At 41.9% G+C, this 72,089-nt stretch overlaps 1 protein-coding gene across 1 annotated transcript; it reads left to right on the top strand.

The window, feature by feature from the left end:
• The first annotated feature begins 31,628 nt into the window (after positions 1–31,628).
• LOC148021136 (39S ribosomal protein) lies at positions 31,629–58,687 on the top strand. Its single transcript, XM_087698979.1, has 2 exons — positions 31,629–32,130; positions 58,533–58,687. The coding sequence occupies exons 1-2, from the start codon at positions 31,771–31,773 to the stop codon at positions 58,560–58,562; spliced, it is 390 nt and encodes a 129-aa protein (XP_087555105.1). The 5' UTR covers positions 31,629–31,770; the 3' UTR covers positions 58,563–58,687.
• Positions 58,688–72,089: the final 13,402 nt, after the last annotated feature.

Below are 72,089 nucleotides of genomic sequence, written 5' to 3' on the forward strand. Positions count from 1 at the left end.
GCTCAATTCCCCTTTCCATCCTTTCTTGCTCTTTCTATTATGTTAGTAGCCTATGTTCCATTTCCTCCATTTCTCTTTGATGTTCTTCCCCTTTTTGAGCCTTTTCTGCATCATTTGCTTCAAGTTTGTATGTTGCCTCTTCTATCCTTTTCAACTACTCTCTTAATTCTTCATGTTACACAAGGATGAGTACCCTTTGCAGGCCTATCAACTCTTGTATTTCTTCCTCGATCCTTTCTTGACAATCATCTTTTTCCTTTTCCTTGGCCTTGAGCTCTTCCTTCAGCTCATAGATTTCCTTTTGGTACCCTACTACTTGGTGAGTCCTTTCCAACTGGAAGGCTACCAATGCTTCTCTTTCAACCTCCAATTCAGCCACAACTGTTTTCTTTTCCTCCTTTGCCCTTTCCAACTATGCAAGAAGCTCCTTGATGTACTCGTCATAGCCCATAGATGGCAGCATTGCTATAGGTATAGACATTGTTGATGCCTCTATCTTTCACTTCTTAGGATCTTACCTTGATTTGGCATCCGCAATTTCTGTCTCTTCATTCTAGTCGTTGGAGCTCCTCCACTCCAGTCTGGGGCTATTTCTTGCACTTTATTCACTAGATATTGCACCCAAGCCATGAGATTGCTTGCATCCACCATGCTAGTGATGCCTTGGGCGGTTGTGATGGTTACGATTTGGGGCATGAGAATAGGTGGGATTGGATGCGATAGGCCCTTGCCTTTTTCCTTTTGTCATTAGTGGTTGTTTGATCTCTATTACTTTGGTGCTGGTGTTTGGGCCTTCCTCCCGTAGTGGACTCATAGCAGCCAATTCCTCTTCCCTGGAGGACGACTGTTCCACTGACATACGAATGGCTTGAGCCACGTCTTCATCTTCCTTCTTGTGTAGCTCTTCTGCCTCTGCTTATGCTTTCCTCCTTTTCTCTTCTTCAGACCTCCTCAATTCCTCCTAAACTCTTTACAACTCGGCCTTTTCTTCCTTGGTCATTCTCTCCCTGATTTCTTGCTGTTGCTTTTGAGGAGTCTTCTTCTTTGGCTTCCTAGACCCTCCTTGGCCAAATGGTGTCTCCAGTTCTCTGCCCTCACTCATTGTCCTTTCACTTGATTCTTCTTGCGCATGGGGTGATGATCTTTTAGGTGTCTCCCCCACTTCCTCTTCACCTTCCACCCCTCCCACAACCTCTTGGATGATAGCAGTTAGCACCCCATCAAACCCTATAATCTATGCTTTGGATGTTGATTTCTTCCTTACCATCCTTGTTGTGGAAGCTAGAGACTCTTCATCTACTTGTCTTGTAGTTGTGGCTAGTGACTTTGCCGAAGCTTCAATGGTTTTTTGCGCATAGCCATTCCAATTCACTTCATCCAAGGACTTGATTGCAAGGCTCTCTAGCAAGGACACTCCAATCCTGCTCGTTAAAGGGATATACCACTGATTAGAGAACAGAGCATGGATAGTCTTTGCTTGTAACTTGACCTCAGGGTCTAGAATATCGGCTAGGTTGATGCCGTCATTGGTGTGGACTAGGGCCTTGTCCATTCCCAACATACTGTAGACATCCCTTTTAGGTTGTCTCACTATTACAATGCCACAATTCCTATTAGCATGGAACGTTTGTAGGAACTCTGTGCACTTGCTGTAGTCAACACCTTCTCCATGTACTTTCCCAGATTGCATTGGTCGACAAGCTGCTTCACGACCCATTCTTCCATGACCATGTTGTCCAAGTTCATGATGTCCCTGAACTTGAACCAGTTGAAGGCCCTGATTTCCACCATTAGCTTGTACTTTGCATGTTCTTCTTCTATGAAGAATGGAAGCTTGCCTTTTTCTTGGCCTGTTTGTCGTATGTTCTTGTCACAATATCACAACTTACCATTAGTTTTCTTGAGATAACTCTTGCAAAACGATAAGCAAATAATGAATGTAAGCTATGAAAAGGTGAAGTGTTTAAGTACAAAATAAAGACTTTTGCTTCAAGTAGTCCACACATTCCAAAAATTTTATGATAATTTTCCTCAATCATAAGTTTCTTTTTATCCGTCCTTTAAACATTGATTGAGGTTTGAGACATGTTTTCTTTCCCACCTTACCCCCTCCCCTCGGGTTTGATGTGATTCCTTCCTAGGATTGGAGATGAAGGGTTACGAGCATTAAGTGCATGCTTGCGGTACTTCACTTTTGCATTAGCCAGGTGTAGAAGTGTGGGTTATACTCCAAATGAACATGACGATCCATGTTGTGAGGTCTAATACCTATGTGTGTAATGTAGGTCAGGACATCGGTTAGGAAGTCACCGGAGTTGATCCTGATGGCAATGTGTAGCTCTTCCTCAGCAAGAACTCGATCTAAATAGGGGTGGGCCATGTTATGATCTTCTAAGGGTCGATTGCGAGTGATGGCCAATATTCTCAAGGAGGTAGGAGCTACATAAGTAGTGTCATACTGAGAGGTTTTAAAGGAGCATCTCTGGCATTAGTCATGATTGGGCAGCCCTCTTGTTCCCATTGAAGATGGAGAGCGTACCATTTACGTAGAAAGGAGAAGTCAATGACGATCATCTTTTTAAAATCTTCTAGATCTTGGCTTGTGGCAAAGACTTTGCTCTTGCTATAGGAGGTGATTAGCCTTCGTTTATATGAGATTGCTCTTGAGAAATATCAATGGCAATCAATCCCTCAGCTAACTACCATGGGGACTTTAATGAACATGAATTTGGAGGGCTTATCTAGGAGGCCTAGGTGCAATTATTCATAGCTTTTAGCAAGCATTGTGAAGGTAGCATCCAAGCATCTAATACATGTGACCAAGTCATCCTCGGTATTTTTAGCTAGATTAGAGGCTAATGTAAGAATAGATCTCTACTCATAAGAAAGTTTAAAGCCTATAGGGGGTTGGGGTTTGATTAGCCTGGATAGCTTAGCAATTAGTGTCTACTGCTTTGGATTATCCTTAGGGCATGAGCTATCCACTTGTATAAGGCGCATGGTTTGGGGCACAAATATCGTGTTGCTTACTAGTTGTGAAGTGGTTGGGGCATTAGCAGCATTAGGTTGAGTTCATTTAGGGCCAACTAGTTGTGTTTTTGGTCGGTAGACTTGTTGAGGTTTGCCAGGTTTGATTTTTGACTCAAGTGGTTTAGGAAGTTTAGGGGGCTCACCAGTCTTTGGGGATGGGCTAGTCGTAGATGGCTGAGGGGCACGTATGCTACTCTTAGTCTTAGGCACCCAAATCTAGTTGTTGCCCTCATAGTAGCCTTGTGTACACAATAGGGCCGTAGGTATCCATCGTGGCTTGATTGTTTGTTGGGTTTTGGAATGTCAATCACATCTCCTATGCTTAGGATGTGATGTTTGGGAGTTATGGGTCCATGTGGAACAGCTCTTAGATGGTTGTGATTGTCGTTTAGGTACCCATTTTGGATGTTGTTTAGTGGTCTTGGTTGCATCTTCCTTGGGTTGTGATTGGATGTTGTTTAGTGGTCTTGGTTGCATTTTCCTTGGGTTGTGTGGGTCCATGTAGAACAACTCTTAGATGGTTGTGATTGTCGTTTAGGTACCCATTTTGGATGTTGTTTAGTGGTCTTGGTTGCATTTTCCTCCACAATGGACACATTGCACGTGAGGTCACACAAATCTTCTAATCATTTCATGGAGCTTGGCCAGCTCTAGCTTTACGTCAGCTCAAGTCAACACTCCTCCCTTTCTCTTAGTTACTCTGACTAGATGTCTCGCTAGTAATGGTAGCTCTCTCTAAGGCTGCACTATCTTGTCTTGTGGCTCTTGAGCTTCTCTCCTTGAGAAAATCGTCTACACATATGGCTTCTTCAAAGACCCTAGCTAGCACGTCCCTTCACATGTTCGAGTTGCTTATACCAATGCCTTGTAGAGCTCTTCACTCCTAATTTCACTTATGAATATGGTAGAGACTACTTTCTCACTGGGTCACTCTGTGGCTAGGATTCTCTTAAAGAGACTCTACATGTGGGTGATATCATCTCTGATGTGCTCCTTGTCCTTGTGACTGACATTCATCAGTCAAACCATAAGGTTATCTGAGTACCCTACCTCAGAGAATCTCTTAATGAAGAGACTCTTGAGAGTATTGAAGTTGTTGCATTTGGTGTCATCTAGATTGGTGTACCACGTCGGTCCTTTATCTCTGAGACAATGACCGAGAGCTTGCACACATTGAGCAGGGTCAGTTGTTAGGTCATTCGCCTCGCACACCTACTCAAACTACTCTACGAAGCTATGTGGGTTGTTGTGGGGCTGGTACTTGTCAAGTTTCTCAATGACTACAGGTATCTTCGTTTGGCTCTTCGAATTTGGAGTGATTCCTAGTCTTACTAGCAATGAAGTTGCACGGGCTACTCTACTCTGCTTTGCAATCATGTTATCTATGAGTCGCTTCATGAGAAGCTCACTCAATGTGAGATCGGCTTCTAGTTATCTATGTTTGATTCCCAGAATCAAACTTTTCGATTATGGGTCTGTCCAAGTGAGCAAATCGGATTGTCCGAGTTGAGTCTTGTGTTTGAGAGTTGATTTTCTGAATCCGACCATGGTCTAATCCTCCGAATCAGACTCTCCAATTCCGAGTCTATCCAACTTAAACTGGCTAGCATTTTTCGATCAAACAAGGAATTGTAGGTGTCTGAGTGGGCCAAATCGAACTATCCATTATTTAAGTGGTTTGATTCTAGGAATTGGACAAACTGCTAGGCAAGATTTTTCTTTGTTTGATCTATGTAGTTGATGCTAAGCCTTAGGGACTTCTAGAATCAATGATCAAGTGCTAAAGAAGGTTTCTGTGTACCTGGGGTAGTCAAAAACCTTTGAATCGGTGTGCTCGAGCCTTTGCCCTGGAGCTCTAGCTCTTTCTCTCTCTCAAAACCTTGAAATTGAAAAATGAGCTCTCTTTCCCATTTCTCAGGGTTTTAGACCTCCTTTCCAATACTCCTTGGATGCCTTTTCCTCTTTTTTCCCAAATGTCAACCCCATTTTTATTTGATTCAGGCCTATTGTTACACAACACCCTACTGTGGTTTTCTTTCTCTTCTCTTATTTTTTCCTCCTTAAAAGTCTACAAATTACAAGAAAATGCTCATGTTAATCAAAGCAACTTATCTGAACTTCAAACATACAAAATGATTACTTGCAATGAAGATCAAATGCCCTTTCTTCCTACCTATCTACCTCAAGCACTGGTTTGGGGAAAACCCTCTAATGCTCAATTTGGAGCACACAAGTACTCAAGGCTCGAATCCGTGTCCGGACAACGAAACCAAAATGTGGAAGCTTTCGCTTGACCACCAAGACCTACAAACTACTTATTGCTCAAACGTTTCAAGCGAAATGCCATTGGGGTACCTCTCACATAGTCATACAGGCTCTCAAGCCTACAAGTGTTGTGAGCTTACCTCAATGTCTCATTGAGTACCCTTCTCTCTCAAGCACACTAGTAGTAGCTCCACGATTTGAGATAGGAGCTCAAGCAATCCTCCACCTTCAAGCTCCATGCTCCATAGCCGCACGTGTTTTTTAAAGGGTGCCATTACCTTTGCCTTGACTTTTAAGGTTGCCCTTGTGCTTTTGGCCTTTTTCTCCTCTTATCCTTTTGTTGGCTGCCTTTTTCCACTTTGCTCCATATTTCTCTATCTTGCATTGCGGTTAACAAAGAGAGATTGGATGAGCAAAGAGGAGAGCTAAGCCATGCTCAGTTGAGCTCTAATACCACGTTAGAAAGATGGATCTAGAGCATGGCAGGAGCTATGGAGGTTGGAAGATGAATACAAGACTCATGATGACATAAACAATTCATTGACCATTACACAAGTGAATTAGGTTCCAAGATGGAAGTTTGGACTCATAAAGACAATCTTGTGTAAGACACTGACAATGACACTAACTAAAAGAAGAAAGTATCATGATATGTTGCATTCAACTCTTGAAAGTGATAGTCAAGTACAATGCTTTGTAGTAGTTGGATAGTAGCATTCTACCACACTATGCATATGGGATTTAGGACATCTCTTCCTAAAGCATGCATCATTTGTCATATCTTTCAACATAGGGACCATATTAGTAAATACCAAGGTCTAAACAATCTAACCAAAGAGCCTTCTTGTAAGCCTCAGTGGCTGCAAAATACTCTACCTCTATAACCGATAGGCATGTGTATTTCTATACCTTGGACATCCAAGAAACAGCACCTCCAACAAAGATGAAGACATAGTCAAAGGTGGACTTCCTACTATCTACATAGCCTGCATAGTTAGAGTCAATGTACCCCAAGCTCCTGTATATTGGCTACCATAACATATACACATATTTACAGTGCCCTTAAGGTACCTCATGATACCCTTCATGACATCCCAATGTCGCCTGCTAGGTGTAGCATATCGCGTGCCCTACAACTCCCAGTACAAATGATATGTCAAGAGGAGTGGCTATCATAGAATACATCAAACAACTTACTACTACATGTGTATAAGGAATCTTGGCTATATTGGCATTTTGCTCATCAGACTGTGGACAATCGGCTTAAGTAACCTTCACATGAGAAGGTAAAGGACAACCAATCGGCATAATATCTTGCATATGAAATAGCTCAAGAACCTTCTAGATGTATTCCTTTTGTAACAAGTAAAGCAATCCCTTAGAGTGATTGTGCGTGATGTGCATCCTAAGAATATGCAAGGCTTGTCCCATGTCCTTCATTTCAAAGCTCTTTTTGAGTTGATTTTTCAAGGCATCTAGCTCATCATGAGCGCTCCCAACAATCAACATATTATCAACATAGCGTACCAAAATCATAAGGCTACCATCAAGAGCCTTCTTCTGTATAAACATGGATCCATATCACTATGAATATATCCCTGGAAATACATGAAAGCATCAAACTTATGGTACCGTTCCCTAGGTGCTTGCTTAAGGTAATAAAGGCTCTTTCTCAGCTTACAAACTAGGTGTTCCCTACCTTTTTTCTCAAAGCCCTTAGACTATTGCATATAAACCTCATCATACAAGTCTCTCTACAAGAAAGTTGTTTTGACAGGTGGCATAGCATCAACCCAAAATCATTGAGTAAGTCCAAGACTAGAGAGCATACTCAACATCCTTTCATTAATCCTATTCATATGCAATGAAATAACATATTGGGAAGGATTAACAAGTATAGTGAGTTCTCTTTTTATCCCATGCACTTCACAAAAATTACTAAATTGATGAGAGACATATTCTCCACCATTATTAATTTTGAGAAACTTAAGTCTCTTGCCACATTGAATTTGTGTAAAACTGCCTGAAATTTTTGAAAATAAGACAAAGCCTCATTTTTCCTACCTATAGTGAAAGTCCACACTTTCCTAGTTGCATCACCAATGAATCCCCTATGTACTTTATAGGCATAGGTGCACATATCACTATGCTTTAAGTTAAGAAATCATTGCTTTTTTTTGTTTAAGATTTTCTTATGGGTTGAATGTGCATGCTTTCTATATATACAATGCTCATAAATAGAAAGATTAGAAAAATTAAGATAAGGCAAGTAACCCAAATGAGATAGCATTTCTATTTCTTTTTTGGACATGTATTGGAACTAGCGATGCCACAAATATGCATTTGGTTGCTTGGTTACTATAACTAATAGAAGATACATGAAGGGTATACAACGTGGCACATTTTACTCCTTTAGCAACAATAAAAGATCCCTTGTGCTTTTTGGTTGAGCCATCTTCTTTTAGTGTTACTCCTACCTCTTTAGTTTGTTGTGCCACCATTGGAGGTAGTACTGTTTTATGTTTTCATGGGAGGTTGAAATTAAACATCATAGGTTTTTCCTTGGCTTCTATGTCCTTGGGGTAAAGATTTCTCCTTCCCAATTAGTATTTGTGAGTTCCTTGGCATTGAAAAATCACATTTCTTGCACATGGTAGGGAGAGGTAAATTTTCTATTGATCCCTTCTATTTCTTTTTCACTATGCTCCTTAGGATCCATTCCTGCATCTAATGAGGTGGCTCATTTAGTAAATCTCTTGGCAATTTTTCTTTAGGAGCTAGGGCTTCTATAGTCTCCCATTCCTTTGCATCCATTTCTAGAGGTGATAGTGGTGGCCCTTCTTGGCTAATGAATCCCATTTTTCTAATCTCTTCATCTATATAGCCCTTATCCCTTAGCTATTGGATACATTTCCATTTTGCAAACCTATATTTTGGTTGAGGTACCACTACTCTTATTAACCTTTAGAACTCCTCTTACAATTTCAAGTATTGTCTTGTTTTCCTCGACCATGTCATCTTTGCATAGGTCTATGAATTCAATTAGGGTGTAAGTAAAGCTCTTTTGTTGGATTTACATGAGCTTTTCTATAGCCCTAGCTCTTTCATTAGCTAGATTTCTCTCATAGCATGCTTATGCCAATTCAGCTATTAGTACATGGATGGTTTGTGATCTCTACTCATCCATGTGCTCAATTTTCCCCTTGGCCTATTCTAGGCCTCTATTCTACCATTTGGTCAATGTGTAAAGGGCCAATTTTTGTTGCTTCTTGGCTTGTTTTAACTCTTCTTTCTCCTTTCTTACAAGCCAAATTATTTCCTCTCTTAGTCAATCTTGGTTTTGAGTTACTCTTTTGAGCTTTTCTTCAAGTTGTCTAGCTTTCTCTTCTCTTACTCCACTAACTCCTTGTCTTCTTCTAAGGTGCTCTAGTTGTCATGCTTGTTTTCTCAACTCATCCTCTAAGTGAACCTTTACTTTTAAGGCAATTGCATATTGTTCTTCCACATCTATCCTAATTTTCTTTTCTATATATTATTTCTCTTGGTTATCCCTAGACTTCTTATCATTGTCTTCCTTCTCCTTTAGGGTAGCACTCCTTTTTAAGATTATACGTCTCCTTGAAAGTCTACTTTTGGTAAGCAGCAAAGGCTTCCTTTTCTTTTTTAAAAGCTAGTAAACCATCTTTCTTTTTCAACCTTTTGGTCCATTTGCTCCTCAAATTCCTTTAGCAGACCTTTAAATTGTTTTAGTAGGTCCTTAGGTGAGGAGTGGTATGGAGGTTGAATATCATTTGATCCTCAAGTCTTTCACCACCTATTGTTTTGATTTAGCTTTAGTGATTGTTATCTAGTTTCAAGCTATAATTATCACTTCCTTTGACCTTCCTTGGGATAGTGCCATGAGTTGGTTCTCTATTTGCTTTATTCTAGTTTCCAAATCATTTTCATTGAGGTTTTTAGTTAGGGCTGATTGAGTTGAAGGTGGGATGGTGGTCAAAGGGCTAATTCCCTTGATTAAAACGATAGGGGTGGTAGAGCCTAGATGGGTTCTCTATTTGCTTTATTATAGTTTCTGACTCATTTTTACAGAGGTTTTTAGTTAGGGATAATTGAGTTGGAGGTAGGATGGTGGTTACATATAATTCCCTTGATTGAGATGACAAGGGTGGCATAGCCTGGATGGATTCTTTCCCATTGCCCTCTATAAACTTGGTAGAGTCTCGATTGGTGGTTCTCCTATCCTTTTGTACACTCTTGCTAGATTTGACCTCTATAGGGTCATGGTGGGTTGGCTCTATGGTACCTAGTTCCTTAGCTCTACCTACTAGACCATTGACTTTTGAATGGCCAAGTTCATGTCTTTCTCTTTTTTCTTTTTGATCTTTTCCTCTTCTTCTTGAAGCCTAGCATATCACTATTCTTCTTCTTTTCTAGGTTCCTCCATTAATGAGTCTATCTGTTCTAGTATCCTCCTCTATTGAATCTATCTTTTCTATTTCCATTATATCCTCCTTTGTTGAATCTATCTTTTCTACTGTTGTATCCTTTTTAGAGGAATCCTTCTTTTACCCATTCCTCGTGTGAGTCTTGGTGTTCCCTTTCCCTTTTTCTATTGCATGTGTAGTCTCTATTAATTTGGCATTTTTCTTTTGAATAGCTTCAAGCTCCACCCTTTGGGCCTCCTTAGTTCTTTTCTTCGTATCTTCTTCTAGTCTTTTTTGCCCTTGGATTTGTAGTAGTGTTGTCTCTTTGGGCTTCAAGGCTTGGTTGGTTTTACTCTTTGTTGGCTAGCTTTGTTTGGTGGTGGATAGGCTAGATGTTTTCTTGTTTGCTTTGCTATATGCTACAATCTGTCTATGGGATTCTTTGCATACTTTAGCCACTACATATGCTTCCCTCTAGAGTCATAAATCTTCATCATAAATGGATGTAGGGTTTGGGGATTCTTCTTTCACAATTGTTACCCCTTGATTGTTGAGGACACTTCTTGCATTGATGAAGTTGTTGCTCCTTCTTCTCTTTCCAAGATTTGTTTCTTGGGTGCTTTGGGGCCTTTGATGGAATCCTTAATGATGCTCGTTAAGATGCCACCAACTTCTACCATGGAAGCCTTTCTAAAAACTTTTTTTCTTGCCACCCTTTTGCTTGCCATTAGGACATCATCTAAATCTTTTGTTCCTTATGCTTCCAAAAAGCTTAGGGATTTTAATGCTACATGGATGGTCTCCCTAGTATATGCATTAAAGTTTTGCTTCTCAATACTCCTTGTCACAAGATTTCTTCTAGTAGTCATATGTGGATATTATTCATTGTGGAGTTATGTGTAGCAACATGAGGTCACCTTGCTCAAAGTCGTGCTATTTGACATCCTTGTCAAACCAACTCTTGTGTTGTGATTTTTGGCAGATTAACACATTGATAGCTAAGAGCCAGGTCTTAAAAAGGCGTTCTAGCTCTATTAGGTATTCCGTCCATGCCTCCTTTCCATCCCATCTCTCTTGTACTTCTACTCTTAAGCTTGGAACGAAAAACTCTACGGCAGGATCACTTCAATCCCATAGGTTAGCTTGAAGAGTGTTTGCCCCACTGCCATCTTGTAGGTTGTCCTATAGGCCCATAGGGCTGCCATGAGCTTGCTATCCCAATCATTGCACGAGGCACTTGCCAAACAGGGAAAAAGGGAGAAAAAAAGAGCTTTAATGTGTAATGCATCAAAAGGAAGAAAGGGCAAAGATTGAAATTGAGTAGAGAAGAGCTTTAATAGGCCAAGAACAAGTGGGAGATCTCATTTTCTTATTTGAGAGAGAGAGAGAGAGAGAGAGAGAGAGTTAGAGACAAAGAGGAGAGCTTGGTGATCTTTGTCACAGCGTATTTTGTCCCTCCAGGTATGTTTTGGATGTTGTTTGGTGCTTGTTGATTAGTGTTAGCGCCCTAATTGCAATCATTGGCAAGGTGCATGTGAGATTTTCAAAGATTTTTTGTCATTCTGTAACGCGTTGCCATAATCGGATGCGCACCGTGGGGTCTGATTGCCCTACTCAAACCATCTAATTGTCATCCATTCGGACACAATTTCGCTCATCTGAGTCACCAAACTTGGACACTTTGACCACTTGTCCACTCGAACACACCTCCCTCGTCAAAGTCACTGGAATCTGGCCACCCTATTCGAATGCACAAAATTGAGCACTCAAATGCAGATAGTCTAACCCGAATGGTCCAAGTTGACCACTCAGATAGAGCCAGAATTAGAGAGTCGAATTTTGAAAATTGAGCAACTAATACTCAGACACTAAAAACAGAATTTGAGAGCTAACAAAACCAACAAACCCTAGACTAGACAGAGCCCAACCCCAGAGCCCAACCCAGAGCTAAGCAACGACCCTATAGGCCTCCAAACACATCCAAAAGGCTCATAGAGCCTCTAGACTCCAAAAATTGTGACTTAGCAGCCTAGGAAGGGACTGCGAATACAACCTCTCAGACCACCCATCTGAAATGTCTTAAAGGACCCAAATGAACATGTTAGAGTGACCACCACCTGCAGGAGTAGGCCAAAAAAGTGTGTGTTGCACCACATTTTTTTCATCACAATCGCACACTACATAAATAATCACTTGAACTGCACCTAGAAAGCTGAAAGCCTTGTTTTGCATTGCACATGAAAGGAAGCACCTAAGTGTACTTAAAATTGAGAACTGTCTAAAATAAACAAGGAACTCACATGCAAGATAAGCTAAATCGAACCCACTAATAGGAGAAGACCCTTAGATCTTGAATGTGTGATCAAGGATGCTAAGCCTCAAAGCAAGCCTCTTGGAGAGCAAAAGGAGCTAACAAGATTAGGGACTCAATCTTACCCGAGTTATCAACTTGATCAACACTCTAGTAGCCCAAGAGATTGACGAAATGTCAAGATCCAGCACCAATCACAAAAATGGTGAGCTCAACTTGGGAGACTTCCTAGTCAATATCCATCAAATGATAAATCAGTACGATTTGCAGAATGGAGCACCATGGTAAACCAACCAAGGACATCATAGCGGACCTTGAGGAAGAGTGGAGATTAGCAAAGAAAGCATTGCAAGGCATAGCCACCTATAATCAGGAGCAACGAGTTTAAAGGCTGAGACAAATAGAAATGCGAGAGGTCCAGCAAGTTTTAGTGCTTGCCAATAGAAATAGGACAAGACCCAACGCTGAGAGAAAAAGAGCACTTGAAGCTGACCTTACATTGAGCGAGATTCTCATGAAGTGACTCATAGATAACATGGTTGTGGAGCAGAGTGGAGAAGCCCTAGAAACTTTGTTGCTAACTAGACTAGGTATTACTCCAAATTCAAAAAGCCAAATGAAGATACCCGTAGTTTCCAAGCAACTTGACAAGTTTCAGTCCGATAACAACCCATATAGTTTTGTAGAGTAGTTTGAGCAAGTGTGCTAGGTGAACAACTAAATGGACCCTACTCAACTCACACAAGCTTTTGGTCTTTGCCTTGGGGATAAAGGGATGGACGAACGTGGTACACTAGTCTAGATAATACCGAATGGAATAATTTCAACAATCTCAAGGTCTCTTCATCAAGAGATTCTCAAAGGTAGGGTACTCGGATAACCTTATTGTTCAACTAATGAACATCAGCCAAAAGGACAAAGAGAATATTCAAGACTACACCACCCATGTATAGAGTCTCTTCAAGAGAATCCCAGCTGCTGCAAAGCGACCTAGCGAGTGAGTGGTCGCTACCATATTTGTAAGTGGAATTAGGAGTGAAGAGCTTTATAAGGCCTTGGTGGGCAATTTGAACCTGCAAAGGGATGTGTTAGCTAGGGTCTTCAAAGAATCCATACGAGTGGATGATCTGCTCAAAGAGAGAAGCTCAAGGACCACAAGCTGAGATAGCCAACCTCTAGAACATCATAGAGAGCCATGACCACTAGTAGCAAGAGATCGAGCTAGAGCGCCCAAAAGAAAGGAAAGGGTGTTGACTTGAGCTAGGAATTGGCGGATGTAAAGCTAGAGATGGCCAATCTCCAAGAGATGATAAGCAGACCTAACCGACCTCACATGAAATGCATGCATTGAGGAGGGAACCACCTCCCGACCGAGTGCATGGATCTTAGATCCAGACCTTGTACCAACTACGGTAGGTTTGGCCATGATGCCAAGCATTGTCATTTACCGAGGAGATTACCATACCCACAGCCTTACAACCAACCATACTACTTGGAAAATAGGCTATCACAATTCAGAAGGGGAGCTCCATTAGCTCTTTCAGTGCTGCCTAATGAGGCCAAGCCAGCTATCCCCAGAATGGACATCAACCTTACGAACATATCTAGACCACCTAGAGCCTTTGTGATCTATCCACCGAGTGGCGCTCCAATGCATTATGTCAAGTAGCCAAACAAGGAAGAGACATATGTAAACCCTCACATATCCTATGACGAAGAGGGTAATCCCATTCTAATGGATATTGGACCAACACTGGTGATTGTGTTAGGTCGGGGAAGGGGTAGAGGCCTAGGAGCTCAAAACCAAGAGTGCTAGACTTGCGAGGCCACCCAGGACACATCTCATCTCGTTGCCCTAAACGAGAGTAAGCCAATCGAGAAAAGGCTGACTTGAGATGCCCTAAGTATGGAATCACTCATTTTTATGCCAAGTGCCCTAGATAAAGACCATCTACTAGTTTAGCTACTATCGTGCCATCTATACCTTTGGGGCTATTTGGAGTCAAGACACTTGATGTCAAGGCCACTCCCATCTTGTTCAATGTCATGACCAAGGTGCAGATGAGGCATGTCGATATCTCATTGCCTAGACCTAGCAACCTTGACGTAGCCTCCATAGGGAAGAGGAGTCGTAGGAGGAGAAGGAAGAGAGCTGAGACAAAAGTTGCACTCAAAACTGATAGTGCCACTACACTTCCAAATGGCAAGCAAGTCATGAATGCAAAAGTGGAAACATATGCTCCTAAGACAACAGAGAAGGGGAGTGCCAAGGTTGGGGAATATCCCAATTTGAGACACCAATTGAAAGTGGTTGACAAGGTCAAGGAGTGGGTGAGAAAGGCCCAAGAGCACTAAAGGATACTAAGTCCATCCTAGAAGACGAGATCGACAAGTTCTCTAGTGTGAGCATGCATGTCTCGCCTAGTCTCATAGAATTTAGAGAAGCATCCACACCCCATGTAGCACCATAAAGACAAAGCCTAGGTGCTACAGGTGGGCAAACTGTCCAAGAGCAGTGGCAAAAGAGTGAAGAGCATAATGAAAGGCAAGCAGCTAGTAGTCTACTTACAACATTGATATCGGCCCAAGTGACTCTAGCAATGGGGGATCTGCTTAGGCAAAGTTCCTCATTATGGCGATAGTTAAAGCAGTGGGTAGAGCAATCTAGGAATATGGAAAGGGATAGGAGTTTGTCATCTGCTAGGGCTTCTGGCCATCATACAAAGTGACACTGAAGGTTATCCTTCGGTAGCTGGGATGTGGTGGTTGTACGGGGTTCACCCACTGTCCTTGCAGCCTACTTATAATACTCTTCTTCATTCAAAAATGACAAGTTGATGGTGGCTAGCACATACATCCAATCCCACTCGTCTTAGGTGTCTGTCTCAACTCTTATTGCCTTCGACCTATTATCTAGGAATATAAGGCCGTTACCCTAGTCTTCAATTACTCGTATGTTTTGCATCTAGGGTTGACAGCCTAATAGAATGTCATAGTCTACTCCCTTCATAACTATGAAGTTCACTGAGAAGTGGGCACCTGCTATTTTCAAGGGCCTTTCCTTCATCACTCTGAATGGCCTAATGTTCATGCCATTAGCCAACATGATGTTAAACCTTGTGGTCTCCATCAACGGGTTACCCCATGCCTATAGGACTGCATGGCTAAGCACACTAGCTCCCACTCATGGATCTACAATCCTCTTTCTTGTGACGTCTCATAATGCTACCATTATAGAACTGCATGCATCTTTGTGCCCTCCCAGAAAGCATTTACATGCAAGGATTCTCGAGTGCTTGTTGGCGAGGAGCTAGCCGGTAACCTAGCCGCCAATCTCAAGCCACTCTAAGACCTCATGGATGAGCCAAAATGGCAATAGACCAAGGTGCATGACCTAAACCTTACATACAATTGGGCACTGATCACAGATGAACAGAGGATTGAGAATAGAGACCTAGACAATGATGAGCAGTCAAAATGTAGCAATTCAGACGACAAGTATGAGGACTCCTACTCCTCAAATGAGAAAAGTGAAAAAGAGGCTGAGATGATAGAGTATGACACAAATGGCCAAGTGATCAAACAAATAAGAGTAGACTCCAAGCCAATGCTTTTAGAACTAAAGGAGGAGTATTCAAAAATGAATGTGATCGCACTTGATTGGATCCCTTAGGCTTAGACTATGAGCAAGCAGGGCTAGTCCAGCCAAGTGCCAAGCCTCTCTTTAGAACAAAATCAACCTCAGAGTTGTGACTACCAGGGGAGACCCCCTCCTCTAGTGAGGATTGCGAGTTTAACTTGAAATCAAAAGGAAGCTCTAAGAGCAATCTAGAGATGCCCCGACCACCTAAAACTAGACGCACCAAGAAGGACTTGCTAGTCCATCTAAGGCACATACAATTGAAGGAGGAAAAGAGATGACAACCAAAGGGGTCAGGGCTGAACAACAAAGGAAGCCCCAGGACCTACCAAACCACTTCACTAAATTTAAGAAGGGAGATAGGGTAGTGATCTTGTTGGGAGCGAAGGGGTAGGGACAGGCAAGAAAACCGATAGAAGGACCTACCAAAGTCAAGGAAGTCAACTTAGTAATAAGGGAAGGGGAGAAGCCTTGACCCGTGTTTATAGCCGATGAGATCAATAGGAGACTGATCTTGTTAGTCTCTTGCGAGACTGATCTTGTTAGTCTCTTGACCGATCAATAGGAGACTGATCTTGTTAGTCTCTTGCGAGAGTACATAGACTTGTTTGCCTAGTCCTTAGATGAACTCAAAGGGTCGATCCAAGCGTCATAATGCATAACATTCTAATGACTCTTGATGCAACACAAATAAAGCAATGACCTTATCTGCCGTTAAGGAAGAGACCAATAATCTATTGAAGGTCAGATTCATCTATGAGATTGAGCAAATGAACTGGGTATCACCCATTGTGATTATCTTGAAAAAGAACAAGAAAATCTAAGAGCACATAAACTACAAAAAGTCAATGCCGCAACTAAGAGAGACAATTATTCACTGCCCTACACGGAGCACATGAGAGAGTAGTGGAAAGAGAAGTCTACAGTTTCCTGGATGGCTTCTTGGGCTATAACCAAGTTCAAGTGCACTTAGAGCATAGATTACTTGAAGATGGTGCACATTAAACACTGGAAGGTGGCTATAACCAAGTCCAGATCTTAGAGCATAGATTACTTGAGAGACATATCAAAAAGGCCAGGCTAAAGCACCTTATCCTTAAGATTTAGCCATATTGATTCATTGCCGGTCCACTCTATAGATTGAGAAATGATGGCTTATTGCCAAGATGCATGCGTGAGCACAACATGCATGATGTGCTGACTGAAGCGCATGCTAGAATCACTGGAGGACACTTCAGCGGAGATAACACAGTCCATAAGGTGCTACAATCTCAGCTATGGTGGCCCACCCTATTCCGCGATGCTGCCAAATTTGTAAAGCATTATGATGAGTGCCGAGCAAGTGCCAAAGGACCAAGGTCTCTGTTTGTAAAGATCATATGGAGTTAACCTCGATCATAGCACGACAACCCTTTGAAAATTGGGGAATCGACTTCATTGGGCCAATTAGTCCCGCAGCACAGTACTCCTAGGCCAAGTACATCATAGTAGCCACTGACTATCTCACAAGACGGTTCGAGCCACTAGGAAGAGCAATACTAGGACTACTACTAAGTTCCTTTGGGAGAAGGTGACTCACAATTCATCTACCCCATCGAGCTAGTTAGCGACCAAGCACACACTTCATTAATGAAGTGATTGCTCATTAACTATCCACATTCTTGATTATCCATTGAAAATCATCACCTTACTACCCTCAAGCCAACGGTCATGTGGAATCCATGAACAAAACCCTAGTGAGAATGTATTGACTAAAGTGGTCTCTCTATGAAGGGCCACAAGTAGAAAGTGAAGTTTAGAGAATTAGGGCCTTTCAAAGTTTGCAACATTAGTCGAACCGGCAATGTCAAACTCGAGACTTTAGAGGGCAAGGGCAAAGTCTTTTTCAATGGTAGTCACCTTAAGAAGTACTACCCTCCAACCCATCCGTTGCATGAAGCCGCCAATGTTGCAACCACTTGTCAACCCCACGTGAGAATAGCCACCATCACAAAAATCGAGGATACGGACAAGGAAGTAATGGAACTTGCTTACTTGTGAATCATAGTCACTACTCAAAAAATGCATACCTTTGATGTGCTCATCAATGAGGGAGTTGACTTCAACATCCTTATCCATGAGCATTGGACTCTCATTGGTTAGACCCAGCTGCAACCCACTAACATAAAGCTCGATCCATTTGGGGGCCAATTCTACTCACTACTAGGAAAGTGCCAAATAGCAGTCTCTATCAAAACTGAGAACCTACCTATGATTTTCTACATATTGCCTAACTCTAACGCCGCTAGTAAGGAATCACTGCCAGGATGCACCTTCAAAAAGCAAACACATTGCAATGTGGACTGCGACTCACAGTGCATTCACCTTGTCATTAGCAATGTGCAATTAGTAATGACTTTCAGCAAGGGCGGTGTGGCCTCATCTAAGCCCGTAGTGTCGCCGATAGAAGTACCTAGTGCAAAGTCTAAGGAGGGGGGTCATGACTCGTCTCACTCCACTAGGACAAACCAATCGCAACCCCAAAGAAAACATGGCCCAAACCACTGAGCCACATCTCAAATGGGTACATAAATGACAATCACAGCCATCTAAAAGTCAACTTGCATGGACCCATAATCCTCGAACATCACGCCCTAAGCCTAGGAGACAAAGTCAACATTATAGAACCAAATGAATGGCCAAGCCGCAATGGGTGCCTAAAGCCATGTTGCGTGCTCAAGGCTATTGTGAAGGCAACAACTAGATTTGGTTACGTAAGAACACAAGTGGCATGCCCACCCCTCAGCTTCCAACTCCTAGCCCATCTCCAAAACCTTCAAAGCCGCTTAGAGCTGAGAAGCTACCTGAACTAAAAGCCACGAAACCCATAGAACCTCAATGGGTCTATCGACCAAACCACAGCTTGCTATCCCTAAACCAATGCAATCCGACACTCTCAATGTCCTTGCTATTCCACAAGCAAGAAGTAGTGCAACCTCGAAGCCCCCAAACAAGCCCCTCAAACAAGTCGCTGATGAGTACTCTACTAACCAATCCACACATCAGGAATCAATTGATGAGTTATCGAGCCCAATCAAACCCCAACCTCCCATAGGCCTTAGGGCCTCTTATGAGTGTTGATCTATTCTCACTTTGGTCTCAGATTTAGCCAAGAACATGGGGGATGACTTGTCACTTGCATTAGATGCTTGGATGCCACATTCACTATGCTTGTTAAAAGCTACGAGCGGCTGGACTTAGATCTCCTAGAAGATCCTTTAACAATTGGTGTACTCACGCTGCCATATGTACCTAGGAAGAATCTGAATTCATATTCATTAAAGTCCCCATGGTAATTGAGGAACTAATAGCCAATGACATTTCTCGAGAGCAAGCTCGTAAATGGTGACTAATCACCTTCTATATCAAGAGCAAAGTCTCTGCCACAAGCCAAGTGCTAGAAGAACTTAAAATGTTGGCCAACATGGACTCTTTCTTTCTATGAAAATGGTATGTTCTCCATCTCTAATGGGAATAAGAGGGCTTCCCAATTACGACCAATCCTGAGCAGAGACACACCATCAAAACCTTTGAGTATGACCCCACTTATGTAGCTCCTACCTCCTTCAGAATATTTTCCATCACTCACAATTGACCCTTAAAAGATCATGACATGGCCTGCCCCTATTTAGATCGCGAATCCTTACCGAGGAAGAGCTATACATCGCCAACAACTCAACTCCGATGACTTCCTAACTAATGTCATGACCTACATTACACACATAGACATTCGACGTCATGATATGGACTGACATGCTCACTTGGAGTATAATCCACACTTTTACGCTTGGCTCATGCAAAAGTGAAGCACCACAATGTGCACTTAATGCCCTTAACCCTTCATCCTCTAATCCTAGGAAGGATTCACATCCTTCCTGGGGGGGAGGGTGGAAAAGAAGACATGTCTTAAAATCTCAACCAAATTTTAAAAGCTTAAAAGACGGATGAAGGTCAACTTAAAATCAAGGAAAAATCTAGGAATGTTTGTTGGAAATGTGTCGACTGGTCGAAGCAAAGGTTTTCATTCTAGACTAAAGCATTTCACGTTTCCATAGCTTGCATTCATTATCTACTTATCTTATCGCAAAGAGGTGTCTTAAGAAAAAATGATGAGCTGTAATGTCATGACAATAATCCAACATGGCAGGTTAAGACAAGGCACCAAGCTTTTGTTCATGGAAGAAGAGTAGGTGAAGTACGGTCTAATGCCAAAAAGATGTGATCATAGAAGAATAGGCTATGAAGCAGATTGTCTCCAATGCAACTTGAGCAAGTATGTAGAGAGGGTCAAACAAGTTGTGGATTACAGCAAGTGGTGGAATTCCTATGAACTTTTGATGCTGACAGGAATCGCGGCACTATAATGGTGAGACAAGGAGAAGAAACCTACAAGGTCGTGAACTGAGCCTCGAATAGGCCCCGAAATGGTGGAAAGAGCATTGGGCTTGGTCAACAAAATTGAGAGGTGGCCTAAAAGGGATATCTACAGCATGCTAGGAATGGACAAGGCCCTAGTCAACACTAATGATAGAGTCAACCTAGTCGATATTCCACACCTTGAGGTCAAGAGGTTACAAGCGAAGATAATCCATGCTCTATTCTCAATCAGAGATACAACGCTTTAATGAGCAAGATTGGAGTGCCATTCCTAGAGAGCCTCGTGGCCAAGTCCTTAGGACGAAGTGAATTGGAATGGCTATGTGTGGAAAACCATTGAAGCTTTAACAAATGCACTAGCCCCCACATATACAGGACTAGCAGGTGGGGAGTCCCCCGGCTTCCACAGTAGAAGAGGCAAGAAAGAAACCATCGAGCAAGGTCTCAAGTATAGGATTTGGAGATGTGCTCACCACAATTATCTAAGAGGCTGTTAGAGACTTGGAAAAACCTAAAGTAGTGGAAGATACTCCAGAGTGCTCCCATGCCCACGAATTACTAGCTCAATCACCAATATAGATGCAGACTCTGAAAGGGAGCGACGGATCGAAGGTTGGACTCGAGAGCTATGGCGGGAGAGAAAGAGCAAGAAAGGAAGATACTAAAAATGGAAACTCCAACAGTCACAATGTGTGATCGGGCCTTCCTTTATTCAAATTATCACTAAAAGAATAAAGAATAAAGTGACGGTGACGGGCACCCGCCACCTGCAGTTTGCAGTGGCGGTGACTGTCAGTGTAGTAATACACACGCGGCTAGGCAGAGGTGCCTTTACCCCCAACAACCTCCCACTTAAAGGCGAATCTGCCCTAGTGAGGAGCGAAAAGAAAAAGAAAGAAAAAAAGACAGTACAACATGTACACATGTACAACAGGATGAGGAAAGACGTCATCTCATCCCACGCCCATCAACCTCCTGAGGAAGGCAAAGCGCTCTGTAGAGAGGCTTTTCGTGAGCAGATCTGCAGGATTCTGGTCAGTCGAGATCTTGACAAGATCAACAGACTTATCCTCAACGACCCCATGTATGAAGTGATACCTCACCTCAATGTGTTTCGTCTTCGCATAGAAGACCGGATTCTTGGCTAACTGAATAGCACTCATAGAATCCGAATGCAGTGTAGGGATAGCATCAATACCAAGGTCAGCAACTAAACGACCCAATCAAATGGCCTCCTTGCAAGCCTCAGTGGCTGCAACATACTCGGCCTCTGTAGTAGAAAGGGCCGTGCATTTCTGCACCTTGGACATCCAAGAAACAGCACCTCCAGCATAAGTGAATACATAGCCAGAAGTGGACTTCCTACTATCTGCATGTCCTACATAATCAAAGTCAGTGTATCCCACGACTCCTCTATCATGGTTGCCATAGCATATGCACATATCTACAGTGCCCTTCAGGTACCTCATGGTACCCTTCACGTCATCTCAATGCTTCTTACCAGGTGTAGCCATATAGCGTGCCACAACACAAACTGTAAAGGCAATATCTGGACGAGTGGCTATCATGGCATACATAAGGCTGCCCACTATGGATGCATAGGGAATCTTGGCCATCTCGGCCCTCTGATCATCTGTATGTAGACAATCAGCCTGTGATACCTTCACATAAGAAGGCAATGGATAGCCAATCGGCTTTATGTCCTACATGCAAAAGCACTCAAGGACTTTATGAATGTACTCCCTATGTGACAAGTAGAGGAGTCCCTGATGCCTGTCGTGTGTAATGCGCATACCAAGTATGTGAGTGGCCTGTTCGAGATCTTTCATCTCAAAGATCTTCTTGAGCTGAGCCTTAAGAGCATCTAGCTCATCATGAGCTTTCCCTCCTATCAACATATCATCCACATAGAGTATCAAAATCAATAAAGAACCATCACAGGATTTCTTCGTGTAAAGACACAGATCCATAGCACTTCGGCTGTAGCCCTGTGATTGCATAAAGGTATCAAACTTATGATACCACTCCCTAGGTGCTTGTTTCAAGCCATAAAGACTTTTCTTCAATTTGCACACTAGCTGTTGCCTGCCAGGTTCTGCAAAGCCCTTAGGCTCCTCCATATAAATCTCATCATGCAAATCCCGATGTAAGAAAGCCGTCTTGACATCCATCTGGTATAAATCCAAGTCAAGCTGAGTAACCAAAGCCAAGACTAAGTGCAGGGTGGTCATCTTAACCACAGGAGAAAAGACCTCATCAAAGTCCACACCATGCTCCTGCTTAAAACCCTTTGCTACCAATCTAGTCTTGTATGCCGGCTTGGGATATCCAGGGGTGCTTTTTAGCTTATACACCCACTTGCATGGCAAAGCCTTCTTGCCCATAGGCAAGGAAACCAAATCCCAAGTGTCATTCTTATGCAAGGAGTCTATCTCAGACTGCATAGCCCTCTCCTAGGAGTGACTGTCACCCCTGCGCATAGCCTCATCATAAGTGAAAGACTCTCCTACATCTGTAACCAAGACATAATTCATCGAGGGCTGAAATCTATTAGGTGGACTTCTATCTCTAGTAGACCGTCTCACGGCATGCTCTGCTGCCTGTCCAACTGCCTGTCCAATGCCGTGACTATGAGCATCTACTGCAGCTGTAGGTTGTCCAACTGGCTGTGTGGGAGCTCTCGACTCCTCCTAAAATATGACCCTACGGATCTCAACAACTCTCTCAGGCTGCCTATGCATCTTGTCTTCATAGAAGACTCCATCATGACTGCGGATGACTTTCCGCGCCTACAGATCTCAGAGACGGTAACCCATCTCACCTGCATCCCCATAACCAAGAAAAATGCATTTGATACTCTTGGGATCCAGCTTACTTCTTTTGTCCCTGGGCACATGGCAAAATGCCTCACATCCAAAGACACGGAGATGTGCATAAGAGGGAGGTTTTCCAATCCATACCTCCTCTGCAACCTGGAAATCCAAACCACTAGAGGGTGATCTGTTTATGGCATGCACATCTGTACTAACTACCTCAGCCCAAAATCTCTGTGGTAGGCCTGCATGACTAAGCATAATGCGTACACGCTCCTGGATGGTTCTATTCATCCGCTCAGCCAAACCATTCTAGGGGGGGTGTAGGGGGCGGTCAACTGATGCTTAATACCCCTCTCATTACATAACTGCTCAAAAGCACGTGAGACATACTCACCCCCATTACTTGTCCTTAGGCATTTTAGCCTATACCCAGACTGGTTCTCAACCAATGCAAGCCATCTTCGAAACACAGCCAAGACATAATTTCTGCCATGGGATTTGCTACGTGACTTCCCACGAGACTTGGACCAAGATTTCTAAGAATTCCGCCCACAGCCACTACCACTGCCATACTTTCCATATCCATCATTCTTGCCTCTAACTGTCATAGCATGAGACACACAAGAGGCATCCAAATTCTTACGATTAACCTCTTCCTACAGAAGAGCACTCTCAACATCAGATAATTTCAAGATAGCAGTAGAGGTACATAATGTAGTGCGGAATACATCCTGTGACTCATTAAGAGTACCAAGGAAGAAAAGAGGAGTGACATCCTTTCCAAAAGTGATGTCCTGCAAAGTCAAGTTCTTGAGTATAGCATGGAGCTGGCTCAAGTGAGCAAACATAGTCACATTCTCCTTCATGTGCAGATCCATAAGCTGCTTCAACCAATACATTTGACTCGCTGGACTTTTCTTGTCATAGAGATTCTTGATTTTATCCAACAACTGCTATGCACTCTGTTCTTCCTCAAATACATTGTAGTGAACCTGTTCTATGAGAGACAATACAATGGTGGACTTGCATAACTCATCAAGCTCAAGCCTTTCCTCATCTGGCATAGTTGCAGGCGGATGCCCTCTTAACCTCAAAGGTTTGATCTGCGATTTTTGCAGCAACACCTGCCAAATATGGCTCTTTCAATAAGAGTAGTTCGTACCATCAAGCTTAGTGATGTTGAAAATAGCATGATCAGTGGACGAACTCGCCATAATGTAGGCTAAAAGACTGTAGACAATTCAAAACTACTTGTTGTTTAATGTAGAAAATGATAAAAAAATCACCAAAATCGAGGGAAAATGGCGAGGAAAGTAGAACCAAAGCTATTACCCACCAAGTACTAGTGAAAATACATCATTTCAAAGTGTTTTAGCATGAAAAATCCATGTCAGTCCATACATATATGCTTGCTGTAATAAATTTCAGATTTCGGTAAAAGAGAGCTAATAGTGCCAAAATTGGATCCCAAGGCAATCAAATACTGCCAAGACCAAAGCCAGCATCATGCAGACATAGCATAAGCATATGACGGTCGATAAGCATGAATCCAATACCCAAGTATGTCATACAAACATCTGCCAGTGAGTAGGCACACCCCCCAGTCAACGGGGCAAAGTGTTCCTGCCACTACCAAAACTTGACACAAGTAGGTGTCATTTCACAAAGATACGGTTCCAAAACTGAGACTTAGCTCATAAGCATACAATGAACCAAGAAATATGATGTATCATCCCAAAAGGTAAGAAGTCCCAAAGTCTCAAGTGTCTGTAAACTGCTCAATAGCATGTAACGGTTCAATGCATAAAAGTACCACCTGCTCAATGTCTAATAAGCATTCAAGAATGCTCCCACTGGCACAAAAGTCGTATGTACAAGCTCAAGATCTCAAGCCAAGGCAAGACACAGTGCCAATGACATAAGTCCAAGACAATACATCAATAGTACATCCCGAACATGTAGGCGGTAGAGCATCCGTATGTAGCATCCGTAAGCATGTAAGACATCAAATACATCCCAATCCGAACTCTGACAAGCCAAGTAACATCCAAGACTACTCCAGATAATCCAAAATGCATGCAAGGTGGAGCTTCAATGAGCACTCAAGCTCAACATATGCATAGGATAATCAACCGTGACATGAGCATCAAGCCATAGGCAACGGGTATGCATAAACCCAAGAAGCATCACTATCAAAGCATATACCAATGGCAATAAGTATGAGCTGAAATAAGATCAAGCTTTCAAAAGCATTCGGATTCAATGACAAGCTCAAAGTCATCCCTCGATTATCAATACATCAAAGCATAACCCAAGACATACATCCGGAACCAATAGGCATAACCCAAAGCATGAAAGATAGCTTCAGCCCAAGAGTATTCAACATGCATTTACTATTATAAATTGTGTATTTCCAGCCCCAAAATCAGGCCAAAATCATAGCATTAAATGTAGATTCAATCCCCCAATCAATCGGGATGCAATAGGTATCAAACCGGTTATGTAGTCATGCCCAAATAAGCATAGGTATACACAAATACATGATGTCTCAGACCTAAAATCTATTACAAAAGATTCTGTCATCAGAATTTGGCAAATCTGACATCACCATCGTGTCCGGAGCGTGCCAAAATCCCAACTTAGACTCTCACCTTGCATGAATCGGGTTCCGAATGCCCGAGATATGACAAAAAGAGTGGATTTTTTTTTTGGGCCAGATTTTGAAATAGGCGCAAAAAAAACGTTAGCTGGCTAGGGGGGTCTGCTGTCCCACGTGTCAACAATGGGGCCCAAAGGGGGCATAAATGAGGGCCAAAGAAGGCCTACACCAAGCCTCAGCAAGCCTTGATAGGCTAGAAGCAAGATCTAGGTAAAGGAAGCTCCAAGAGGTGTAAGCTATGGCTGCACACAACTTATTTCCAGCCTGTGAGACCTGAGAATTGAAGTAAACCCTGAAGAAAATGATCAAATGCCTTTGATGTAATGCCCTGAAGGTTTCGAACAATGCCAAGAAGGTGCTCGGGAAGTCGGGGAGTGACAGGAGCTCGAAGGAGTCGGATATGGCTGCTGGGAAGGAGACCCAATGCAAGTAGGGAGTCGATGGGATGCTGAGAATGCCACGAACCAAGCTTAAGAGTCGGAAAGCAAAGCTCTAATACCATTTGAAAGGGAGCGACGGCGGATCGAAGGTTGGACTCGAGAGCTATGGCCAGAGAGCAAGAGCAAGAAAGGGAGAGACTAGAAATGGAAACTCCAACTGTCACAATGTGTGACCGGGCCTTCCTTTATTCAAACTGTCACTAAAAGAATAAAGAATAAAGTGACGGTGACGAGCGCCCGCCACCTGCAGTGTGCAGTGGCGATGACTATCAGTGTAGTAATACATGGGCGGCTAGGCAGAGGCGCCTTTACCCCCAACAGACTCTAGTCTTCTCCACAAGAAACCTAGGAGATGAAGAAGCAATAAGGGCGCAAAGAGAGAAGAAGCTGAGCAAGCTGCAAGAAAGAGGAAGTAGCTAGAGGAGTCAAAGAAGATGGAGGATGAGCAAAGGAAGAAACAGGAGGAAGAGAGTGAGCGGCTAAAGAAGAATCTTGAAAAGCAAAGGAGGAAAGAAATAAGAAGTAGCTAGAGGAGGAGAGGTTAAAAAGGAAAGATGATGAGCGGCTGGCCCTGGCCATGAGGTTGTCAATTGGGAGGCCTCTCGGCCCTCAAGAGCCAACAAAGCGAAGCCTAAGAGAAGAACCAAGATCAAGCACCTCCACAAAAAAGATGGCTCAAGAACCCGTCATGATGGGCAAGGGAAACACCCCACTGCACCCACCATCTCCAGCCTTGATTGTCACACTGCCACCACTCTAGAGACCTCAGAAGTCCAAGTGGACCACAGCAATGTGGTGGCGTGGGTGTTGTACTTGTTGAGCTCAAAGTAGCCAAGCCTAGTGCCTAGTGGTGGAGCTCTTGTGATAGGGACAAAGAGGCCGGCTGCAGGGGATGCTAAATCTAGAAGGGACCCAAAGAAGCCCAAAGTAAAAACATCAATGATATCCATGCCGCTAGCCTTGCCACTAGCAGTTAGTTATGATGAATATGTATAGGAACTCCAAGGACAACTGAAAAATATGAAAGAGGAAAAAAGGCTAATATGGTAGAGCTAGAGATTGAAAAAGAGGCATCAGTTGCCTATCAACTCGAGAAGACAAAGTAGGTGACTGTTTACTAGAGACAGTTGAATGACTTAAACGAGTTAGAAGCAAAGAAGGAGGTGGAGGTGAGAAAATAAGAAGAAGGCACATAATAACTCAATTTGCAAAGGAGAGAAGCTAAGAAGCTCCAATTCGAGAAGGTAGAGGAAGAAATGAGTTTGGAAATGAATTTTTCAAGACTCATGCAGGGACAGAAGGACATGAAAGAGGTCCTTGAGCAACTGAAGAAGACCGTGGATGAGCTCACACAAGAGCTAAAAAGAGTGAAGACTCAAGCTCATGCACAATATCTTAAAGCGAAAAGGCAAAAAGAGCTATTGCTAGATGAACTACAAGAGGCTAGAAGGACGAGGTGTCTACTTAAAAGCTGCTAGAGGGGGAGAATCGAATCCTCAAGACCCTCCAAGAGCAAGAAAGACTATAAGAAGAGTTGAATCACCATAAACAAGATAAGGTAAAAATGCTTGTCTTCTGGAAAGAACAAGAAGTGACGGCAACCTTATTAAGGGAGTTTGGTGACAGTCAAGGAAGAATGGAGAAGAAGACCAAGGTGTAGGAAGAGAGAAATATTGGAAGGGTCAGAGACCTGGCCAAACGTCTCGCTCTAGCAGAAAGTGGATGGATCATGGCAGAGGTAAGGGGCGAAGCAATAGAGGTGGGACTAGAGGTTCAACAACACGCCTTTCTAAATATTGTACTTCATGTAACTCAGGTAGGAGATGAGAATAAGGTAGAAGGCCTAAAGAAGAAACTAGAAATCACAAGAAGAGCCATCAAGTATGGGCTCCAAGAACACACCCCCAGAACTAGCTCAAGGCCAAGTCTAGAGCAACAAAGGCAGATTTTGCTATAAGCAAGGCTCTGTAGAGAAGACTTAGAGTAGCTGGGAATTGGAGACCAAGGACAGCACAGCCAACCACAACCATCCAAGCAAAACCACCAACGAAGGAAGGCCTGGATTTGGAGCCGCTTGATGAACCCAAACCTAGAAAGAACAAGAAGTGATGGCAACCTTATTAAGAGAGCTGGGCGACAGTCAAAGAAGAATGGAGTAGAAGGCCAAGGCTTGGGAAGAGAGAAATATTGTAAGGGTTAGAGACCTAGCCGAACGTCTTGCTCTATCAGAAAGTGAACGGCAGATCATGGCAGAGGCAAGGGCTGAAGCAACAGAGGTGAGACTAGAGGTCCAACAACATGCCTTTCTAAATACTGTGCTTCATGTAACTCAGGCAAGAGATGAGAATGATGTAGAAGGCCTAAAAGAAGAAACTAGAAATCACAAGAAGAGCCATCAAGTATGGGCTCCAAGAACACACCCCTAGAACTAGCTCAAGCCCAAGTCTAGAGCAACAAAGGAAGATTCTGCTGCAAGCAGGGCTCTCTAGAGAAGACTTAGAGCAACTGGGAATTGGAGACCAAGGATAGCACAGCCGAGCACAACCACCCAAGTAGAACCACCCAATTGAGGAAGGCCTAGATTTGGAGCCGCTTGAAGACCCCAAAGGTCAGTTTGTTGAACAAAGCCCACCCCCGCCTCCATCTACAGAAGCAGAAGGCCAAGGAGAAGACCTAGGCGCCTTGGAAAGAATAATCAAGGTAAAAAGAAAACATAGGGAATTGGCTGATCTTACAAGGAGAAAGTTTAGTGCTAGGCCACAAGCAACACCCAATGTCCAAATATTGCAAATGGAGGAACAACTACCAATCAACTGGGCATGGGAGTTGAATCATTGGGAGCAGTGGGAGAATAGGTGCACATCATTTGAATTTAAATTCTTCTACCATGATGCTCTAAATAAGGTGCTACCTCCACAAGTGGTTGAAGGGGCCATACAAATCTCCAAGAGGGCAAGAAAGCGATCGGTGAGATGAGAGAGTCAAAAATCCCACATTGTGGAGGAGAGAACTTGCCCGATACTGGGATAATAAGGTGATGGAGGAGCTAAGAAAAGTCAAAGGCTATGAGTCCCAGCCTAAATGGCGCCGATAGATCTGGGACAATAATATTGAGGCATGGATGGCTTTTTGCTACACACTACCATATGAAAGGGCTTACTCGATGCGCCACAATGTGGATTTTGACCAAGAAAAGCATGACACATATGACTTCCCTTTGATTTATAATGTCAACAGCTCTAGCCTTGAAGAGTGTCTCATTTTTGGAGCTCAAGACCTTCGACCTTCCATCACTCGCTTCCTAGATGAGTTCACAACATGTCTTGACCCCGCCTTCCTTACCGCCTATAATTACCTCCGTCTCTTGCGAATTCTACTAAAACAAAAACCAATAGCCTAAGAAGAGTGCATTCCACCTCTCTATTTTGACATCAATGTAGGGATAGAAAACTGTGCAATGACTTGCCTAATGTTAAGGGCCGCTCTCTTGCCAGCATTTTGCATGAGTCTCTTAGAAGATATGAGTGATAGTAGGTACTCGAAGTGTAACTATCCTTTTCTCTTTACTACCCCACTCAATGTAAGGATTAATCAAAAGGGCTACATGCTAAGCTCTGCATTCCTTAGCAAATCCCTTAGGCCCCCTTGTGAAGCTCCTAAAGAGCATGAGGATGACATCTAGCTTGTCTCCTCCTACTTTACCAAAAAGAAAAGAAATAAAGTAAAAGGAAAAAGAAAACAGAAAAGAAGAATATAAAATAAAATAAAAAGAAAAAAGAAAGAATAAATAAAGTCTCCTATAACATTAGACCATCACAACCACTACACCTAGGGGTTCTCAAGTTAGGTGCATCTGGTGGCCTCGGTCGGCCGACTCTGTGCCTAATCCCCTAGCCCTTTTGTCCCCCCATTGCACACTTAGGGCTCATCAAGGGCAGGACACACTTAAGGAGGTTACACTTGCCTATGGTTAGTGTAGACCTATATTCTTAGTTACGCCCACCGCACCTCCCATTTACACAATTGGGTCCTCAAGTGTGGAACAACACCCGAGGCTTCGACCCAACTCCTAGTTCCACTAGCACGGACACAATGCACTGCATGGCAAGGTAGACACACCCCCTAGATAGTGCACCTTCTTTCCCTTTTCAGGTGAATTCAATCAACCGTAACAATCATCAACTTCAAAGGCCCCGTCACCCACTCAATCCACTCTCGGCCTCCACAATCTCAACCATTTTGATATGCTTTTTCTCCATGTCCAATTCTTGCAAGGCCCCATCATCGACCTCCATGACAACCCTTCAACCACCTGAGCCCTCATCAACAAAGCCTACAAGTGCCATGGGATTGGCACTCAACTAGGAGGGGGCAATGTTAACCCCACTGCAAGAATGGCAAAAAATAAAAAGAAGGAAGCAAAAGAAGATGTTAAAATACAGGGCAAAGCGAAAAAAGGTGGCCTGACATAAAAAATAAGAGGGAAAAGGGCCAAAAGTGCAATGATACCTTAAAAGCCCAAGGCGAGTGCAAAAATGAAAGAGTCGCATTTTAAAATGCAAAGGCGTCCCTAAATCTTTGTAAAAGAGCCCCATGCTCCCTTCTATGCAAATTGTAAAGAGTAAACGAGCATGGGTGAAGCTACAGTCATGTAAAAAAGAGGTGGATGCCCAAAAGGGATTAGGGCATGTATAAAAGCCTAAAAGCGAATAGAGACGCTTATTCTTGTGTGTGGCCAAACCAGTTCTCCTGTTCTCTTCTTCTTCTTATTCTTGCTTGCTTGAGCTTGTGCTTGAGAGAGGGAGTGTGAGGGAGTGAGTGTGTGAGGGTGAGGGATCGTGGTGGATAAATTCTCTATTTTCTCCTCTCTTTTTCTTTTTCTCTTCTCTTCTCTTCTCTTGTCTCGCGTGCGGCAATGGTGCATAGAGCTTGGAGCTTGAGGATCGAGCTTGCACCTTAGATAGTGAAACTACTAGAGTGCTTAAGGGAAGATGCAACTCGATTGAGCATGGAGGTAAGCTCACTACACTCGGTGTGAAAGCGTGTATGACTATGTGAGAAGTAACCATTGCACTTGTCTTGAAACGCTTGTAGCAATAAGCAATTTGTTAGTCTTGACGGTTGAGCAAGAGCTTCCATAGTGCTAGAAAAGAAAATGGCATTGCCACATTGTAACATACTTACCATGGTTCATGCACACATGACCATTGTTGGTCATGTGCATGGCATATCACTAGGCAATGCTAAGCAAAAGCTTATCAAAAGGCCTACCCATTCTCTACAATGTTCAAATAGCAAGGAAAAGTGTAACAATTGAAAAATAATTTTAAAATTTTAAATCATATTTAGTAATTTTGTATTGCTATTAACTTAAAAGCAAAAATAACAAAAGTGGCAATTGAAAATGAAATGATAGAATGCAGATGGGAGAGCCAATAAAACAACCAATCAAAATTCTAAAAATTTAAAATAATTTCCTCAAGGAAAAAATTTCAACTCCCTACAAAAACCAAAGCCTATAGCTTGCCATATCCAAAATTACGTATAACAAGAGAAACGACCAATCAAAATTCTCTAATTTTTAAAATAATCTCCTCAAGGAAAATTCTTGAACTCCCCCGAACAATAGAAAGCTTAAGCCTCCCAAGGGAGGCGCAGGTCATACAAGGGAACCCTCAGGGGAAGGGCAGGCTATATAAGGGGACCGGCATGGGAAGGTGAGCAAAGGGTTTTAGCGAAGAAAGACAGAGCAAAGAGAAAGGGAGAAGAATGCTGAAGCATCTGACGAAGGTGAAGATCGAGTTCAATGCGATGGACCCGAGGGCATCGTCGGCCCTGGAGTTCCTCGCGCAGTGCAGCACCAAGAGCTCCAAGGCCAGCAACCCTAAGTGCGACGTGCAGGTAAAGCGCCGCACAGATGACGCGGCCCCTTCCGTCACTGTCACCTACGCCAACGGCAAAGAGGACACCCTCGACGGCTCCCAGCTCACCGCTCGTGACATCCGCAAGGCCATCCTTAAGAAGGCCGATGAAATGGAGACCGAAGCCATGTTCAAGGAGGCCGGCATCCCTTGGCCTGTCATCATCCCCATCGAAGAAGTCGAAATGGCCAAAAAGCTTCCCTTTAAGGTTTGCCCTCCCTTCCTGTCAACGCTGAAGAAATCCCTAATTTTGTAACTTTCGTGTGGGTGTCAGATTCAAGGACAAAAGAAAACGAGGTTTCTTTAGGAGTGTAGGTTCTTTTACTTGGTTTGATAGGCTAGGCGTAGTTTAGTGATAATGTGATGCATTAGTGTGAGGGCCAATCTTCTTGAAGTGTGTGAAGAAGCCGATCCCTTTTTCACCACTTTCAATCTAGTATTCAAGGGGAGTGTGACCAAGTATTCAAGTAGAGCGTGAAACCCTATCTATAATTGTAGAGTAATGTGGTTGGTTTTGAATCATATCTTTGGAAGGAAGTTTGTTGTTGACAAAATCACAAAGAATGGCAAGAGTAGTAGCGAATACTCTCCTAAGAAGGCATTTGCTCATGAGGAGCAACACGCATGAGCAACAAGATTCGCAAGACAAGAACAATTGTTTCTCATGTAAGCAAATAAGGGCATATCGCTAAGGTTCGTAAGACAAGAACGATTGTTTTACATTCAAGCAAAAAGGGCCTATTGCTAAGGTTGGGCCCATGAAGCTTCACAAGAAGTGATTGATCTCCAAAGTAGAAGTCAAGGTTGTAGAGGTAGTCTCAACCTCTTTTGTCTTCGCTTTTATACTTAAGTTATTTCCCTTAGTGGATGTGGATTCATCTTTTAACTCATCTTTCTTGGATAAGTTGGTGCAAGTGATGGTTGTAAGTCGTCTTGCCTGTTGCTTGGTGTACATGTGAGAATGAGCAATAAATGTAGAAGAATGACAAATATTGAACATTGAGAAGAATGAACAATGAAAGAAGGAACACTAGAACTCAAATAATGCATGGACGGGTAGTAAAATCTTTAACACAACACATGAGATTTGTGGTATAAACCACATAGGTAATGACACATGTGATGAGTAGTAGTATCGTTGGTCTCCCTCTCTCTAGATGTATACGATCTAATACAACAACAGTGGAGTGGAGTATATATAGATGCTAAGAAGAGAAGAGGATGATGTGATAGTTGAGGCAATAGGCTGATGATCTTTAACAAAAAATTAAATATGGCTGCCATATATATAATTTCTTTATTAACTAGTTGTCTTGTTGCTAAGAAAACTTATTGATTTGATGCAATCAATAAATGTAGCAAAGTTTATTAGAATAATGTGGAGCACAAAAGCAAGAAGATAAAGTGGTTATAAACATTTGGAATTGAATAAAAGAACGAGACTATACGAACTCTAAAAGTAAGAAACTTGGGAAACGAAATTCACAGATCAAAGCACAAGAGTGTGTACGAAGGCACAAGTTGTGGACTTTCTAATGACTTAAATGATTGGATTTCGTTGGAGATAACTTGGAGAGATGGTTGAAGGATGAGAGAATGCTGTAGAGACAAGAGTTTCATCGTGATAAAGGTTGAAAAACTAATGTTGCCTTGCTCAAACAGCCATGGAAGCTATCACCTAGAGCTTAGGACTCCTAGAGAGGCTATTGTCCCCTCTTGTATGTTACTTGCACCAGAAAGACCTTGGGTTGTTATCAGTTGGACTTGGAGGGTTCCAAATAGTCGTCACTTGTTGTAGGATCTGTCCTTGGTGGCTGCTAATTACATCAGTAGCATCTCCTTGCTCTCTAACAACCTCCTCTCACAATGTTTGGAATAGATTTCCACTAGTTCCCAAAAACGTTTTTCTTGCTTGCATGGGCAAGTTTTGCCAAGTGTTACCCTTCTTATCCCATTTTCTAGCATTATCCAACTTGTTAAATTAAATTTCAAAAATAAAATTTAAAATTATCTTAATAATTATTTTGATGCCCAAAAAAATAATTTTACCAACCAATAATTAAATTGACTAGGCTAATTTATCTCCAAGTGTTCTTTAGCAATCATTGATCCCTGCATTAGCATTAATTAATTAATGTCTAGTCTTTATTGTCACAACTATTATTGGTGGCCAAAAAATTGATTTAGGCCAAAATCTATATTGGGTACTACCTAGTATCTACCAGGCATTACCTATTATACTTTTTACATTTGGCATCAATTGATATCTCGGGGTCTTAGGTCCCACAATGTGAAATAATTAACTTGCATCTCACACATGTAAGTCATTAACTTTTAATCAAATGCTAAGTAAAGCAATAAAATTTCATGTCCTTGTTACAGACCACCCCCTTGAAATCCTTGCAATGGTACATGATTGCATTGCAATGTGCCAAAGCAAAACATACTACATTGGAATTTTCCAAAAGACATCATAGTAAAAGCAATATTGACTAACGTTGCTTAACTATGCTAATGCCAAGGACTTGCTGAAAATTTCCAATCAATATACATAAAACACGAGACTTGTAAAGAATTAAATACTGTTGCTAGAAAACCATAGAGTGCATTTTCCATTAGCTCTTAACTATTTTGGCTAAATAACCAGCAAAGCATAAACTGAGCACCACCACGGTCGAACAATCAATGGCATTCATATAATATGCTACTGTCCACGAAATTAGTTGATTACCATTGAAAATTGATAATCATTATCATTGAAAACTTGCAACTGATAATCAATCTCTGATGATTATAGACGAATGTATACCAATGCACAGTGATGCAAATGTATAATTTTTGAGCTTCGGTGAAAACCATACCTATATGCATTAGCTATAGTAACTAGTACATTGAATAGTAATTCCAATGGCAGAAATATTATTAGCGTATAATATTGTTGATGCAGCCTAAGTACATCCCATCATATAACCAAGATGTCCATCACTAGGGGAGTGGAGATGCAACCTTTCCATTGAGCATCAACCAATATTGTAGACCTTCTATGCTGTACTGAGCTTAAAAGAGCCAGATCCAAAATTAACTTTGCCTTTAACTTGCCTCAAAACCTCCACTAGGCTTGTCTCTTTGGAGCACATAGATACTTGGAACTTTCACATTGTTGCAATTCTATCTTAACTAGCATGAGATCTCGCATCTAGTTGACTAGCCCCTTGTGTATATCTAACATGCTAGGAGCACCAAATGCATTAGAAAACATTATTATTTTTATACTTTGGACCATTGCAATGTGACTATGCATGGAAATTTGCATACTACCAGTCATATCAAAATATATTTTTTCATACATTGCATGCATTACTAGTTGTTAGAGGTAGAGTCATCCCTTGGACAGGCAGTTAGACACGTTAGCAGGATATGGCAGTGCCATGTCAGCACAATATGGTAGAGGACACGCCAGCAAGTGCCACGTCAACACAATACGGACGCCACGTCATCAAGTGCAGTCGGACAGCCTACAGTCGAACAGTTTTATTGCAGTTGGTTGCATTTAATGCAGCCGACTTGGTGCTGGGGATTTTCTATTTTTTGGCTATTTATACCCAGTTTGTGGTACGCGCAAGTATTAATTATTCAGATTCTGATCTTGAGATCTGTTGGCTGAGATAGACTGTGCTGAGGCTGACGGAGATCGAGGTCATCAAGTCGGAGACATACGTTTATATAGCATACTACACTGCAGATTTTTTGCGTTTACATTGTCTCCTTTTCTCTCTCTCTCTTCTCTCTGTGTTCACTCTCTCTCAGTCTTTGTCCTACACTTCCGCATCATTGCACTTTGACATGGTATCAGAGCGGTGAAGATGGATTGATTGAGGGTTGAGGCTATCTGAAGACACACAACTGCGTTTCCAGGATTCGAGGGCAAGCGGGAGGGCGGTGCATTGGATCAAGGCTGAAGCGAGCGTGGGCGTGCGGGAAAGAAGTCCAATTGGTGAATTTGCTGCAGGTTATAGTTGTTTGAAGGGGAGGAAAGCTGCATCTTAGGTCTTCCATTGCAGATTTTACCTTTTCATCGCCTCCGGCGGTTAAAGAAGGTACGGACATAAATGGAAACAGCCTTATCAGGCTGCATTTACACAGTTAGAGAGAGCTGCTTTTGTGTTTGTGTAGGCATTGTAGGTGAACATGTCTACAGAGGTTGATTTGGAGTTCTAGGCGATCATGGACAGGAAAGTGCCTGTTCTACTGGCTTTGGCGGGTGATGATGTTGGCCATTTTGGAGTCTTATGATTTGGCGATCAATCGGTTCTCGGTGCTAGATGAGTCCAAACTCTCTTCAAGTGCTCGTGCGGAGTTGACTAAGGCCCAGTCTCATTGGGACAAACTGAATGCCAGGATATGTTCTTTTCTTTTTCTGTCTTGCACTACAGCCGTGATAGCTCACATCGAGCACTTGTCGGTGGCTCGAGAGATGTGGTTGGAGCTCGACCAAATGTACAATCGGATGACCCTGATGAAGAGGGTTTCTTTGGAGATGCAGATGCGGACCTTGTCCATGAATAAGTCTTCTTCGCTTCGGGAACACATCAACAAGCTTCGGTAGCTTCAAATGTAGGTTCAAAATGTGGGGAAGCCTATTTTCTCTGAAGACATGGCGATCACTTTACTGTCCGAGTTGCCACCACGATTCAGTACTTTTTATTCCGCCCTTATTGCTTCAGGGCGAGAGTTGACTTTTCGGGGGAAAGAGTTGGTTCCTATGGTCTTGGACCAAGAGGAACAGTTGAAGGGACAAAATGCTTCCAAATCGGAGGCATTGGTTGATCAAGCCTCTCAGAAGAAGGGGAAGGACCAAAAGAAGAAGAAGGAGAACAATAAATCCAAGAAGGACAAGGAGAAGGAATCGACTTGTCATATTTGTGGTAAGACCGGTCATTGGAAGAATGATTGCCTTAACAAAGACAAGAAGGACACCAAGAAGGACACGAAGGATTCTTGAGTGATGGCTGCACCCTCATCAGCTGCTTTTCTACACTAAGCAGTCATCGAGGACTCTACATCGAAGACTTTTGATGCTGTGATGACAGCTCCCTAGGCTCGAGCGTGGATTGTGGACATTGGCGCCTCACGGCACATGACTCCTTCCAATGGTGTTACCCATTTGTGACCTTCGCGTGGGTAGATTTTCATTGGAGACAACTTTTTGTGTCTATTGCTGTGCGGGGTGAGATGCAGCTTATTCCGGATGGATGTGGTGGTATCCACACTTCCGAGGTGTTGCATGTGCCAAACTTGGGGTATCATTTACTTTCGGTCCATAAGATTTGTGCTCTTGGTCTCTTGGTGGAGTTTGATAGTGATACCGTTCGAGTCATTGATCGTGGATCGAGGAAGGTTCTCTTTGCAGGGTATGAGGAGAATAGCATTTACAAATTGAAGTCTTCTACAGCTCTTACCTCTCTTCTTCTTACCTCTTAGACACAGTCCGAGCTATGGCATGCTCGGTTTGGCCACTTGAACTATGAGTACCTTCGGAGGTCCATGTAACTTATCATCAATGGAAGTGCACGGAGGAGCTATATGGAGAGGATAAGAAGAGAAGTAGAGAAGAGATGGAATTTAGAGAGGAAACACAGCCAAAACACAAGCACAGATTGCAGAAAATGAGAGTTCACAGGCAATATAACCCTAAATGTGAGCAATAGAAGACAAAATCTGCTGCTGAAAGGCAAAAAATCAGTCAAAAATTGCCAAAAACAGCAAAAACGGCCTGAAGTAATAGTCACCCAGCCACGAGAGACGCTGAATCAGCAAAAACGCAGGCTGTAAACTGTAGAAAAACAGGTAGAAAACTGTCGCCAGCAGCTGCAGATGAAAAACGCAGGCAGCAAGGGTGCGTAGGCAGCAGATGATGGCAAAATTGCAAAAAAACGCAGGCTGAAAACAGCCCCAAAATAGGTCACCTGGCTGCTACAGCAGTCGTCTGATCAGTAGGGGTACAAAACAGTCTTGAAATCAGCAATAAAACACAGCAGAAACACAGATCCTGAAAACTGATACCATGTCAGAAGTGGAGCAGCGGCGGAAGCATAAACATGTGCTGAAATAAACTGCTGAAACACAAGACAAAAAGAAAGAAAAGAAAAGAACACGATACAGATGAGAACTCAGATGTATGCACGGGAAATGGAATCCATATATCTGAATACGAGACAGTCGCATACAACAGTGAGTCATTGGCTGCGTGGGCTGTGGCACTGGCTCTGGCTCCTCTCTCCACAGAGTCTGCAGATGGTGAAGATGATGATGATGAGACTGACTGAGGAGGAGCACTGAGTATAAATAGGCTGAAAAAGTGGGGAGCAATAATGCTGGTCGGACAGCATTAATGCTGGCCGACTGGTGCATAAAATGCCCCAATGGCATAAAATGCCACACCAGAAAAATACCTAAAATACCTAATAAAAATGCCCAGCCCAGATCAAGCTCAGACTCACACATGAGCTGACAAATACTCTGCTAACAGTATCTACGGATCTTTGTGGCCCGATGAGGACCGAGTCCCTGAAGGGGAGCTTGTACTTCATGTTGATCGTAGATGACAATAGCAGGATGACTTGGGCCTATTTCTTGATTTTGAAGTTGAAGGCTTTCTCTCACTTCAAGGATTGGCTTCTCTTTGAGGAGAACCGTTCTGGCCGGCGACTGAAGACCTTGCGTTCAAACAAGAAAGGTAAATTTATGTCTAATGAGTTTACTCGATTTTGTGCAGATACGGGCATTAACTAGGAGTTTGCTAACACCAACACTCCCCAAGAGAATGGCATTTTGGAGCTGAAAAACTGAAGTGTGATCATGATGGAGCACCGATAGACATCTCAATTTCTTTGGGCCAAGACAGTGGCTACCATAGTTTACACCCTCAATCGATCTCCCACTTCGGCTGTTGACAGTATGACACCTTTCGAGGCTTACTTTGGGACTAAGCCTGATGTCTCGTATTTTAGGATCCTTGGGTGTGACGCTTATGTGAACATCCCGAAGACGCAGCGTGATAAGTTTGAGGCGGCTTCTCAATGACAAGTTTTTGTTGGCTACAACTCCTAGTTCCAAGGTTATCGTCTATTTGATCCCGTTAAGCGAGATGTCTATACGAGCCGAGATGTGCGGTTCGTGGAAGTTTCGACCACAGAGGGGGGTGAGGAGCACCCCGTTCTTGGAGATCCAAGGCAGAGTTGGGCTCCTGAGACAGTTTCTTTGGAGCCAGAGTCTTTTGATGGAGATTTCTCTTCTAATTCAAAGTCTTTGCTTCCACTGGCCACCCCCGAGGAGCTTTCGTTGGTGAATGTTCCTAAGCCTTCAGCAGATGGAGAGTGACGGGGAGAGGTCCGACCTCCTCCTCGTTGGGCCCGTGACACACTCCGAGATTCAAGGATCGAGGGGGTCCCTGAGGAGTGGGAACAACAGGATGGACAGCGGTGGTCATGGAGAAACTAGATACATTCTACGAAGCTTGTTTGCTCTAACTGTTGTTTGTTGACCCGTGTTATGCAGGATAGTAAGTCCACTTCAGTGAAGGAGGCTTTACAGTCTGATCATTGGTGGAAGGCTATGGAAGCCGAGTTGGAGGCTATTGAGAGGAATGGCACTTGGTCTCTTGTGTCTCGTCCCTCTCACAAGAAGGTGATTGCTGTCAAGTGGGTCTTCAAGACCAAGTACCTTAGCGTTGGTTCTTTGGACAGGCTCAAGGCTCCCCTTGTTGCTAAAGGTTTTGTTCAGCACCCAGGCATTGATTTCCATGGCTGGTCATACGAGATGGCCTGTCTATCAATTGGATGTGAAGTCGACCTTTTTGAATGGTGACTTGTAGGAGGAGATCTATGTTGAGTAGCCTCTTGGCTTTGGGTCCTTGAATGGGAAAGTTTACAGGTTGAAGAAGCCTTGTATGGCCTCAAGCAAGCTCCGTGTGCAAGGAACGAAAAGATTTGACTTGTTTCTTCAGTCCAAGTTGGGATATCGGCGCTCCAAGGCCGATCCACAGCTTTATGTGCACACTTCCGAGGTTGGTCTGTGTTGTTTGTGTTGTATGTTGATGGTTTGATTGTGATAGGGGATCATGCACTGAAGTTCCGCGAGACCAAGATAGCTTTACATTAGACGTTCGAGATGATGGATTTGGGGCTTTTTCATTTCTTCTTGGGACATGAGATTTATTAGTCTCAAAGGGGGATTTCATCTCTTAGCAGCTATACATTCAGGAGCTCTTGGTGACTTTTGAGATGGAGAATTGTCGGACCATTTCTACTTCTATGGATTCGAATTGGAAGGCCACTTCACACTCAGATTCTCCTATGACGGATGCTTCCCGCTACAGTCAGTTGATTGGATCCTTGATTTGGCTTCTCAACACTCGTGTTGATCTTTGTTTTGCTATGGGTCTTTTGGCGGGGTTCATGAGTGAACCCAACCAGGTGCATTGGCAAGCTGCCCTGAGGATTCTTCGGTATTTGAGGGGGACATCTGACTTAGGGATTTCTTATCTAGCATGTACAGATACTTCAGATCTTTTTCTTGCAGGTTGTAGCGACTCGGATTGTGTTGGCGATGTGGACCAACGGCGGCCTACTACAAGCTACTATTTTACCTTGGGTACAGGTGTTATCTCTTGGAGTAGCGAGAAGTAGCCCACGGTAGCCCTTTCTTCTACTGAGGCGGAGTATCCGGCCGCGTCTTCCACCACATATGAGGTTGTGTGGCTTTGGAGATTGTTGGAGAAGCTTGGTTGCTCCTAGACTGGTTCTACTCTTTTGCTGTGCGACAATAAGAGTTGCATCGATGCGCCTTAGTACGGAATCCCGTATTCCATGTCCGGGCGAAGCACATTGAGATCCAATATCACTTCATTTGGGAGAAGCTTCTGGATGGGACCATTGGTGTGGAGTACTGCAAGATGGAGGATAATCTTGCAGATTTGTTCACGAAGGCGCTTTCCTAGGCTCCTCTTCGGCAACATTGCAGATCCCTTAGTCTTGTGGCCTGTCCAGGATCTGAGAAGGGGTGATAGAGGTAGAGTCATCCCCTGGACATGCAGTTGGACACGTTAGCAGGGTATGGCAATGCCATATCAGCACAGTACGACAGAGGACATGTCAGCACAGTACAGACGGCACATCATCAGCTGCAGTCGGATAGTCTGCAGTCGGACAGTTTTATTGCAATTGGCTGCATTTAATGTAGACGACTTGGTGTTGGGGATTTTCTTTTTTTTGGCTATTTATAGCCAGTTTGTGGCACACACCAATATTGATTATTCAGATGCTGATCTTGAGATCTGTTGGCTGAGATAGACTGTGCTCCGGTTGACGGAGATCAAGGTCATCAAGTCAGAGACACGCAGATGTTTCCTCTGTTCCCGTGTATATTTCTGCACTCTTATACAGCATACTACACTGTAGATTTTCTGCGTTTACACGATCTTCTTTTCTCTCTCTCCTCTCTGTGTTCACACTCTCTCAGTCTTTGTCCTACGCTTCCGCATCGTGCACTCTTAACACTAGTTGCATCCAGTGTATGGGAAAATGTATTTGCATGACTGGCATTAATACCATGAGTCCCAAACACAGTGGATTGCATATATGCATTACTTAACTTGCTACTTTGTGCACCGGCATTGTGTCAACATTGCTGTACATGGGGTTATGCATATTACCAGCTAGACTTCAATACATTGGGCCTTGAACACTATGCTTTGGTTGCTGCATACCATAAGGTGTGCCATATATCTTGTATGCAGTCATTGACCAACCATAGTATGGAAACTAGTGCCACCATCAAAGTATCCTTGTTACCCCATCATTGTGTGCATGTGCTGCTATCCTTAAAGCTTTTGATTGACACTTTCAAGTTGGTAGTGCATATGCATCAATTGCCTCATTGGTATCATTTGCTTATGCTCATTACCCACATTTGGAGCATTATGCTATTGTATTGGCTCTTTCTTTGGTGCATGTTGCTATTTGGAGACTCTTGAAGACAATTTCCTCTTCTTGCCTTTACTGCCCTTTTTTAAGGGGTTGAAAAAGTGCATGAAGTAAGGATCATTTGCCAATTGCACAAACATTTCACCTATCTTTCTCAGTTGATCTTTAGATTTGTTATCAAAATTCTCTTCCTCTTGTTGGGGTCGTTAGCTTCAAGAGACCTAGAAGGATCCACATTTTGGTCTAATCCAACATTATAGCTAGCTGTTGTGGTGGGCCTTGTCCAAGGTTAGACATTGCATTTTTCCTAATACTTGGTAAATTTTTAGATTGAGAGGCATCATCCTTGCTTGATCCCATCTCACTTTCTGAAGACATTCTTGCTATAGTGCTTAGTTGAATACAATTTCAGCACTTAAAGCGAAACTTTTGACCTTTAATCATGTGTCTCGGGCCCACCAAGTCAAGGGATTCGATGGGGTCCCAATAACAGAACCATGAAACTAGCCTTCCTTCGTGGATAGGTGGTACTAACTTGATTTAACACTAAATACAATAAGTATAAAATTCACATAATCTTAAAATGCAAATGTGACCATTTAATCTTGGACATTGGACAACTTGTTAGCTTAAAACTTCGCGCCCCTTGCAATATTTCTTTAGCTTTTATTGCAAATGGATGGAGTACAATTGAGGTTCTCTGATCACCTTTGCTAATCCAAGTGCCACTTGTTGTCAAAAGTTCAAAATTTACCAGTAAGTCTCCAAACCAATTTGCCCCTTGGTTTGCCTGGGGAATCGGCCTTTACCCTGCTCCTTGCAAGACAAAATTCGGCCCCAAATTTGATATTGACTGATTGCTGGGCTCTTGAATTTGCCTGAAATTTCTCAATTTCAGTTGTTGGAATTTAAGTCCCAGGCTCTCAATTCTGAGCATGCATCTCAAGGTGGTTCTCAAACCCCAATCTATGCTGTAAATTAGGGTTTATAGTAGAAATTTTTCAATATCTTCACCTTTGATGACTCAAATGGCTGAATTTTGTTGAGATAACCTAAGAGATGGCTCTAGGATCAGAGAGTAGAGGGAGAGATTTCAAAGTTTAATTGTAGAAAATGCTAAAAATTGCTGCTGCCTTGCTCAAATAGCCGTGGAAGTTGTCACCTAGAGCTTAGGACCATTGAAGATGTTGTTGTATCCTTCTATATATTGTTACTTGTTGAGCTAACATAAGCATTACATGCTGAATTAGCCACTTAACAGTCCTAAAAATGCTTAATTAATGAAAATCCTAAATTGCTACGCGGTTCGAGAGAGTTTTAAAACGATGCTTGGTACAAGATGTTGAAACTTTATATAAATTGGCATGCTACTTTTCATTCAATCTAATCTAGTTTTTGCAGATTTTAGGTCCTCTAGCTTTTCTACCACACCCCTTCGTGGAGGATATCTCATTTGAGGCTGCTCATTGCTATTTGCATTAGTCTGGTGTTTGTTTCTAGCCTCCACCTTGTTGTTCTCTCACTTTTCAGCCATTGCCTTGTCGATCTAGCCATATAGCTGTTGCATTTGTTGCTTTGCGATCTCACTGTACAATTAGCGATTGCTTCTGGACCATTTTTTGCTGTTGGTGACCATATAAAGACTATTGCCTTGCTATTTTTGTTGGCACTTGGCTAGAAGAACCACATCAATACTTGCGTTTTTAGTTTTATATTATTGCTTGATTTTTCTCTCTCCTCATGTACTTGTGTTTTCAATCTACGTTTGCTGGTGTTCGACTCTTGGAGGTTACCTTTGTTGCGTTCCGAGATTCGTCAAGTGTATGACAATCTCTCGCTTAACACCTTTGTGAAACCAATCTTCTTCCTTGGATAGGGTGGTGAATAATCCGATTTAAAACTAATTACAAGTAGCTTAAAATTCACATAAATTGAAAATGTAAATATTACCACTTTAATCTTGGATATTGGATACCCTATTGGTCCTTAAATTGGTGCCTCTTGCGGTATTTCTTTATCTTTATTGCAAATGGATGGAGGACAACTGAGATCCTCTGATCTCTTCCACTAATCCAAGTGCCTCTTGCTGTCAAAATTGACCAACAAGCCTCCAAACCAATTCGCCCCTTGGTTTGCTTGGGGAATTGGGCTTCACCTTGCTCCTTGAAAGACAAATTCAATACAAATCTGATATTGGTTGGCTGTACTCTTGAGTCTCTCTGAAATTCCTCAATTTCAGTTGCTGGAATTCAAGCCCTAGGCCTTCTATTTTGAGCACGCATCTTGAGGTGGCTGTCAAACCCTAATTTTTGATGTAAATTAGGGTTTACAGCAGAGATTGATTGAAATTTTTTCCTTTGATGGTTCAAACTGTTGAAAAATGTTGAGATAATGTAAGAGATGGTTGGGGGATGAGAGAGAATGTTGGAGATAGAGAAATTCAGAGTTTCATTGCCAAAAACATTGAAAACTATTGTTGCCCCACTTAAACAGCCGTGAATGTTGTTATCTATAGCTTAGGACTACCAGAAAGACTTCTGTCCCTTCTTGTATGCCATTACCTGCACCAAAAGAACCTTGGGCTGCTGTCACTTGCTCTTGGAGGTCTCCAAATTGCTGTCACTCTTTGTAGGACTGATCCTTGGTGGTTGCAAATCACATTAGCAGTCTTTGCTTGCTCTCTAACAACCTCCTCTCTCACAATGGCTGGAATACACTCCATCAGTGCCTAAAAACGTTTTTCCCGCTTGCATGGGCAAGTTTTGCCAAGTGGTAGCCTTCTAATCCCATTTTCTAGCATTATCCAGCTTATTAAATTAATTTTTAGAATATTAATTTTTCAGCCAGCATATACATAACATAAAATTGAAAATCAGTCTAGAATTGTTGCAAGAAACTCATTGGATACATCCATAACTCATGTTTCTCAATTGTTTTGACTTTAGAACCAATGTGTTGATGGACTATTTCTCTAACTCATAATACTTACTAATAAGCTCAATAAAGTATATTTTTAGCATAAACCATGGCTGAAACTCTCAATGGCATTTACTCTTATGCTATTGACCATGGAACCAGTTGTAAACCATTGAAAATTGAGTACCAACTGACCATAAATTGATCACTTTATGATTTGAGAGTTGATCACAAATTGCTGCAAGATTCCAAACCGATCACATTGATTGCAAAAACTGATCAGTAACTAATGCAAAAACTAATGCAAAATTGATTCAAGATTGACCATAAATGGTTCTCAAGCTGATAAAAAATTGAGTTGAAATCAATCAGAATTTGATCTCAAAATTGAGGCAAAAGTTCATGCCCAATTAATCATGAACTGATTCCAAACAATTGCAAAAATATAGTCTCAAAGCCGTGGTAATAATCATACTCATCTACATACTTCTCATAGTGACTAGTACAATCGGTAGTTGTACATGGTCGAATCTGAGCATGCAATTCAGTGGGCTAGGGTACCAATATATTATCCTGATTATTTAGGCATTTTTCTTGGTATTTTAGGATGGCTATTTTGGCATTTTATGCTGGTTGACTTGACATTATTTATAGCATTATTTTTGCCTATTTATTCAGGCTTCTCCTCTATATTATGATCATGGAATGTTGGTGAAGTAGAGCCTGGGGAAGTGCCTTCGTAAACAGATCCGTAAGATTGTCCTCGGTCTTACAATATTCCACATCGATGGTCTCATCCAAAAGCTTCTGCTGGATGAAGTGGCATTGGATCTCTATGTGCTTCATTTGGGCATGGAATACGAGATTCCGTGCCAAGGCAATGCAACTTTCATTGTCGCATCACAGGGGAAACCAAGCTCCTCCAACAATCTCCGAAGCCACAGAATCTCACATGTGGTAGAAGATGTGGCCCGATATTCCGCCTTAGTGAAAGATAGGGCTACAGTGGGCTGCTTCTTTCTACTCCAAGAGATAACACCTGCATCCAAGGTAAAACAATAGCCTGTAGTAGACCGCCTATGGTCCACATCGCCAGCCCAATCTGAATCACTCCAACTTGCAAGAACAATATTAGAAGCACTTGTACCTGCTGGATAGGAAATCCCTAGGTTGGAGGCCTCTCTCAGAAACTATAGTATCCTTTGAGCGTGCCAATGCACTTGTTGAGGTGCACTCATGAACCCAACCAAGAGACCTACAACAAAACGTAGATTAACCCGAGTGTTGAGGAGCCAAATCAACGATCCAATCAGCTGACGGTAGCGGGTAGCATTCGCCAAAAGAGAATCTGAGTGTGAAGTGGCCTTCTAGTTCAGATCCATAGGAGTAGAAAGGGACTGACAATCCTCCATCTCAAAAGTCACCAAGAGCTCTTGTACATATCTCTACTAAGGGATGAAAATCTTCCTCTGAGTTTGATAATTCTCGTGGCCCAAAAAGAAATGGAGAAGTCCTAAATCCGTCATCTCGAACTTTTGATGCAAGGTTGCCTTCGTCTCCGTGACCTTTTGGGCATGGTCAGATGTAACAATTAAGTCATCAACATACAAAACAAACAACACACGACCACCTTCGAAAGTGTGCACATAAAGTTGTGGATCGGTCCTAGAGCGCTAATATCCCAACTTTGCTTATAGGAACGAGTCAATCTTCTCGTTCCAAGCACACTTCAGGCCATACAAGGCCTTTTTCGACTTATAGACCTTTCCATTTGAGGATCCAAAGTCAAGAGGTTGCTCTACATAGATCTCCTTCTTCAAATCACCGTTCAAGAAGGTTGACTTCACATCCAATTGAAAGACGGGCCAGCTCCTATGACCAGCCAAGGCAAGAATAGCACAAATCGTTACCATACGAGTAGTGGGGGCAAAAGTATCATGGAAATCAATGCTTGGGCGTTGAGCAAAACCTTTAGCAACAAGGCGGGCCTTGTGCTTGTCCAAAGAACCATCACTATGGTACTTGGTCTTGAAGACCCATTTGACACCAATCAGCTTCTTATGAGAGGGACGAGGCACAAGGTACGAAGTGCCATTCCACTCAATAGCCTCCAACTCGGCTTCCATCGCTTTTTGCCAATGGTTAGGACTGTAAAGCCTCCTTCACGGAGGTAGGCTTTTATCTTGCATAACACGGGACATCAAACAGTAGTTAGAGCTAACAAGCTTCGCAAAACATGCTTGGTTCTCCGTGACCGTTGCGGTCCATCCTACAGTTGCCACTCTTTAGGGACCCCCTCGATCCTTGAATCTTGGAGCGTGTCACATACCCAATGAGGAGGAGGCCGGATCTTGCCTCAGTGCTTGCCATTTGCTGAAGTTTCTGGAAGGTCCACCGACAGTGGCGGAGTAGTCGGTGAATCCGATGCTTGGGATCTAAGCTTCTCATTTGAAGAAGAGTCCACTCTAGAGGAACAGTTGCTAGGGTCTAGATATCACCGGGATCTCCAAGAAGAGGGTGGGCCTCACTCCCCTCTAGGGTTGGAACCTCCACAAACCGAACGCCATGGCTGGTGTAGACATTCTGCTTAACAAGATCATACAATCGGTAGCCTTGAGACTGCGAGCTATAGCCCACAAACACTTGTCTTTTGGAAGCTGCTTCAAATTTGTCACGCTGTGTCTTGGGATGTGAATATAGGCATCACACCTAGAGATCTTGAAATAAGAAACATCTGGCTGTGACCCAAAGTACGTCTCATAAGTAGTCATACCAACAATAGCGAAAGTAGGGGAACGATTAAGGATGTGAATAGCAGTAGCCATAGCCTCAGCCCATAGACACTGTGGTGTGTGACGATACTCTAGCATGGTATGGGTCATTTGATCACACAACGATTCTTCCGCTCCAAGATGCCATTCTCCTGAGGGGTGTTTGTATTAGCAAACTCTGGGTGAATACCTCGATCTGCACAAAAATGAGCTAACTCATTAGAAACAAACTCTTCGCCCTTATCTGATTGTAAGGTTTTCAACTTTTGCCCTGATCGGTTCTCCTAAAAAAACAACCAATCCTTAAATTTGGAGAAAGCCTACGACTTCAGCTTCAAGAAATAGGCCCATGTCATCGTGTTGTAATCATCCACAATTAGCATGAAATACAAGCTCCCTTGAAGGGACTCCATTCTCATCGGTCCACAAAGATCGGTAGAAACAAGTTCCAAGGGTGTTGAAGACTGCCTCGAAGCCTTGCTGGAAACAACATCATGAGTTTGCTTCCCATGGATGCAGGATATGCAAGGCTGCTAGCTCACCACAATATCTTGCAAACCTCGAATAAATTGGCCCTTAGACGCCATCCGAAGGTAATCATAATTGAGATGGCCAAAGTGAGCATGCCAAAGCTCGGACTGAGTTTGAGAGGTAAGAAGAAGAGAAGTCAAGGCAGAAGAAGACTGCAACTTGTAGACTCTCCTCATAACCTGAAGAAAGAACCTATCTTGATCCTCGATTAAGAATCCGAAAAAAATCCACATCGAATTTAACCAAGAGGCTGAGGGCACAAATCTTGTGTACCAAGAGAAGATGATACCCCAAAGCTGGCACGTAAAGTACCTCGGATGTATGGGTACCATCACGTCCATCTGGAATAAGATGCATGTTGCCCTGTCTCTGAATGATGACTTGTTGACACTCATGGTTCACATTTGTACTTCCAAAGAAACTCGCTTCATGACAGTCATTTAATTATACATTTGATCCAACTCCAGCCATATTCCCCGGGCCACCGTAAAATGCTCTATATGAGAGATAACCTTCTCATTGGAAGAGAGAAGGCTATCTCTATATGAGAGATAGAGATAGCCTTCTCACTAGAAGAGAGTTTGGACTCGTTGTGCGAAGAAGGACGATGGATAGCCTCAGTAACAAGCTCCTTCAAATCATTGTGCTCCAATATGGCAAGCATCATGACCTGCCAACTAGAGATGTGGCGTTTAACGGTACCTAACACCGATCTAATGGTCAAAGATGGCACAAAGAGACTCGGGATGGAAGATGCCTAGCCAATTTAATTATTGGCCAATCAAATTATTTTTTTGGGCACTGAAATAATTATTAGATTAATTTTTAGTAATTAAAGGTTGAAAATTAATATTTAATGATGAATAATGTTGGAAAAACCATTTGAGAAGGTTGCCACTTGGCAAACTTGCCCATAGAAGCTGGTAAAAGGCTGAAGAAGAGGAAAAACAAGATCATTCTTGCTGTAGCAAATGTGGGAAAGCTGTGAGCAGCCATGGCCAGCCTATTTTCAGCCATTGCAGCCAGCCACGAGTGAGTTTTAAGGAGGCGATAGCAGATTCGGACCCTCCACAGTTGGGCGATTGCATCCAGGTACAAGGCAACAGCTGATTTGGATGTCTCAATTGTCGGCGACAGCATTTAATGCTGTTGTGGCAGGGCAGCAGCTGCATTTGACTGATTTTTAGTCATTCTTCGCGACAAAACTCTGAATTTTCTCTCTCTACAGCTTTCTCTCTCATCTCCTAGCCATTTCACAGCCTTGCTCTGAAGATCTCAGCATTTGGACCCTTGGAGGTTGAGAAATTGCAAATTTCTTTGTTGTAAACCCTAATTTATAGCAGCAATTATGGTTTAGCAGCAGCCTGGAGAAGCATGCTAGAAATTGGGAGCTCCAAGACTTGGATTTTTAAGGGTTGAAGGTGAATTTCAGCTAAATTCAGGTGGAGGACTAGCCACCCATTGAATTTGGGGCATTTCTTGTAAAAATTACACGGCGTAGCGAACAGAATCTAAGAAAGAGATAGAGATAGAGAGTACGCAACATATAAGAGGAGAATTAGAAAATTTCTTTAGCTCCAAACAATTGATACAGAGATGGCTTTGTCCACCCGTGGGCTTCCACAGTGAAGCTTAGATGGCAATCTAGACAGAAGATAGGTGAAGAGCTTAAGGCTAGCTGGAACAACCCTGACTGGGTGAAAGATAGATAATTTAGCTTTTATAGCCCGTAAAGGTGGTTAGGTCGGTATGACCGACCTACCATATGAGCCTTCACTAGTCGGCTAGGGAATATTCCAGGGAATATTTCTTTTATCGTCGGGCCAGGGGCGTTGCCCCCCGGACCCCCGCCAGGGGGGCTGCAACAGCCCCCCTAGGACCCCCCAGCCAAGGGCCGCTTCCGTGGCCCCTGGACTCCAAAATAGAGGCTCCTTTTAACTCCCTTACCTTGCAACTCAATGCAATGTGCCTTGAGTTGCTACCAGCTTAACTACTCAGTCCAACCCAAAGATTAGACCCACAATGGTCACCTTTTTGCCATCCGGTCACATAGACCTCATCTGATATACAAGTCAGCACTCAACCAATATCCGGGCTCACATTTGGCTTCTCCTCATAATGGGGGCCTGACAACTTTGAGCACCATAGATCATTGGTCACACCTTATGAGGGTGGGGCATTGAGCATATCTAACATTTTCATTGTCTATGAAGTGGGTGAAGGCTAATTAAGTGCTTGAATCAAGGGGTTAAACAGACTGAAGACTTGTGGTCACTTTGGACAGCAAGGGGAGTTTGGATTGCGAAGGGGATCGGGGGAATCCCATTGAAAATCAACTTCTTCTTTAATAAAGCTAAAGAAATACCGAAAGGGGCACCAATTTTGGGGACAATTGAGTGTGCATTGTCCAAGATCAGTAGGTAAATTTGTATTTTCAGATTTGCATTTATTGTTTGCTGCTGTAATTAAGTTGTAATCAAGGATTTACCACCCATCTGTTAGAGATGTCATTCCTTGGACAACAGTATTGCAGCAGGCAGTACGGACAGTGCAGTCAATGCCACATCAGCAGTCGCAGCCACGTCAACAGTAGTGGGACAGATGCCACATGGCACAACAATAGTCGGCCAAGTCTTCTGTGCAATTTGCTGCCGACCTGATTTTACCTATTTTTCGTGATTAGTTTCTTTGCTATTTATAGCACTCCAGTCCAGCACTTGGACACGCATTCTGATCTTGAGATCTGACAGAGATAGATTGTAGAGACGGACAACATCCGGGCTGATGGAGATCGAGGTCCTCAAGGTGGAGACACACGTAGATATTTTCTCTACACCCGTGTATATTTCTGCATTCCTATACAACACACTACACTGCAGATTTTTTGCGTTACACTGTCTCCTTTTTTCTCTCTCCTCTCTGTGTTCACTCTCTCTTAGTCTTTGTCCTATGCTTCCGCATCGCTGCACTTTGACATGCTATCAAAGCGGTGAAGATGGACTGACTGAGTGCTGAACCTACCTAAGGAGGAGATTTCAGTGCGACACAAGACTGCGTTTCTAGCGTTCGAGGGTGAGCAAGAGGGCTGTGCATTGGATCAAGGCTGAAGCAAGCGTGGGCGTGCAGGAAAGGAGTCCAGTTGGTGAATTTGCTACAGGTTGTTGCTGTTTGAAGGGGAGGAAGGCTGCGTTTTAGGTCTTTCATTGCAAATTTTACCTTTTCATCGCCTTTGGCAGCTGAAGAAGGTTCGGATAGCAGAGGAAAGAGCCCTAGTAAGCTACGTCTTCACAGTTAGAGGGGGACTGCTTTTGCGTTTGTGCAGGTATTACAAGTGAATATGTCTTTAGAGACTGACTTGGAGTTCTAGGCGAACATGGACATGAAGGTGCCTGTCCTACTAGCTCTTCCATCAGATCAGAAGCTTGATGGTGACAATTATCGCATTTGGCGCGTGATGATGTTGGCCATTCTAGAGTCTTATGATTTGGCAGAGCTTGTGATGGAGGAGATCAATCGGCTGTTGGTGATGGATGAGTCCAAACTCTCTTCCAGTGCCAGTGCGGAGTTGACCAGAGCTCAGTCTTATTGGGACAAACGGAATGCTAGGATTCGTTCTTTTCTTTTTCTATCTTGTACTACAGTCGTCATAGCTCACATCGAGCACTTGACAATGGCTCGAGAGATATGGTTGGAGCTCGACCAGATGTACAACTGGATGACCTTGATGAAGAGGGTTTCTTTGGAGGTACAGATACAGACCTTGTCCGTGAGTAAGTCTTCTTTGCTTCGGGAACACGCCAACAAGCTTTGGCAGCTTTAGATGCAGGTTCCAAATGCGGGAAAGCCTATTTTCTCCGAAGACATGGCGATCGCTTTACTGTCCCAGTTGCCACCACGATTAGTACTTTTTATTCCGCTCTTATTGCATTAGGGCGGGAGTCAACTCTTCGCTGGGAAGAGTTGGTTCCTATGGTCTTAGACCAAGAGGAACAGTTTAAGGGACAGAATGCTTCCAAATCGGAGGCATTGGTTGGTCAAGTCTCTTAGAAGAAGAGTAAGGATCAAAAGAAGAAGGAGGAGGACAACAAATCCAAGAAGGATAAAGAGAAGGAATCGACTTGCCATATTTGTGGTAAGACCGGTCATTGGAAGAAGGATTGCCCCCACAAAGACAAAAAGGACACTAAGAAGGACTCGAAGGATGTTGGAGCGGTGACTGCATCCTCATCAGCTGCTTTTCTACACTTAGCGGTCATTGAGGACCCTACATCGAAGACTTCTGATGCTGCGATGATAGCTTCCCAGGCTCGAGAGTGGATCATGGACAGTGATGTCTCACGACACATGACTCCTTTTTCCGTTGGTGTTATCCATTTGCGACCTTCGCGTGGGCAGATTCTCATTGGAGATAGCTCTTTTGTGTCTATTGCTGCGTAGGGTGAGAAGCAGCAGAGGACGTGGTGGTACCCAATGCTTGTGCTAGGCTTAGGGTATCATTTGCTTCTGGTCCATAACATTTGTGCTCTCGGTCTCTTGGTGGAGTTTAATAGTGATATTGTTCGAGTTCTTGATCGTGGATTGAGGAAGGTTCTCTTTGCAATGTATGAGGAGAGTGGTATCTACAAATTGAAGTCTTCTACAGCTCTTACCTCTTAGACACAGTCCAAGTTGTGGCATGCTTGGTTTGACCACTTGAACTATGAGTACCTTCGGAAGGCGTCACGAGGCTCGTTTGTTCGAGGTTTGCCGGACATAGTGGTGAGCCATCAGCCATGTGTCTCTTGCATTCGTGGGAAACTACATCGGGATGCGATTCCCACCAAAGCTTTGAGGCGGTCTACTTCACCTATGGAGCTTGTATCTACGGATCTGTGTGGCCTGATGAGGATTGAGTCCTTGAAGGGGAGCCTGTACTTTATGTTGATCGTAGATGACTATAGTAGGATGACATGGGCCTATTTCTTGACATTGAAGTCTTGAGGCTTTCTCTCACTTCAAGGATTGGCTCCTCTTTGAGGAGAACCAATTTGGTCGGCGACTGAAGACCTTGCATTCAGACAAGGGAGGTGAATTTATGTCTAATGAGTTTGCTCATTTTTATGTAGATAGGGGCATTCACTAGAAGTTTGCTAACACCAACACTTCTCAAGAGAATGGCATTTTGGAGCGGAAAAACCGAAGTGTGATCAAGATGGCGCGCACCATGATGGAGCACCGACAGACACCTCAGTTTTTGTGGGTCGAGGCAGCGGCTACTGCAGTTCACATCCTCAAGTGATCTCCCACTTCGGCTATTGGCAGGATGATACCTTTTGAGGCTTACTTTGGGACTAAGCCTGATGTCTTGTATTTTAGGATCTTTGGGTGTGATGCCTATGTGCACATCCCGACCTCTACAGAGCTGGTTTGCTCTAATTATTGTTTGATGACCCGTGTTATGCAGGATCGAGAGTCCACTTCAGAGAAGGAGGCTTTGCAGTTTGATCATTGGCGGATGGCTATGGAAGCCTAGTTGGAGGCTATTGAGAGGAATGGCACTTGGTCTCTTGTGCCTCGTCCCTCTCACAAGAAGGTGATTGGTGTCAAGTGGGTCTTCAAGACCAAGTACCTTAGTGATGGTTCTTTGAACAAGCACAAGGCTCACCTTGTTACTAAAGGTTTTGCTCAGCACCTAGGCATTGACTTGCATGATACTTTTGCCCCCATTGCTGGTATGGCGCCTATCTCATCTTCTTGTTGCTATCAGTTGGATGTGAAGTCGGCCTTTCTGAATGGTGACTTGTAGGAGGAGATCTATGTTGAGCAGCCTCTTGGCTTTGGATCCTCGGATGGGAAAGTTTACAGGTTGAAGAAGGCCTTGTATGGCCTCAAGCAGGTTCCGTGTGCATGGAACGAGAAGATTGACTCGTTTCTTTAGTCGAAGTTGGGATATCGGCGCTCCAATGCCGATCCACAGCTTTATGTGCACACTTCCGAGGTTGGTCGTGTGTTGTTTGTGTTGTATGTTGATGATTTGATTGTGATAGGGGATCATGCACAGAAGTTCCGCGAGACCAAGATAGCTTTACATTAGACGTTCGAGATGATGGATTTGGGGCTTCTTTATTTCTTCTTGGGACATGAGATTTATTAGTCTCAAAGGGGGATTTCATCTCTTAGCAGCGATACATTCAGGAGCTCTTGGTGACTTTTGAGATGGAGAATTGTCGGACCATTTCTACTTCTATGGATTCGAATTGGAAGGCCACTTCACACTCAGATTCTCCTATGACGGATGCTTCCCGCTACAGTCAGTTGATTGGATCCTTGATTTGGCTTCTCAACACTCGTGTTGATCTTTGTTTTGCTATGGGTCTTTTGGCGGGGTTCATGAGTGAACCCAACCAGGTGCATTGGCAAGCTGCCCTGAGGATTCTTCGGTATTTGAGGGGGACCTCTTACTTAGGGATTTCTTATCTAGCATGTACAGACACCTCAACTTTTTCTTGCAGGTTGTAGCGACTCGGATTGTGTTGGCGATGTGGACCGACGGCGGCCTACTACAAGCTACTGTTTTACCTTGGGTACAGGTGTTATCTCTTGGAGTAGCGAGAAGTAGCCCACGGTAGCCCTTTCTTCTACTGAGGCGGAGTATCCGGCCGCGTCTTCCACCACATATGAGGTTGTGTGGCTTTGGAGATTGTTGGAGAAGCTTGGTTGCTCCTAGACTGGTCCTACTCTTTTGCGGTGCGACAATAAGAGTTGCATCGATGCGCCTTAGTACGGAATCCCGTATTCCATGTCCGGGCGAAGCACATTGAGATCCAATATCACTTCATTTGGGAGAAGCTTCTGGATGGGACCATTGATGTGGAGTACTACAAGATGGAGGATAATCTTGCAGATTTGTTCACGAAGGCGCTTTCCTAGGCTCCTCTTCGGCAACATTGCAGATCCCTTAGTCTTGTGGCCTGTCCAGGATCTGAGAGGGGGTGTTAGAGATGTCATTCCCTGGACAGCAGTATTGCAGCAGGCAGTACGGACAGTGCAGTCGGTCTCACATCAGCAGTTGCAGCCATGTCAGCAGCAGTCGTACAGGTTGGACAGGTGCCATGTGGCACAGCAGTAGTCGGCCAGGTTTTCTGTGCAATGGGTGCCGACTTGATTCTGCCCATTTTTTGTGATTATTTTCTCTGCTATTTATATCAGTCCAGTCCAGCACTTGGACACACATTCTGATCTTGAGATCTGACAGAGACAGACTGCAGAGACGGACAACATTCGGCTGACGGAGATTTTGAGGTCCTCGGGGCGGAGACACATGCAGATATTTTCTTTGCACCTGTGTATATTTCTGCATTCCTATACATCATACTACACTGCAGATTTTCTGCGTTACAGTCTCCTTTTCTCTCTTTCTTCTCTCTGTGTTCACTCTCTCTCAGTCTTTGTCCTATGCTTCCGCATCGCTGCACTCTGACACCATCCATGGAAGGAAGGTTGGTTTCACACGGAACTGCCACATGTCACCCACACCACACAGTTGACAAGAAATGCATATATATACAGCCTCTCTCTCAAGAATGCTTGTCGAGGGATGACAATCTCCAACACCCCCTCTTAGATCTTGGACGGGGTATGAGGCCGAGGGATTTGGAATGATGCTGAAGTAAAGCTTGTGGAAGCGCCTTCGTAAACAAGTTGGCAAGATTGTCCTCTGCCTTGCAATATACAACATCAATAGTCTCATCCATAAGGTCCTCTCGAAAGAAATGGTATTGAATCTCGATGTGCTTCGTCTTAGCATGAAATACAGGGTTTTGGACCAAAGCAATGCAACTCTTATTGTCGCATTGAAGAAAAATAGGATTTGTTTGTGGGCAGCCAAGCTTCTCCAATAACTTGTGAAGCCACACTGTCTCACATGTGGTAGAAGATGCCGTCTGATACTCTACCTCTATCGAAGATAGGGCAACCGTGGGCGGCTTCTTGCTACTCCATGAAACAACACTTGCACCCAATGTAAAGCAATAACCTGTCATGGACCTCCGATGATCCACATCCCCAGCCCAATCGAAATCACTCCAACTTGTAAGTACCAAGCTTGCATCACATGTACTTGTTGGATAATAGATCCCGAGATCAGGAGTTCCTCAAAGGAATGGCAAAATCCTCCAAGTAGCTGGCCAATGCACCATCTTGGATTCACTCATAAACCCAACCGGTACACCTATAGCATAACATAAGTTAACATGAGTGTTGAGGAGTCATATCAAGGAGCCAACCAACTGTCTATAATGGGTAGCATTCGCTAAAGGAGAATCGGAATGGGCTATGGCCTTCTAGTTGGGATCCATAGGGGTCATAATAGACTTTCATCCCCCCATCTCATACGTAGGCTAGAGCTCTTGCACATACCGTTGTTGGGAGAGAAAGATCCCCCTCGAAATTTGATAGATCTCATGACTTAGAAAGAAGTGAAGAAGTCTCATATCCGTGATCTCAACCTTCTAAGTGTTGCCTTCTTTTGTTCGACCATTTGGGTTTGTTTACTTGTCATAATCAAGTCATTCACGTAAGGGACAAACAACACACAACCTCTACCCGAGGTGTGTGCATAAAGTTGTGGGTTTGCCTTGGAATGCGGATATCCCAATCTCTCTTAGAGAAACGAGTCAATCTTCTCGTTCCGAGCACAGGGAGCCTACTTAAGGCCATAGAGGGCCATCCTCAATGTGTACACATTACCATAAGAAGAACTGAAGCTTGGAGGCTGCTCAACATAGATCTCCTCCTTCAACTCCCCATTCAAGAAGGCAGACTTCACATCCAACTTTGATAGATTGGCAAGTTCCTATGGCTAGCTAAGGCAAAAATTGTACGAATAGTAGCCATTTGAGTTGTAGGAGCAAAAGTATCATGGAAATCGATGCTTGGGCGTTGTGCAAGGCGGGCCTTGTGCTTGTCCAACGTGCCATCACTGCGGTACTTGGTTGTCTTGAAGACCCATTTGACTCCAATTATCTTTTTATGAGAAGGCTTAGGCACAAGATACCAAGTGCCGTTCTATCTCGACTATTTATGCAGAGGACTTCAGCTGATGATATGGGAGAAGAGGAATGGTGCCCAAATCTTAGATAGGAATTGTTGAATTGTCACTAATGACTAAGCTCCCTCTATCATGGAGATCTTGTATCCAATCATGTTGGTATGTCATGTGACTTGACGCACCACTATTCACAAGGAAAGGCTTCTTGGATGATAAAGAAGTTGGAGTGGTGTCATCCACCATCCTTCACCCCTGATGCAGATATCCCCAAACTCCACTTTTGTAAATCACCTACAATTTGTGCAACGTGATTTCATCAATGAGTAAGAAGAGTGTGACACATTGTCCATGATGGTAGAAAGATGGGATATCAATTGTTAGTTTATGTGCCCTTGAAAACCAAATGAAATTCAAGCAATGCCCATGACTCAAAGATAACAGACAAAAATATATCAAGCATGTTTGGTATGAATGCAAAATGAAAGTTAAGAATTTCCCTTCAATAGCACAATTGCCATTTAGCTCACATAGAGACACTATAGCCATAATATTGACGACTGTTCCTTCGATACGTTACACTAAGGCCATATATTTTCCCTGGAACATTCCCAAAAGCATATTATTATATCTCAGGTGATTCTGAGATTTTGATTTCCTTGATTATTCTTGGGACCTACTTTGACCTTCGGTCATTTTCAAAATTCATCTCTAGCCTAGCAAGCAACTGAATGGTCTTTTCAAGTATCATGACATCCCTTATGAGATGGGGGTCAAAAGCCATAATTCGAGAGTAAAAATATTACATAGAGATCAATGTTTTGGTTTTCCTACATGGTTTTGTGACATGCCATGCAATAAGTAATGAACTTGATACAGAAAAGTTTCTTGCAAAAAATAACGTAGAGATCAATGTTTTGTTTTCCTACATGGTTTTGTGACAACTGAACTCACTATCCTTCAGGTTTTCCTGCCTGAAAACAAACGAAAACACTTACATAGACTTTGCTAGTCCTGAACTAGCAACCATGTTTAGTAGGAACAAGGAGACTACACCATGCTAGAAGTAATGAACTCTCTTGATGTGGAGAAGTTTCTTGTAAAATATAACGTAGAGATCAATGTTTTGTTTTTCCTACATGGTTTTGTGACTTGTGAACTCACTATCCTTGGAAGTTTTCCTGCCTGAAAACAAAGGAAAACGTTTACACAAAATTCACGAGTCCTGAACTGGCAACCGTGTTTAGTAGGAACAAGGAGACAGTGCCATGCTAGAAGCAATGAAGTCACATGACGTAGAGGAGTTTCTTGCACTTGGTCACTTATTTTATTCTTTCCTTTTTCTATTTTAGCCTCTAATAACTTGTTTTTTTAATAAATGCAGTTTATCAAAGAAAATGTCAGGATTACTTGAAACGCTACAGAAATGCAAACTAAAAATATCAGGGCTCATCGAAGGTTTGATCTCATGGTTTCATGACATTTGTTCCTCATATATTTGCAGATGCATAATGATGCAATTTTTGTTGCTTTCATCAAGCTTTTGTGTACATAAATGTTGCTAGCATCATCAAGTCTTACTCTTGTCATTTTAACATTTTCGGTTGTTAACATCCACACCAGTTGCCCCTCCCTCTTCTTTTGGTATTTTGGTATCACGTAGTATGATTGTGTGGGAAAGCCCAAATGGGTGAAAAGCGACATTCCAAAGGCAAAAAAATTATAGGCCTGTGGGTTAATGTGAAAAGGAAAATACAAGGTCAATCTTTTTCAGGGAGTGACTGTGATTATATTGTTTGGGGGAAGGCCTAGAAAAATGCATCGTTTGGGATGACTGAGCTGTCGTGAAAATTAAGGTCATAATCATCCTCACCTTCGATATATGCGGCGCCCCCCCGCCCCCCCCGGTGAAAGGAAGCTTCCAAAGAAAAAACAAGACATTTTCTGTCTTTCAATGTCTGTCTGTCTTCCCCAAATTGAGAATTTGTCGCTAAATATATGCTAGTTATTAGGTGAGTTGAAGTATTACTTTTTGAGGTATGACAGCTTTTAATTTAATCTGAAGGCATTTCTTGAACACTGGTAGTACTATTTTTGGTTCATCTCTGTTATTCTTGCTACTGTTTAAATATGAGACGAAGGAAGTTCCAATTCCAGGGATTACTTAGTGGTGGATGATTTGCCATAGCCTAGGGCACATAAATACGTAGCAGTACATTTAATTTATTTAGCCTTCAGGCAGGGATGAAAGAGAGTAGTCACAGTCCAACAGTCCACCTGTTTTGTGGGTCTTTGCTTTTAAGGGATTTTGTTGTATTGCTTGCTAGATACACATACAGATTGTGTGGGCTCCAGCTGCCCTCAACTTAGATCTGACTTGCACCACACATAGCCGCTCCCAAACTGAGATGTGGGTTGTGTGAAGGCAGGCACATGGTGCAATGGCATAGATGTAAGTCTGAAACACTGCCAATATGTTTACATAGTTATGAGGGCACAGCTGGTCTCCATACATAGTTATGAGGGCAAAACTGGTTCCAATTACAGCTTCTGCAGGCAGACGGCTGCAACCAGCTGTGCACCAAGGTCTGCAGGTGTATACGTGCTCCATCTAGTAAGAATACAGTTGGCTAGGCAGGTGATAGATGAGAAATGACTTATGGATGAGAGAAGGCAGACTGCATTGGCGCCAAGTCAAGAAGTTATGCTGTGGTCGGAGGAGTGTGAGACTGAGAGGTATCATGAGTACCAATGGTAGTGTGGGGGTTGATGCAGTAGGAATACGATGAGGTGTCAGCAGCTTCTTCCTGTTTGGATCCCGTCAGTGTGGAGAATTACTAATCCATGTATTGCTCCTGGCTCTTATACCTTGCTCAGACAAGATCCATGCTTTTGTCCTGAATATTTGAAAACCAAAGTAAAAATATCTCCATTGTAATGAATATAATAGAAAGCTCTGCTATGATAATTGTTGCAGGTCATTTGCAAATATGAAAACCAATTCTTTTAGTCCCTATTCATAATAATTTGTTGGTGGCTCTTGGCTTGGATGGGAGCTTTGATCTATGTAGCTGTATCAAACCTATATGGCATTTTGGAAAAATTGTGTGATGCAATAAATGTATTGGTATTGTTTGGATTCTTTTATTGGTTTATTTGATGTGAACAAATATTTGTATTAATTGAATACCTTGGGCTTACATTGATACTTGTAATCAAGGGCTGCCCAAACCCATGATTACCAACTCATACATGTGGTCCCATTATGGTGTCCAAGTTGGTGACCGGTCAAGTGGAGACAAAACACTTTTTGCATCATACGTGGTGCCTTATTGCAGCCCGTGCAAATGGAACCTCGACTTGGGTTTCTTACACCATTTTACTACCACTTGAGCTAGTGGTTTTTAGCCTTTCGTTGGTTTATTATCCCTTGTTCTTTGTTTTGTGTCTAATGGAATGTTCTTTTGTGAGGTTCACGCACTTGATGTCTAGTAAAAAGGTTTTCCTCCCGGTTGAAGTTAAGAGGGGCATGAAAACATGGCCTTACCTTTGTCGCTATTGTATTATTTCAAGTTTTGGAAACAAACGTTTCTCTAAGACTTGTCTGAAATGTCTTAAGAAAAATGTTGTCCTTTTCTCTAGCTGGTAGAGATCATTTGCAACATGAGTGTAATGAGGAATCCAAATAAGATAAAATACACAAGCTCCAAGAAACCTGTGAACCTGTGAAGTGGAAGAGCAAGTCTCCGCAATCTTCTCTATGGCATCAACCTTCGCAGGGGAAGGCCTCCTGCCATAATAACCACACGTGTCCAACAATCAAAACCTCTCCGGCACCAAAAATAGTCTTCAGTCTCGACAAGGTCAAATTCACTTCCTTTAGCTTGCAAAAAATCCTCTCAACATCTTTGATATGTGCGGCCACAAAGTACATGTATTCACGATCATCTAAAGGTCTCATCCTTCTCTTCTCTAAACAACCCTCGATAGACAGATCATCAATGAAAAGCATGGTAAGCTTTGGAATAAAATCTTGTAAGACCTTGTTCATCCCATTCATCATATGGACAACCGAATTTGTAGCTCCCAAGAGAAACGTACACATCTGGACACAGTCTAAAGGTGTCTTTATCGTAGTCAAATCTCTATTCTCAAGGGCAAGGTGGAACTGGTCATAGCCAAAATAAAGACCGCCAAGTGAATAGATAGCACATCCAACAAAAGCCTCTGCGAACTCGTCCACAATAGATCTTGGATCAACATTCCATATAGTGACCTTGTTTATCGGCTGTAATTCATATATGAATTTGAGTGTCTCATTCTTTTTGGGAATTGAGAACTGACTATTAGAATACGGAGCTGAAGATGATTTTAGAATCTCTATCTTGATCCGCTAATTCGATAGCTCCACCCATTTGGGCAAGTGAGCCTTAGGCATAGGAGTAGGTTGTAGATTCCAAGGGACATGCAGAATGGTTAAAATAACCATAGGCGTCACGACCCTAGGATCAACACATCCCATCTCATGCGGGAAAAAAGCGAAGGCTCTCTTATGTTTGCTCAACATCTCAAAACATTTCACCTTTGTTGGGAAGTAAAAAATCTTCAGTTCCAATCTTCATCTCTTTTAGTGTCTCGGTTGAAAACCTGTGTCCAATACTTGCAAGATCTCATAAAGCAAATTTCAGCCCTTGTTGTAAATGCTCGGGTAAACACAAATTTTGTTGTGTATAAATAGTACATGACTCTCTTGATCGACGAATATCATTCGTATCTTTTTTGGATTGCATATGAATAGCCCAACATTGAGGCTCATAGCTTACTTCAATTGTAAATCTTGTTTGCTGCTGTAAATCAACACCTTGTAAATCTTTTTGTTGAAAATTTTTGGCAAAGAACACTTTGTTGAGAATTCTGAAGACCCAATTTTTCTTACAACATGAAATCAACAATTTTGCAATATATCACCAAAAAATGGACTTGTAAGACATGATAGCTCTTGATTATCAGTTTTCAGCAATGCTGAAAGATCCTCCATAGTATCCGAGCATGACAGCCTATCATAGAGACCATCTACCTTGTCTTCATTCTGTAAAAGACCTGTAAGTTTCAATTCTATTTCTTTTCTCTTGAAGTACTGCTTGGCAGCTCTAGGCATGTTCGTAATATATTGAAAACACAGTACTTTCAGCAGACACCACAAACTCTTGAGGATAAATTGCTGTTGCCAAGAGGCGAGAGCTTTCCTTGTCTCATACCACTGTCATCTCGCAAGAAGACAGTGGTACCTAACAAAAATCCGGCTCTCTTGTTGGAAGAGGGCAATCCCCTAAAGAATCCTTATTTCGTTGATGGTTGACACAAGTTGTCCATGTGGTTGACACAAATTGTCATGGACAACCCTCTTTCCATCCTTGCTTTAGATCCGCGCATAGGCAGACCCATCGTCCAAAACCTTAGTCTCCATCTGAGACTCAGCAATGAATGGTTGCCCCATAATAATAGGATAGTAACAATTCAGTATACTACTATCTCCCACATCATTTCTACTCTTTTTCTCAAGTAGTAATTTTAGCCTTGCCACCCATATTGTGAAGGCTTTGAGAGTTCGATAGTCTAATTTCTTGTATTTGCTTTGTAGCTTCAAGGCAACAAAAATAGTGTGTGTTTTTCCTAGCTAGCTTCTTAAACATAACATGGCAATCAACTTTTTAAGCTACTTATGTAGCCATCTTTTATCTTCTTTAGGGGGATGTAAATACTTATGACTTTATCTTAAGATAATTTGCGCATTAAAAAAAAACAAAAATAGATAGTACATTTTCTCTCTCATCTTGATGCCAAGATGAGAACTTTTCATGCTTCAATAATAAAACATCCATCCAAAACATCATTTCCACAAGTATAATTTACATCTTTCAATTCTCTTTTAGGAAGTTTTCCACCTATCATAGTAGCCCTTATGATGATTTTCTATGACTTTATTTAAAGATAATTATAATTTGTGCATTTTGAAAAATAAAAAATAGATAGTACATTTTCTCTCTCATCTTCCTTGAAGATAAGAACTTTTCATACTTCAAGAGTGAAACATCCATCCAAAATCATTTCCACAAGTACAATTTACATCGTTCAATTCTCTTTTAGGTAGTTCCATTTTAAGGCAATTTAACTTTTAACATTGCTAGAATGTCAATAAAGAAAATCAACACAAACTAATCAATGGGAAATGTTTTTTAGATAACTTTCTCCCAACTAATTGATGACATAAAATAGTACGAGTGGGTTTAACTAGCTAATCGAAGGATAGTGTTTGGTCACTATCACTTTTGTTTTTGAGTATTTCAGTATCCTTGTGCATGATGATTACTAGAGTTATTAGTAGTTTCAGTTTGTGGTTTCAGTGGTTTCAACACATCTCAAGCTTAGGTATTTTGGAGGTTGCCATAGTTAAGCTATATCTTTTGCACCAACTACTTGCTTATGAGATGATAATATTAAGACGATGATAATCACATTGCTTCAATTTGTATAATGATAGTACACTCAAAGGGATAGTATTACAGGGATGCTTAGACTACAAAGGTGAGAGAATGCGTCGTGTATGATATATGATGGTACACATGAAAAACTATTTATATATGCAACCTTTCATAATGGTATGCAATGTGAACACAATGTTCTTTTATGGGGATGTAGTGATTCACCTCGTGTAAAGCCCTTTTGGATTGGCGGATTTGCAATGTAGATTTGGGGTGTAATGGGGAGTTTGATAAATGTCGAAATATTGAATGTAGATATGCAATTTTAGGAATATGTGGAGATTATAAAAATTCAAGGGTACTTTGATATGGATGACATTTAGATTGTGTTGTTAAGTTAGTTTTTAGAGAAAATGAGCTCATATTAAAACTATATTTTCTTAGAACTTTATTATTACTAGTGCGCTTAGTTGGATCTTTTTATAAGTTTTGTCTCTCAGATGTAAGAATTGTGAGTGGACTAAGAGTTCTTAAGGTGAAGTTTTAGTAAAAGTTGAAAACCTTAAAGATGAGCTAGGATAGTTGGTATTTTAGTTATGGAGTAGATGGCAATAAGCTAGTCATAACAAGGCCCTTCCTCTATAAGAAGCTCTATGCTAAACTTGGGTACTTAAATCTTGAAATTGGAAGCTAGTAGAGGTTTATTCTTGAAACCTCAATTTTTAGGTCAAGCCAAAATCCTTTAATATGTCTAAAAAGTTAAGTGCCACAAAATATGAAGCTTTCAAAAAGAATAAGAAAATGTCTAAAAATGGGAGATCAAGAAGTAGAACTAATTTGGCCTACTCAAGGGCCTAGAAGTAGATGGCCTCATGAGACATGATAAATATGTGATTGGTTCCCTTTGGAGCATCCTATGTGATATTCTTCGTAAACTAGGGAACTTTGTAAATTTTGAAAAAAAATCTAGTGATTGAAAAGGATGCGAGTCCATACTATGGGGGTAAGAAAACACACAAAGAGAAGAATGCAAATGAAAATGAAGGAAATAAAAATTTGATTGAAGGCATGCTCAATACATAATCACCATTGTGTGTGGCCACTACCATGCCAATGAGGGTGTTTGATTACAAAGCAAGAGAGTGAAGATTTGATTAAAGAGAGGAAATAAAAGCCAGTGATGGCTCAAGATATAGGGAAAGAGGATGATATGACCATGGTAATGGCTAGGAAGAAAAAACATGCTATAAAGCTTAAAGGGTGGCACATCGGCTATCCACAAAGGTGTTGATCTATAAGTGTAAATTTGATTTCATCAAAAGTAGCGTCTTTTAGAAAAGATGCTCGCTTGGCTTGTAGATGTGTACCCTATCCAAAATGTATTTTTCCAATTTTACATGTGTTACCCAACAATAATAAAATGTAGGGCAAGAAGTCCCATGTTGCTAGATTGCTGTGTCAGTTGTTGGCCTAGGAGAGAGTAGGCCTAAGAAACCCTAATCTTCACTTGATATGTCTAGAGTAGATATTGCTATACCCACAAAGGATTAATAGACAGAGATAGTGTAATAGTTACAAATATCTTTTTTAGACTTTGGTGGATGCTCATAGCCAAGATATAGTAGGTTTAAGAAACCCTAATCTTCACTTGAGAGAGTAGGTCTAAGAAACCCTAATCTTCACTTGATATGTCTAGAGTAGATATTGCTATACCCACAAAGGATTAATAGACGGAGATAGTGTAATAGTTACAAATATCTTTTTAAGACTCTGGTGGAGGCTCATAGCCAAGAGATAGTAGGGAAGAAGACGAGAAAAAACATATTTGCTAATAACCTCTCTAATGATCCAAATTGTGCGTGAATGCTAACAAAGAATTAGAGAAGGTAGAACATTAGAGAGGAAAAACAGAAGAATAGAAAATTCAGATCATAAATAACTTTGAAAAGGGCTTGAAGGGTTTACAACAAGTCCAAGGGTAAGTAAATATACAAAAAGAAAAGTTTAAACCAAATAGGATGATCCCCTCTCCAAATGGAGACTTGAATAAATAGGTGGCTTGAAATGCCAATTGGAGTGGAGAGGCCTCAAAAGGGTTCTAATGGAGAATGATAATTTGATTCATTAGTTTGACCAAATAGCAATAGTGATAATCTACCAAAGACACTAAAAAGTAATCTTGCAATGAATAACATTAGTATTAGTACAAAGGCTCAATGATGGAACATTGGACAAACTCTTATTCTTTCAAGAGTTCAAATGTATATCCATATGATCATCTCTCATATAGTTAGCTCACATTCTAATGTCCAAGTTGTTTGATCTCTTGTCACAATTCCAATGCAAGTGAGAAAACCAATGTCTAAAGAGGTTGTAGTAGACTTACCCTTTCATCTTTTCACATTGTAGTTTGGATGTCTTTGAAGGTTTGTTGGCAACCTCACGATTCAAGTGGTGCTTCTTGATCTGCTCCTACTACTCATTGCATTTTATCTAATCCATGAGCACTCCATTGGAAAGAAAGTAGAGTAGAAGTAGCAATCTCAACCTCATACTTTATCTCTCACCTTCCAACCTATGGAGGAATAAGAGCAAGAAGAGGAAAGTAAGAAGAGAGAAGAGTTTTGCTCTCCATGTCCTTAACTCATACTTTCACTCTCTCACTCTCCCTCACTCTTGGTAAGGTGCACAAGATGATGAGATAGAAGTGACGGGAAGGTTGCTCTCAAAGTTGCATGCATAGAAGAATGAGCTCTTCCATGCTTTTTTTCATTTTAAACATTAGGGTTGAGGTTACAGTTTTCTCTAATAAGTGGGGTTTCCTACCTACTTTTTAGGCCATTAACTTGTCCCTTTTAATTTATGCATATACCTTAGGTCAAATTAGACCTATCCTAAACCAAAGTGAATAGAAGTTTTATACCCCTAACATCACATTTGTTGTGTGTCTTACTAAGTTCGAGAGATGTTACGATTTGTGTGAGAGAGAGCTTGGCTCTTAAATAATGTTATAAAAGTATTGATGCAATATAACAAATAATTGTGAGATAAATATAGTTACACATTGCAAATGATGGTGCCTAAATTACTATGATGAAACCCAAAAGATATTCATTTCCAAAATAATGCTAGCACTTTGACTTGCATGCTTTTGCTTTGACTTGACTTTTGTATCCTTCTTTGTTTGTTCATGAAGATTACCACTAGCCCCCTATTAGACGAATGCCAATCCCTTAGTACTCACTATCATAGAGGTAGCATGCTTCAGCTTGCATTATAGACGTGGAATGTTAGGATCGTCATGATGCTTTCCTTAGAGAAGTGATGATAGTTGTTGATGAAGAATAATCATTAGTACTCAATAGTTGGTGAGTAAATTTGTTGGTGGTATAACTTGTGGCATTATTGATATTGGTACAATTGATTGATGGTTTTGTGGATGGGTAAACTTGAATGGAAGGTTAGAGGTGGGAGAGTTATTATTGAAGAATAAACAAAGATTTAGGATTCCCTATAACTTTTGTACTTGCACTCATGTGCATTTACTTTTTGGGTGATTGCTAGTCTTTTTGGTGCATATGATATATATCGTTGCCTTAGGAGATGGGTCAAATTCCAAGCAAGCATGGGGTGTTTGTTTAGAGAGAGTCATGTAAACCCATTGTATCCAAGGGTGGATAAGGGTAGATGAGTGTGAATGGATAAGAGGGTAAGGGAAACCCTAGCCCTAGCCATCTAGAGGCTATTTAAACAACTGTAAGGGTCACTCTCTTCATGAGAGTGCACCCAAGTTGTACTTGTGAGCAACTTACCAAGCAAGTTTTTGTTCTTGTACTTTGAGCTCTCTTTTCTCTTTTCCCTCTTTTGCACAATTTTCTATGTTGCTACTCTGATATTCTAACATAATATCATAGCCATCTTTGATCCATTGAGCTTTCCCTATCCACATCTTAGCTTGAGTGCACATGAGACCTTCATTTTCTATCTTATCGTCTCAACCTCCATAGCCAAATTGGATCTACAGACCTTGGAGGAGCTGGTGGCCAAAGGAGGGTATATCTTGCCTTGCCTTGCTTTCTTCTGGAGATTTGTTTCCTAGCTCAAGATGCTTTAATACGTCACTTTAGACCCTGAAATCGGGCACGCAAAGGGGTAGCATTGTTGATTTTCTCAAAAAGATCACAATTTGAAACATCGACACATTTCGAGTTGAAGCACGGGTTGCAGGGGGTGCTACATTTGCGGCCATCATGGGGATTTATTATCCCCCCAAATGGGTATCCTCACCCAAGAGGACTCCCAAAAATTCATTCTCTAGAGTTTACACGTAGTAAAACTCTAACTGTATGTTTGCAGATAGCCATAGCCAAAGCTTCAAGGCTTGGTCATTTTTGAGTTTTCTTCTCACTGAACTTACTAATGGTGATTTTAATCATTGTTTAATCCTCTGTGGAGTTTATTGCAAATCAGAAGGCTCCAAATTTAGAGCACTTTCAATCGAAGGTCACTCCTTAAGCTGATATGCAAGTGGTTTAATGTCAAAATGCTTCATCTATGTTTGGCAATGATTGTTTTTTAGCACTAATACTGAATTTGTTGATCATTGCTTTTTGCTAGCTACCAAAATATGAAGGTTTTCTGACCTTAAGCATGTTCATTAACTGCTTAAGTATCATCATCCCATTTTGATCATTGTAAGGCTATGCATTAGCTATAAACATATAGTTCGTTTTCATAATCTCTTATCTCATCTTGTTGAACATTACATTTGAGCATGTTACTTATTAATGTAAACATCATTTCATTTTCTTTCGCACTTCTTGGTTGTTGTGTAAAGGATTAGACATTGCCATTGCCTAGTGCAATCAATAAGACCTTCCTATCATGGCCATGGCCTATGCTGATGTTAGACCTCAAATCCATAAGTTCGATGGAAAAGACTTTCATCCATGGTAGGCATTAGTGAAGAGCAAAATGATGGCGCGGGGTTATTGGTCCTTTATCAAAGGGACCAAAGTTATTGACCCATCCAACCTTACTAATGTAGAAGATGATAAAGAGCCCAAGCCATAATCATGCTTCACCTGGATGAATGTTTGGTTCATCACATTAACTAGCTCTCCATTGCCAGAAATGGGATAAGCTTGAAAAGCTTTATGGGGCTAAAGAAAAGAACTCAAATTTTTCTCAAGATTAAAATTTTAAGCCTAGAGTATAATCAAGGAGAAGACTTGGGTAAGTTTATCTCTCATATGAAGGGGCTCATGCCACGACTATCCTCAATTGAAGCTCCAATTCATGATGAAGATGCCGTTGCCTTTCTCTTGAAAGCTGTAAAGAAGGTGTTCCCAAGACAAGGTATATCACCAACAAATCCCCTACCGTCCCTCAAGCACCAAAAGAATTGGAGGCTAACTATGTCTCCACAGCACTTCATGAGATTGACTCTTCTAAATCTATAAATTCTCTATCGATAAGCACTCTTGTAGCATGATTTATAAAGGCATCTCATTTGATTGGGGGGGAGGAAGAACATCAACATGTCTTATAATCCAATGCCACTTTGGCATTGAGGGAGGGTGTTGAGAGATATGCATGTGAATCCACTGTATCCAAAGGTGGATAAGGGTAGATGAGTATGAATGGATTGGAGGGTAGGGAAAAACCCTAGCCACTATTTAAACAACCCTACAGCTCACTCTCAATGTGTGTAAGAGTATCCCAGTTGTACTTGTGAGCAACTTACTAGAAAGATTTTATTCTAGCACTTTCATCTCTCTGAATTATCGTTGTTGTGGAAAGGGTATTTGAATAAAATCATAGGGAAAGCTAGAAGGTAGTATGGATAAAAATTTTGAGTCTAATTCAAGCATAGTAAATAACAAGGTCCCTAATCAATAACCTATAGTGCAATTGGAGTGATTAGTTTCTTCATAAGGCGTCTTTTCCACCTTGCTTTCACGGTTGATTTGATGACACTAGCATGAATGAGAAGTAGAGGGAGAAAAAGAGAAGTTTTTTGGGGTTATCATCCATATGGATCTTGATAAGCTTAATGGGCTTCTCCTCAAGAACCTCTCTAATGAAGCAATACTTCACCTCAATGTGCTTCGCTTTGTATAAAATACAAGGTTTCATGCTAACTGAATGACACTTTGATTATCACAATGCAATACATGCACCTATTTTGTAATGCCCAATCCCACTAGATGAGTAAGCCATATAGATCCCTTTTAGGTCGTGATTGCAATATACTCTACCTTAGTGGTAAATAAAGTCGTATATGGTTGCAATAGAGTGATCCAAGAGACTACACCATTTATGAAAACGACAATGAAACTCATAGTAGACCTCCTAAAGTCTACACTCTTTTCAAAATCAACATCTACATATCCAAGAACAAATCCATTCTTCCTTTCAAAGCATACACACATAGATCTAGTGACGTTTAAGTATCTCATGACTTCATTAGGGCCAAAATTGCTTCAAAAAATATACTTTTGTTAATCACAGGATTAAGAAAAGGGCCAAAGAGAGTTTGCAATATGTACAAGAATATGGTATTCTTGTCTCCTCTTTTTTGGAGATAGTAGAGTCCACTTCATGATTCTCTCATTCTTTTTAGCCAAAAATCTCCAAAGTTTGACATGTTTTTGTAGTCTTTAAGTCCTTATTTACTTATAAAATCTAACAAAGAACATGATAAAGATGTTGTAAAGTTAATAATGAATTTTTTGAAAGTCGAGAACTTTTTGGCGCCTGATATATTTTCATTAGTCTTTTTAATATTCATTTTTAGTTCATTCACCTTTCTCGTTGAGCTTCTTTTTGTGCGAATTCAATTTAAGTATGGCATCTAGAAGGCGCTCTTCTTGTTTGGTAAACTCATGTACCATCTATAGCTAGGGAGCTAACAAAAATTGGGAGCCAAAAGTCTTTAGCATAAACGATTGGGTTACCATGCTATCCTCTTACGATTGGGTTACTATGCTATCCTCTTACAAGGACTCTCACAAGGTGAAAAGAAGAAAATGAGAGGATATAAAACATCACTAGAAGGGATGTATCATTGCTTTCAAAATTATGTGTGAAGGGTGGTTTATCAAAGTGCAACATGTTTACAAGGCCAAGGATATTATGTCTTGAGTTGATAACATATGTAATATTTTTTTCATTTAAGCAAGTACTAATAATGAATTCTTGGTTGTAGACATATTTCTGTCAACAAGTACTGAATGGCAACTTGTGGAAAGCTTAAATAAAACCTTCTATGCAATTCATAAGGTATTCACAAAGATTATCTATGTTGATTAGACTGTGGGTTCTTTTACTAAGAGGGAAGGATTTTTATATGTTCTGTATGTTATGTGGTTCTCTCTAGAGCAGATATATATGGACATATCGAGAATTTGCCACTGTTAAGTCTTTCATCTCTAAATTGGAAAATTCTTGGTAATGCAACGATGCACAATTTTAAATTCAAAATATCAGGATATTAAAAAATTCATGACAATTGGAAGGATCTTAAGAAGAATATGTCTATCATGGTTTATATCCTTGCATATCTTGATGCTGTGCTTCAAAATAGCACATTTACAAATGACAGATGTATCTTGGCTAAGTAGAAATTTTGCAAAAGAGGAAATGGACAACATTATAAGAAGGCTTTGGAAATTTGGAGAGTATGACCATAAGAGCGATACCATTCTTTGGTTGCTCAAAGAATTTGACTTTGACATGTACTCTCTTTTCTTCAAGCTGAAGAGGAGATGGATGAAACTTCATAGGAGAAAGTGTTGGCATTTCTTTCTTTTTGGAGTTTACCTTACTAGTCTTTTCAAATGGCTTACCAGTGCCATTGCTCTTACTTTTAGTTAAAGATTTTTGTGAAGAGGAGTTGGAATCGACTAGTGGGATTGTCCTATCCAAAATCAACTCAATACATCGCTCCCTTATCCACTACATATATGAGTTAGGGTAATCTTGGTGCGAGAAAAAATGTAACAAGTTGGTAAACTGAAAAAGAGTCCCTAGAAAAACAAACAATATGAAAGAGACCTACATTTACCCTATCTATCTTGAGTATCTTTGAATCTATTGTCTTGTAAACATTTAAATTCACTTTCCATCCACAAGTATGTGCATCACTTTGCAATGATACTTCTTGTTACAGAAAGTTATATGGTTTTTTAGGATCAATAATATCCTCATATGTGGTGTCTAAGAAGGTAGTCATGAGCTTGCCAACATTGCAAATGAAATCATGTAACCAAAACAGATAATAAAATAAAATAAATAATTAACCAAAAAGTAAACAATATTTCATAATATACATTTTTACTTGGCCATGGATACCACTTAGAGAGTTCATGAGGATAATTTCTCTAATGAGTATATCCGATGTAAGAAAAAAAAATATAGTAGTTTGTGATGGAATCAAAAGCTTTGAAAAGCATTGC

The sequence above is a fragment of the Lygodium microphyllum genome, chromosome 18 (assembly GCF_053477565.2).
Source record: "Lygodium microphyllum isolate KBCC chromosome 18, Lygodium_microphyllum_v1.1.10, whole genome shotgun sequence".
Taxonomy (NCBI): Eukaryota; Viridiplantae; Streptophyta; class Polypodiopsida; order Schizaeales; family Lygodiaceae; genus Lygodium; species Lygodium microphyllum.

Bases quoted from the DNA above. Each gene is read 5' to 3' on its own strand.
- LOC148021136 (XM_087698979.1), top strand. From the start codon at position 31,771: ATGCTGAAGCATCTGACGAAGGTGAAGATCGAGTTCAATGCGATGGAC. The intron at 32,131-58,532 runs GTTTGCCCTCCC...TAATAAATGCAG, and splicing joins CCAAAAAGCTTCCCTTTAAG to TTTATCAAAGAAAATGTCAG.